Source organism: Miscanthus floridulus, chromosome 7 (genome assembly GCF_019320115.1).
Source record: "Miscanthus floridulus cultivar M001 chromosome 7, ASM1932011v1, whole genome shotgun sequence".
NCBI classification, from domain to species: domain Eukaryota; kingdom Viridiplantae; phylum Streptophyta; class Magnoliopsida; order Poales; family Poaceae; genus Miscanthus; species Miscanthus floridulus.
In genome coordinates, this window is record NC_089586.1 from 121,237,051 (window position 1) to 121,308,798 (window position 71,748).

General features: G+C 47.4%; 2 protein-coding genes across 2 annotated transcripts; both read left to right on the top strand.

Moving 5' to 3' along the window:
* The first annotated feature begins 37,285 nt into the window (after positions 1-37,285).
* On the top strand, positions 37,286-40,485 carry LOC136464522 (uncharacterized). The gene is made up of 3 exons (XM_066463471.1): positions 37,286-37,700; positions 39,769-39,928; positions 40,033-40,485. The coding sequence occupies exons 1-3, from the start codon at positions 37,343-37,345 to the stop codon at positions 40,247-40,249; spliced, it is 735 nt and encodes a 244-aa protein (XP_066319568.1). The 5' UTR covers positions 37,286-37,342; the 3' UTR covers positions 40,250-40,485.
* Positions 40,486-47,677: 7,192 nt separating this feature from the next.
* On the top strand, positions 47,678-48,812 carry LOC136464523 (PLAT domain-containing protein 1-like). Its single transcript, XM_066463472.1, has 2 exons — positions 47,678-47,951; positions 48,059-48,812. Exons 1-2 carry the CDS (start codon positions 47,757-47,759, stop codon positions 48,527-48,529), a joined length of 666 nt encoding a protein of 221 aa, XP_066319569.1. The 5' UTR covers positions 47,678-47,756; the 3' UTR covers positions 48,530-48,812.
* The last annotated feature ends 22,936 nt before the right edge of the window (positions 48,813-71,748 follow it).

Sequence of the window (71,748 nt, forward strand, 5' to 3'; positions counted from 1 at the left end):
CGTGGGTGCAAGAAAACCCAAAAAATTTCGCCGGTATCTAATTTTATCGAATCCCGCGGATAGAATTGAAAGTTTGAAAAATTTCGATGAACGATGAATTTTGGCCGACGAAGAAAACCTAGATACAACTTATCTCTATCTTCTTATTAATTTGATGTCAAGCCAGCAAAAATCCTAGGGAGCTGTCATTTAATGTACTTCCCATTCAGATGAACCTAAGAGCTAAGAGTTTGTTTGTTTCCTTTGCGTCGATTGTTAGCTTCCAGTTATTACTAACAAAACTAATTTCTTTGTTTAGGGCTCATTTGGATGTTGTACTTTTGAAAATTTGTGGTTTCATAAGCCTATGTAAAGCTAAAAAACCCCTACTATTTTGATAATACCATAGTTTTGAAACAAGAAAAAAAAATCTTGTTGCATCCAAACTGAAAGCATCTAGGCCCCTAGTTGGGTTTCGGTGATTAATGATAATACGAGATTACTATGACTAACATGTGTTTTGCAGAGTCAATTTAAGTTAGGTCATGGTAATGGCAATTGATTGGACAATCATGGTTGTCATGCCCCTACGATGGAAATCATTTCGGTTTTCAAAGGATGGACGATAAGGTTAAGGACAGATTACTTCTAAGTGTCGTTTGGTGTTGGAGAGACACTTAAAGTAGTTTAGGACTTTGTTTTTCCTTTGGCCATACTATTAAGGGGGGTATGGACTAGTAGCTTGACCTAGGCGAGTCTAGTGGGTTTGGTGTGGTGCACACTTGTCAAATCTAGCACTAGGTAGCTCAGGAGTAGGCCTAAGATCAATTGAAGCAAACTTCATTCACATATGATTTTGAGTTGAAAGTGAATGGAGGGTCAAATGATTGACCGGACGCTGGTCTGGTTGTGACCGGACGCTGAAGGATGAGTCCGGTCAGTTCATTTGATCAACTAGAGCCGTCTGGTTGTGATCGAACACTGAGTGAAAACTGACCGGACGCTGGGTGCCTGCATTTGGCCAACTCTAGAGAGGTTCCAGAGAGGGAGTTTTCTGATCAAACGCGTCCGGTTAGTGCTGACCGGACGCTGATCAAGATCCCATAACTGACATGATGCTAAACTGCAAAGTGACCGGACTCTGGGTGTCAGCGTCCGATCAACATCAGTAAGGTTCCAGAGAGCATTTTTGCCATGAGGCATGTCGATGGAGTGTCGAAGATGGAGGGCTTGTTGTTGATGGCGATGCTTGCTAGTGCTTTCTTGATAGAATTCTTGCCATCATCACTAGAGTCATCACTATCCAAAGAGCCATCACTATCCCAAGTGACAACATATCCTCCACCCTTCTTATTCTTTTGGAAGGTCATCCTCTTCTCCTTCTTCTCCTTTTCCATCTTGTTCTTCTTGTGCTTCTTCTTTTCATCCTCATCATTGTCACTATTGTAGGGACAATCCACTACAACATGATCGGGGCTCTTCCAATTGTAGCATCTTCTCACATATTCTTTGCTTTTGGTGTGATCTCTTCTCTTTCTTGCATCATACCCCTTCTTCTTCATGAATTTGCCCATCTTGCGCACAAAGAGAGCCATTGCTTCATCATCAATATCACTAAGATCATCATCATCACATGATTCCTTCTTGGACTTGCTCTTGTTCTTGGATGATGAGCTAGCCTTGAATGCTATACTCTTCTTGTCTTCGTCTTCCTTCTTGTCATCTTTATTAACCCCCTCTCTTTCCACACGATATGTCTTTTGTGTCATGACATCACCTAGTACTTGGTTAGGGGTAATCTCTTTTAATCCTCCTCTTATGATAAGCAATCTCAACATCTCAAATCTTAGAGGTAGGCACATCAAGAACCGATGAGAGACATCAACATCCTTGATCTTCTCTCCCAATGCCTTCAAATCATTAACAATCACTTGTAATTGATAGAACATCTCCGGAATGCTCTCATCATCCTTCATCTTGAAGCTTGTCAACTTATCCTTGAGGATGTACAACTTGGCACTCTTCATCGCCGATGTGCCCTCATATGTTTTCTCCAATCTCCTCCACACCTCATTAGCTCTTTCACAATCCTTGATTTGCTCAAACACCTTGGAATCAATGGCATTGTATATGGTATAGAGAGCCATTGTATTGCATTGCTTGTTGGTCTTGTCTTGGTTGGTGGGATTGTCGGGATCAATGATAGCTAGTCATTCTCAGTCACATCCCATACTTGATCATTGATTGAACCAAGATACATCTTTATCTTTCTCTTTCAATAATCATAGCATGTGCCATCAAAGAACGGTGGTTTGCCCCCCACATGGTTGAACACAACTTGAGCCATAATTTGACACCGAGGTTGTTAAGCCTTCAATTAAACAATAAACACGACTCTGATACCACTTGAAAGGTCCTAATATGGTTAGAGGGGGGTGAATAGCCTATTTAAAAATCTACAAACCAACTAGAGCAATTTGATTAGTATGACAAATAGCGAAATGCAAACTTGCTCTAGCTCTACAAGGGTTGCAAGTCACCTATCCAACAATTCTAGTTGCTATGATCACTAGACACACAATTTGCTATGTTACTACTCACTAAGAGCTCTCACACTTGCTACACTAAAGAGCTCCACTAGATGAACTTAAAATAACAAAGCAAGCTCTCAATTCTAATTACACTAAGGAGCTTACTATAACTAGTTTGCAAGAATATAAATGAGTGAGTAGAGTGATTATACCGATGTGTAGAGGAGTGAACCAATCACAAGATGAATACTAAATCAATCATCGGGAGAATACCAAAGGGCAAGAGACAACCAATTTTTCTCCCGAGGTTCACATGCTTGCTGGCACGCTAGTTCCCGTTGTGTCGACCAACACTTGGTGGTTCAGTGGCTAAGAGGTGTTGCATGAACCTCGTCCACACAATTGGACACCACAAGAACCAACCCACAAATGAGGTAACTCAATGACACAAGCAATCCACTAGAGTTACCTTTTGGCGCTCCGTCAGGGAAGGCACAAGACCCCTCACAATCACCACGATTAGAGCCGGAGACAATCACCAACCTTCGCTTGATGATCCTCGCTGCTTCAAGCTGTCTAGGTGGCGACAACCACCATGAGAAACAAGTGAATTCCATAGCAAAATAAGAATATCAAGTGCCTCTAGATGCAATCACTCAAGTAATGCACTTGGATTCTCTCCCAATCTCACAAAGATGATGAATCAATGATGGAGATGAGTGGGAGGGCTTTGGCTAAGCTCACAAAGTTGCTATGTCAATGCAAATGGCCAAGAGGGTGAGCTTGAGCTGGCCATCGGGCTTAAATAGAAGCCCCTCACGAAATAGAGCTGTTGGCTCCTCAGTCCACTAAAAACAGAGCGACCAGACGCACCGGTCAGATCGACTGGACGCTGGACCCCAACGTCCGGTCGCACGATGTGTGCCATGTGGCCCCTGCTTCAAACGTTGATTGCCCAATCTCAATGGTCATTAGTACATTTAAGTTGTGACCGGACGTGCTGCTTGAAAGTGACCGGATGCAGGACCTTAGCGTCTGGTCATTTCCAGTAAGCTTCCATTCATGAAAAATCACGATTGGACACGTCCGGTCATGCCTGACCGGACTCACCCAGCGTTCAGTCACTCGGCGTCTCCTCTGTGTGCTGCCACATTAGTAGGACCGAAGGCACCCCATCAGCGTCCGGTCATTAAGTGACCCAGCATCCGACCGAAGACCGACGCTAGCGTCTTCATGCTTCCACTGACTGGACATGCCAGTCCTACCAAGACCAGCGTCCGGTCACTTACAGTGATCTCTATTTTTTCTATACAGTGCGTCGGTGGCACCATCGGACTGTCCGCACTCTACGGGCGGATACTCCACCGGTGAAATTTCTAACCCTTGCTCAAATGTTCCAACCACCAAGTGTATCACCTTGTGCACATGTGTAAGCATATTTTCACAAATGTTTTCAAGGGTGTTAGCGCTCCACTAGATCCTAAATGCATATGCAATGAGTTAGAGCATCTAGTGGCACTTTGATAACCGTATTTCGATACGAGTTTCACCCCTCTTAATAGTACGGCTATCGATCCTAAATGTGATAACACTCTATAAGTGTCTCGATCACTAAAACAAAATGGCTCCTATCACTTATATATTTGTCTTGAGCCTTTTGTTTTTCTCTTTCTTCTTTTCAGGTCCAAGCATTTGATCATCACCATACCATCACCATCATGTCATGATCTTCATTTGCTTCATCACTTGGAGTAGTGTTACCTATCTCATAATCACTTTGATAAACTAGGTTAGCACTTAGGGTTTCATCAATTCACCAAAACCAAACTAGAGCTTTCAATCTCCCCCTTTTTGATAATTGATGACAACCCTTACACAATGATATGAATTGAAATTTAATTGAATCCATATTACTTGCCCAAGCATATTTACCATGTGTAAAAGAATATGGACAAGTTTCATGAACTCCAAATGGTAGCAATTGCTCCCCCTACATATGTGATAAGAGTTTGGATTGTAGTTTGCACATATGCTTAGATAGGAAATATAGAAGACAATTTCTACCAAATGATGTTAAGGTATAAGAGATGGACCTTTAAAGCGTAATAGCAATCGGAGTGCACCAATATACCATCCTTAGCACCATTAGTAACTAGACATACACAAAAACTAGAATACCCTATGAGATCAACATTACAAGCAAGGGTCTAGTTTCCATAGAATGAACATAAGTCTAATTACTTTAGCCTATGCATGCTAGCATACACCACACGAGCATGGATATTGAAAATTTAGAACTTGTGCCATGCAAGCAAATATATGAAATGCACATTCAAATGCAACATACAAGTTTATGAGCTTGCTCCCCCTACTTGTGTATAATTTTGATTGATCCCTTTACAATGTCATTTCATTTATTTGCTCCTCCTATCTTAGTATCTTTATGAATTTCTCTCCCCCTTTGTCAACAATTAGCACAAAAGGTGAGCTCAAAGGGTTTCATCAATTCACCAAAACCAAACTAGAGTTTTCATGTGGGCGATTCACCATGACAGAGTGTCGAAGAATCACCCCGTAGAGAGCACTTGATCCTTGCATGGATCAAGGGGGAGCTACACCCTTACGCGGGTGCTCCAACAAGGACTATTGGGGAGTGGTGACTCTCCGATACCTCAACAAAACATCACCACATTCATTTCCTTCTTTTTACTTTAAGCATTTACATTTAAGCAATTTATTTCTTGTCTTTACATTCTTAGAATTATCATGCTAGAGTAGGATTGGAACCTAGGGTGCAAAACTTTTGTGCGGTAGAACAATAGAAACACATTCTAGGCACAAGGGGTGAAGTGGGCTAAGTGTAGGATTTAATTATTGCAAAAAATTTAGAATTAGCCCAATTCACCCCCCCCCCTCTTGGGCATCTTGATCCTTTCAATTGATATCAAAGCCTCGTGCTTGCTAAATTAGGCTTAACCGCCTAGAGAAAGATGTCCTACAGGGATGGAACTCCTCTTATCTTTGAGGGAGATAATTTCCTTATTGGAAAATCTGCATGGAGGCTTACTTAGAAGCCTTAGATGTTGGAATACTTAGAGCCGCCTCACAAGGCTTCCCAAAACCTAAGGATCCTGTCAACCTTCAAGGCAATGAAGTAAATTATGAAAAATGTAATGTAAAGGCTAGAAACACCATCTTTAGAGGCATTTGCAAAGATGTTTTAAACCGTGTGCATAACCACAAGGATGCTCATGCACTATGGTCGGACATTTGTGCGCTCCATGAGAGAACAAAGAGTGAGCATGAGAAACACTATTATCTTGTCATGAAAAAACTTAATTCTTTTGAGATGCTTCCTAAAGAAAGTGCTAATGAGATATACTCACGCTTGAATGTTCTTGTAGAGGAAGTCAATGGGCTAGGACTTACACAAATGCAACCCTCTGATATTGTAAGAAAAATCTTGAGTGTCCTCCATTGACAAATATGGGCATATTGTGATCGTGCTTCATCAAGATGGTCTTTCTACCGCTACACCAACTCAAATATTGAGAAAGATCAATGCACATAAGATGTATATGTACATCACACCACAAGATGGCTCTTCTTCCACTAAGAAGAAAGACTTGGCATTCAAGGCTAGCCAAGAGAACAAGGGCAAAGCAAGAGTTGAACATGAGAGCTCAAGTGATGATGAAATTGATGATGCAAGTCTTGCTCTCATGGTGAGAAGAACCACCAAGATGCTTAAGAAGCTCAACAAGAACGGTGTCAAATTTGATAGAAAGAAGAAGAAGTTCTTCACTAGCAATAGAAGGAAGCCAATCTCCGAGATGGATTGCTATAATTGTGGAAAACTTGATCATCTAGCTCATCAATGCCCCAAGCCCAAGAAAGACAAGTACAAGAAGTACAAGGGCAAGAAAGATAACTCAAGTGATGAAGATAATGATGAGAGGAAGAAAAATAAGCCATATAAGAAGAAGGATGGCAAGAAGAAAGATTTCTATAAGAAGAAGAAGAATGGCAAGGTATACATCATTGGTGATTGGCTCACAGATATTGATTCATCAAGTTGCTCATCTGATGATGATAGTGAGAATAAGAAGGTGGCCGCTATTGTGATTGACTCTTCACTATCTTCACCGACACCACCGCCATCATCCTCTACACACCTATGTCTTATGGCCAAGGGTGAACGAAAGGTGAACTATAAGACTGGTGGAAGTCATTGGGTAATTAATAGTGGTTACACTCAACATATGACCGGTAATCCTCGTATGTTCACCTCACTAGATGAAGAAGTAGATGGCCAAGAAAGAATTACATTTGGTGACAACTCAAAGGGCAAAGTTCAAGGATTGGGCAAAGTGTCAATATCAAATGATCATTCAATTTCAATGTGCTATATGTCACATCATTGAGCTTCAACTTGCTATCTATTGGTCAATTGTGTGATCTTGGTTTTTAATGCTTGTTCATCGAGAAGGAAGTGGTTGTATCTAAGGAAGATGATGATCAAGTTATGTTCAAGGGATTTAGATACAACAACCTATATCTAGTGGATTTCACCTCCGAAGATGCTAACTTGAAGACATATCTATTCACCAAAACATCACTTGGGTGGCTATGGCATAGAAGACTTGCTCATGTTGGGATGAGCTCACTCAAGAAGCTTATGAAGAATGAATTGGTGAGAGGGTTAAAGGATGTGAAATTTGAGAAGGACAAGCTTTGTAGTGCATGTCAAGCCAGGCAAGCAAGTTGCAAACACTCATCCTACAAAAGCTTACATGTCAACAATAAGAGTGCTAGAGCTCCTTCACATGGATCTATTTAGACCAACAACCTACAAGAGCATTGGGAGAAAATCTTTATTGTCTTGTGATTGTTGATGACTACTCTAGATATACATGGGTATTCTTCCTTCATGACAAGACCTGAAGTTGCATCATATTTCAAGAAGTTTGCCTAAGAGAGCACAAAATGAGTTTGAAGTGAAGCTCAAGAAGATAAGAAGTGATAATGGAAAAGAGTTTGACAACACAAACATTGAAGCATATTGTGATGAAGTTTGAATCAAGAATGAAGTCTCCGTAGCATACACTCCTCAACAAAATGGTGTAGTATAGAGAAAGAATCAGACACTTATCATACTTGCAAGAACAATGCTTGATGAGTACAACACACCCGAAGCTCTATGGGCGGAAGCTATCAACATCATATATTATGCATCCAACCGCCTATTTCTTCAAAAGTTTCTTGGCAAGACACCTTATGAGTTGCTCAATGAGAAGAAGCCAGATGTCTCATTCTTCTAGATGTTTGGTTGCAAATGCTACATCTACAAGAAGTGGCAACACCTAGGGAAGTTTCAAAGATGTTGTGATATTAGCTTTCTTGTTGGTTACTCATCAAAGTCTAAAGCATATCAAGTATTTAATCATGCCACCGGCTTGGTTGAAGAAACATATGATGTGAAATTTGATGAATCTAATGGCTCTCAAGGAGCATATGAGAATCTTGATGATGTAGGTGATGAACCATTGAGAGAGGCAATGAAGAACATTCGGTTGGAGACATCAAGCCTAAAAATGATGAAGATGATGTACAAGTGATTGATCCACCTTCTTCATCAAATGTGCCATAAGATGGCGATAAAGATTGGAGAGTAGAAAATGAAGATACTTATGTCTCTCATGATCAAATGGTGGCACAAGCTCAAGATGTTGATGCTCCATAACCTCCCCTTTAAATGGTTGATAGAAGAAATTCACCTCTACTACAAGCTCATCCATAAGATCTCATCATAGGGAGTTCTTCAAAGGGTGTAATGACTCGCTCTCAAAAACTTGCTTCATTTATTGAACATCACTCTTTTGTCTCTTGTGTTGAACCTAAGAATGTAGAACAAGCTCTTCAAGATTTTGATTGGATTAATGCCATGCATGAAGAGTTAAACAACTTCACTCGCAATGAAGTTTGAACTCTTGAAGAGCGACCACAAGGTGCAAGAGTCATTGGAACAAAGTGGGTGTTCCAAAACAAGCAAGATGATCAAGGCATTATAGTGAGGAACAAGGCAAGACTAGTTGCAAAGGGGTTCTCTCAAGTTGAAGGGTTAGATTTTAGAGAGACCTTGGAACCGGTTACAAGACTTGAAGCCATCCATATCCTCCTTACATATGCATCGCATCATGAAATAAAATTATATCAAATGGATGTTAAAAGTGCATTTTTAAATGACTTCATAAACGAACTAGTCTGTGTTGATCAACCTCCTGGATTTAAAGATCCTAGTTATCCTAATCATGTTTATAAGTTGTCCAAGGCGCTATATGGGCTTAAGTAAGCCCCAACAGCTTGGTATGAACGCCTTTGGGATTTCCTCATTGAGAAGGGTGTCACCATTGGGAAGGTCGACACCACACTATTTACTAAGAAGCTTGATGGAGAGATCTTCCTTTACCAAGTATATGTTGATGATATCATATTTGGCTCTTTAAATGAAGACTATTGCAAAGAGTTTGGTAAATTGATGTTGAAGTAGTTCAAGATATCAATGATTGGAGAGCTTATATTCTTTCTTGGTTTTCAAGTCAAGCAAATGAGAGAAGGGATTTTCATCTCTCAAAAAAAGTATATCAAGGACCTTCTCAAGAGGTTCAATATGGATGAATGTAAGCCAATCAAGACACCAATGCCATCTAATGGACATCTCGACCTAGATGAAGGAGGTAAAACGGTTGATCATACTCTCTACTGCTCTATGATTGGTAGCTTGTTATATTTGACCGCATCTAGGACCGACATCATGTTTAGTGTGTGTATGTGTGCTAGATTTCAATCTAATCCTAAGAAAGCTTATTTGGTTGCCGTTAAAAGAATCCTTAGGTACCTTAAGCACACACCAAGCATTGGTCTTTGGTATCCCAAAGGAGCGAGATTTCAACTAGTTGGCTATTCCAATTTGGATTATACTGGTTGTAAAATTGATAGAAAGAGCACATCTGGAGGGGGCCATTTGCTTGGTAGATCACTAGTGTCTTAGTCTTCTAAGAAGCAAAATAGTGTGGCTTTGTCCACCGCCGAAGCGGAATACATTGCCATGGGTGCTTGTTGTGCACAAATACTTTACATGAAGCAAATCTTGCTAAACTATGGTGTATATCTAGAAAAGGTACCTCTTTTGTGTGACAATGAGAGCGTGGTAAAGCTTGCTAATAATCCAGTTCAACACTCTCGCACCAAGCACATAGATATCTGCCATCACTTTCTTAGAAATCATGTTGCTAAAAATGATATATCACTAGAAGGTGTAAGGACCAAGGATCAATTGGCGGATATCTTCACTAAACCGCTAGATGAGGTTATATTTTGTTGGTTGAGGAATGAGCTCAATGTGCTTGACTTTAGCAACTTCACTAGAAAATGAGCTTGTGTTGTCCCTTGGATTAGATTGTAACATACAACATATTTAAATTTTTGGGAATACACTTAGGGCTTGTCTAACATGGTTAAGATAACCACCGAAAAGCATGTGAAGAAGCTTAACCTTGGATCAAACTTTATAAGCAACTAGAATTACTTTCAAGTATTGCATTGCATATGCATGTGTGTTGCTTTGTCGTTTCCTTTCGATTACCCTTTTATTGCCTATTTTCATAAAAAGGATTATAGCCTAAGGCAAAATATTTTGAAAATTTTGAAGGTTTGATAGAGGTCACTCACATCAGTCCCAATTGGTGTTTATTTGGGTCTTATTGAAGTTGGGACATGATTGGGAACTAGCAGCGCGAAGGAACATTGAAGAGTCACTGAAAAACGGTGACCGGACGTTGCACCAAACTCTAGATTCTAGCGTCCGATCAGTTCACAGGAGATGAATAGAAGCACACAAGAGTGACTAGACGCTGAAATAGTTCTCAACCAGCATTCGGTGTGAAGGTGTCCCTATGTCTGGTCAATTGAAGGAGACATTGTCAAGACCGACCAGACTCTGGCTGTGTCTGGTAAAGGCTAACCGGACGCGTCCGGTCATGACTTGAGGGGTTTTGGATCTCTCTGTTGTCAACCGGACTCTGGGTGGCAGCGTCCGATCATTGCCACTGTTGCGTCTGGTCAGTAAAAATCAGTTGGATCTATAACTCTATTTCGTTTCCTTTTCTTATCCAACACGGGGGCACCATATAACTCCGTACGTTGCGCCGCTATTTGACCTAATCTCGCAGTCACTAAGCCACCGCACCTACGCCAACTTTGCCTATGCCCTAGCTACGCCTCCACCTCCACGCCCGCTCCACGCTCCCGTGCTCGACGCCCACGACGTCGTGCCTGCGCCGCACTATTCCGCTGCGCCCGCAATGCACCAGCGCCGCCGCCTGCGCCTCCCTTGCCACAACAGCGCACCAGCACCGCCGCCTAAGGCTCCATTACCACGCTTGCATCTCCACATTGTCTCCAGCGCCATCCACTGCCTCGCCATGCCCTAGCCATGCCGATGTCTCGCTCCTACCCTATCCACCATCGACTGCGCCACCGCTTCTTCTTGGCCACCGTACTTCACGTCGGAACCCTAACCCTAGATGTCCAATTGCCAATTTCGGTGGTGCCCAGTGGTTTGTTCCTCTGCTGATTGGTCGTCGGTTCATCGGTTCATCAGGTAGCAAGCCATCGCCTCTAATTTTGTATCTACTACTTGCTTCTTAGGGTTTCACGTCTCTAGATGTATATTATGATTATTTATATATCATATCTACTCCATCGTGTAGTGAATTGGTGTTCTTGATGTTGTTTTGGCAGTGGTCAGTTAACTCGGGTCCAAGCCCACAAGTAGGGATCGAGGCCAAGCCTCGCAAGTGTCAATTGATAGTTGGTTCTTGTCAGTGGTAGTAATTCTTTATAGCTCCAGCAATGGCATGTGTAAAGAATGCCAGAGGTGGTCTAGGTGATGAGGATATGAGGCCTTCGCCTCGCCTGACTGCTCAAGAAAAGGGGAAGGCAAAAAAGACCACAACAAAGAAACATAAGCTTGTTGATGTGGAGGCTGAGAGAGTAGCAGCAGTGGTAGCCACCGCTGAGCGGGCAGAGAGAGGTGGAGCTAAGAGTGGTGTCCGTATTACCGATCAGCTATCACCAGCTTAGAGGGCCGCCATCGAGAGGGTTGAGAGTCTTCATGGTAGTCCAGCAAGGACTATCATGCTTAGAGGACGACGTGTCGCTTTAGAGGAGAGTCAACCTCAGGGAGACTATTGAGCAGCCAACATAGCCAGCAGAGCCGTCAGAGGATACTCAGTAGGCAAAGTAGACTAAGGAGATAGAGCAGGCAGCACAGCCATAACTTTGACGCTCTGGTCGTACACGTACTCAGGTGTCACCGAGGCCTAAGACATAGAGGAGGGGCTCTCGTCCACCTCCCAGACCATAGGGTCCTCCTCCGGTGACTCACCTTGACTTGAGGGCAACCGCAGCCAAGTAGGTGCAGTAGCTCCATTTCGTGTAGTTTGAGGACAGGTTTCCATCGAGGCGAGATGAGCATGCTTCAGAGCACTTCTATACAGTATTGTGGGAGGATTTCTACAATACTTATCTAAACATTGGAGTTGCTTTTAGATCTTAGAGAGTTTGCTCCATAGAGTCACTTGTTGCAGTAAGAGGCGAGCAGATTCACCCTCACCTCTCATATCTGCTAGGGTTGATAGACCTTCTTGGACGGATTGGCCACTATGTTCCATCATGGGTCCATGAGTTCTACTCTTCACTTTGGATTGACTCGAGGCATAGATTCTTACACTTTGCATTCATAGGCTGTGATTATAGGCTATAGAGCTCGAGGGTCAGAGAGATACTCAGGATTCTAGAGTCACCCATTCACCATCACGAGGTTTGCTATGGTCAGACAGAGCCTCCCAGACGCCCTCACGGCGGTCTTGTGCCTCCTACAGACCTTGTCAGACCATGCTTCACAGAGCCATTTGGAGAGGGGTCGAGCAAGACACCACGAGACCTTACTCCTACAGCTCAGCTTCTTAATGCTATTATGAGGAGGACTTTCCTCCTGAGGATGGGTTACCACGAGGGTTTGACTCGCATTCAGTTATGGTTAGTGAACTCTCTGATGCAACAGTCCGTATTTAACATTTGGGATGCCATACTTTCAGAGATGGAGGACACACTTGTAGAGGGTTTTAGAGGTCATTGTTAGTTGCCTTATGCTCACTGAATTACTTTCTTGATTCGCAAGGTAGTAACACAGAAATCTCCTGAGACGATGGCAGAGTATATAGGTGCTACTATAGAGTTCCTTCCATATAACATGACTCAGATGCTCCACCATAGTAGTGTGAGGACACCTCGCTAGCCAAGCCATCGCCTAGAGGTCCCAGAGATAGCAACCCAGCAGGATAAGATCATCAGGGGCATTGCAGCGATAGAGGAGGAGTAGCTTGATGCTCAGCAGGAGGGTGTGGTCGAGAGCGACCCTAGTGATAGCTCTGATGATGACTATCAGCCTATTCCTCAGATGCCTCCTCGACCATACGACAGAGAGGCCAATGGCTCCAGCACCGCTCCATAGCCATCGTAGACACATCCAGCTCTTCTAATAATACTTGAGCAGATGAGGCAGGACCAGGCATGCTAGGCATAGGAGACAACAGCTGCACTTGCACAGGTTCAGCCTCGATAGGATGAGTTCTAGAGGCAGCAGCAGGCCATGCAGCAACAGCAGCTCATGATCCAGCAGTAGTTACTTGGGTTCATGCAGCACATTTTCTCTACTATCAAGGCCGCTCCTCCATAGACTACACCTCAGATAGGCTAGCCTGCCACCACTTTAGTGACTCCAACTGTACAACCCAGTGGGCTTTAGAGTCTGGGATAGCTAGCTACCCAGTTTGCTTCACCTATAGAGAAGATGTCCCAGTGGTTTGCTTCGCTAGTGATAGCCTAGGGTCCTCACTTCACTCCTATTGTTACGGGCTTCACTCCGCCTTAGAGCTCTTCAGTGCTAGTGGCTGACACCCCAGTATCCAGGAGTCTCGGTGTGACTTTCAGTGAGCTTACAGGGCAGCCTACATCGCCAGAGTTGTGAGTCCCTGTACCTACCATAGTTGCTCCAGTTACTGGGACTACTGAGATGCTCATGTCATCTGCTGCATCATCAGAGCAACCTCCTACAGTGATACTTCTAGAGTCACAGGCCACGCTAGTTCCTAAGTAGACCCAGACAACTTCACCTTTACTTCTAGCTACAGAGGATTAGACTACTCAGAGCTCAGGGTCAGAGGATGATGCTTCATAGTTCCAGATTTCTCACCGCACCTCAGAGCCCAACTTGTCTGCTCCTGCCCCACCGTCCGACCCTTAGGTTTTGGTGCTTGATGCTAAAAGGGGAGAGGGATGGAGTATGTTAGATCTAGGGGGAACGTTACATCTAGGGGGAGCATATAATTTATTTCTTTTGGCTCTTTATGTGTGATATATTATGCATTCACGTTTACTTTCATGCATTGAACTATATACGTGTGATTGTGATACTTATGTGATGTGTGTGCTCTCTACTTTGATTTATATATATTGTCATGATACTTCATTATGCTCATTTGTTTTGCTTCCACGTTTTAACTTCGATTCAAATGAGCTTTACTTCTTGTACTCTTGCTTAATTCATATCTATTGAGTACACCATGTTGGCTTGGGTCAAATAAGCATGTCTAACTCCTTTGCTCTTATTGTCAAAAGCTTATATGAACCAAGCATGTTGAAAACCTCATCTCTTTTACATACTCGAGCTTGTATTGTCATCAATCACCAAAAAGGGGGGATTGAAAGCATCTAGGCTCCTAGTTGGGTTTCGGTGATTAATGACAATACGAGATTACTATGACTAACGTGTGTTTTGTAGAGGTAATTTAAGTTAGGTCATGGTAATGGCAATTGATTGGGCAATCATGGTTGTCATGCTCCTACGATGAAAATCATTTCGGTTTTCAAAGGATGGACGACAAGGTTAAGGACAGACTAGTTCTAAGTGTCGTTTGGTGTTGGAGAGACACTTAGAATAGTTTAGGACTTTGTTTTTCCTTTGGCCTTACTATTAAGGGGGGTATAGACTAGTAGCTTGACCTAGGCGAGTCTAATGGGTTAGGTGTGGTGCACACTTATCAAATCTAGCACTAGGTAGCTCAGGAGTAGCCCTAAGATCAATTGGAGCAAACTTCATTCACATATGATTTCAAGTTAAAAGTGAATGGAGGGTTAAATGACTGACCGAATGCTGGTCTGGTTATGACCGGACACTGAAGGGTGAGTTCGGTCAGTTCATTTGATCAACTGGAGCCGTCTAGTTACGATCGGACGTTGGGTGTCCGCGTTTGGTCAACTCCAGAGAGGTTCCAGAGAGGGAGTTTCCTGATCGGACGCTAGTCAGGATCCCGTAACTGACATGACGCTGAACTGCGAAGTGATCGGACTCTGGGTGCCAGCGTCTGGTCAATATCAGTAAAAGTTCCAGAGAGTGTTTTTCATGATCGGACGTAGGTCAAAGTCCGGTCAGAACTTAATGGCTCTTTCTGGCACAATGGCGGGGATAACTGATCGGAGCATCCGGTCACCCTGATCGGAATGTTCGGTCATCCCGTAGAGTGATGACTCGGCCTCCAAACGTTATGTTTTAAACGAGGGGGTATAAATACTTACTCCACTCGTCCAAGGAAGACCTCTTGCCCATTTATTCAGCTGAGAAACACCTTTGAGAGTGCTAAGGAGAGCAAGAGCCTAGTGAAGTTATTGAGATTTGAGAATCCAAGATTAAGACCTTATTAGTGCAAGGAGAGTAGCAAGTGTGCATCCATCCTTCTCATTAGGCTTGTTGTGGTCAAGTAAGAGTTTGTGCTTGTTACTCTTAGTGATCGCCATCACCTAGACGGTTTGGTGGTGATTGAGAGTTTGGTGATCATCTGGCGGAGCTTGTGAATGACCCAACTCAAGTTGTGAACGGTTGTGGGCGATTTACCGCGATGGAGTGTCGAAGAATCAACCCATAGAGAGCACTTGATCCTTACGTGGATCAACGGAGAGCTACACCCTTGCGTGGGTGCTCCAACGAGGACTAGTGGGGAGTGGCAACTCTTCAATACCTCGGCAAAATACCGTCGCGTTTCTTTCCTTCTCTTTACTTTAAGCATTTATATTTGAGCAATTCATTTCTTGTCTTTACGTTCTTAGAATTGTCATGCTAGAGTAGGATTGGAACCTATGGTGCAAAACTTTTGTGCGGTGGAACAATAGAAATACATTCTAGGCACTAGAGGTGAAGTGGGCTAAGTGTAGGATTTAATTATTACAAAGAATTTAGAATTAGCCTAATTCACCCTGTCTTGGATATCTTGATCCTTTCACAGACAACTAGCAGCTTTGGAGAACCAAAGTATATTAAAATCAAAACCATAGTATTTATCGAATACTTCAAATTGCATGCTTTACTGTTTTCCACTTAATTTATACTCCGTGTGATCATATAATATGCGTCATTTAGTTGGAGACTCGAGCGGTATTGCCATTGGGCATTGGCTCATTGCTAATGCATGCACTCTGTGTAGTCAGTTTTGTGTTGAGTGCCGTGTAGACGACGTAGCCATCACGCTTACAAATGCATTATATTCAGGCCGAAGAGCACGAACAATAATCCACAAAATTTCTCTCGGCAATTTGGTATTCAGAAATTGTGGCCATCTACGTGACGACAGACACACAGACAGAGCAATTAGATCAGCACAGGAATCTCTATCTCAATTGCAACAAACATAGCAGACAAAAAAAGTCCAATCAAAGTAGCTGCAAACAAGATTACTGCAAGCTAATAATTCGAGGACGACAGCGAAATAACTCGCTAGGTCAACTGTTTGAATCCTATGACTTGTTTTTAAGAGATTAGTTAAGATCTGATTGGCACTGGCAACCTGCAGCTAATTGCTTGCTCCAACTAAAAGCATTTTTGATTACTCAATCGATTAACCAAACAATAACGATCCATCCATCGATCCATGGATCGGTGCGGTCACTTTCCTAGTGGTTAAACCATCACGATTGCGATCGCACTTTCAGACTGACGGTTGTTGCATCCTCACCAGTTCATATTCCGACTCCATTTATAGCTAGGGGCCGGTCTTTATATTATCATCCACGAGAGTGACAGCACATGAGAAAAATGCAGCATAAGATGCCCCACTACTTGTATACTCCACGCATTCAGCTCATGGACTGAAAATTCGCAGACAATTCGGAGGCAAAGACAGGTGCCTGACAAGGATGCCACTAAAGAATAAGATCCCGGTGAGCAATGAGATCGCCGGAGCATCGAGGTGCTGACTGTGCTCGACATCAACCCTTGTCCTCCTCGGCGCCGATCGAGCTAGCGCACTCGCGCCTGGCGGGGTCAACTGCTGTCCTGACCTGGCGCCGCCTAGGAAATATCTACAGAAATACCCAATCATCATAGGTGACCGGTCGTCGTTGGAGCTCGATCGCTATGTGATTGGGAACTGTATGTATGGAAAATGTGGGGAATTTTTAGTTACTGGATTCTGCTGCTAACCAGTCATGATTGACTTACTGATGAAGCGTGTCAGGCTGGCAAGGAAGATCAGGCACATGGAAAATGACGCACGTGTGAGTGTGAGCTACCCACCAGACCTAAGAACGTGGTCGGTCGTTTGGAAATGCATTTGTTTTTGCTTCTCTGGTTGGACTTGGAAGCATCTCTTTGAGGATTTTCTTTCCTTTAAGCTAGATAGTTTTTGAGATCTTCTTTATTTAGGTGTAGTTGCTTTAGCCGCAAGTCGTTTGATTCAATTGGTTTTAGACAAAGGAAATATAACCATGTGTTTGGTCACGAGGACTAGGTGGGATGGTCCCGGGATCAACTATGTTTGGTTCAGAGGCGAAGTGGAGCCGGGACGTCCTCCACGCGAATATTCGCGTGAGATGCGGGGCGACCCCGTCCCCCAAAATTTCACGGACAGGGTCTGTCCCAGGGGGGACGAGCGAGCGACGGAGGTGCCGAATGCGGACGAGGTCGCGGAGAGGAGCCGCACCGGATGCGGAGAAGAGGAGAGAGAGGAGCCATGCGCTCGAGCGATTCCTGTACCGGTCCCGGCGAGCTTCGCCTGCGGCCTTGCCGCGCACTGCCGTGCCCGGCCCCGGCGAGCTCCAGTAGAGGAGGCACGGGCGGAGTAGTGCCGGGGCACTGGGCGGAGGAGGTGCGGGCCAGAGGAGACGCGGAGTGGAGGGCAGAGGAGGCGCGGGGTCGAGGGCTGCGGAGGAGGCGCGGCAAGGTCGCCGACGGAGGGCGAGCTCTGGGGGCCGGCTCTGCCGTCGCCGCGTGAGCTCCAACCCCACCGGCGGAGGAGGCTCGGGCCTCGGGGCGCCGCGTGGAGTAAGCCCGGGGCAGCGCACGTCCGAGCTCTGGCGGAGGAGGCGCGGGGGCTGCCCTGCTGCAAGTCACCGGAAGGGATAAGGAGAGAAAAAAAGAAAAAGAAAAAAACTGATAAATAGGGTCCATCTGTCATTCACTTATCCCACTTTTAATGTCTCCAAACCGAACAGAAAACGGGTTGGTCCCATCTCTACTCAACCAAATAGAAAATAGAATCATCCCGTCCCACAAATCAGAGACATGACCATCCCACCCCACCTTGACTCTTAACCAAACGCTACCTAAGGCAACTTGCCGGTTATATTTTGCAGGAGTAACTCATGAAAGTTGTTCACACTTTGTGTGTGTTTGTACTTTCTAATGGTGAGTCCGCATCCATACCCTTTTCTTTCGAAAAATGTCGATTCTATATCCATGATACTTGAACAATCGTCGTAGTTTGATCTTTCTCTTTGAACTCTAAACCACATATCTTACCTCCTAAACTCTCAAAACCGTTCAAATTACCTTCTTGTCCTACTTTGAAGCGATTTTGAAGGTGGATTTGTCCTTTAAGTTAAAAATCAGTAAATGTTTGCTCATGTTTTAGACCACTGAAAACGTCTCTGATTTTTTTGAAGTACTTTTTTCTAGATATAGATTTTTTTTTTGGAAATTTTAAAATTATAGACATTTCTATGGTTTAAAAACCTTATCAAATATTTACCCAACTTCAGGACCACTCTAAACTAGGAGATGATTTGAAAGATTTGAAGAGTTTAAGGTATAAGATGTCTGCTTTTTTTTGAAACTATAAGATGTCTGGTTTTAAAAGTAAAAAGAAAAATAAGACACGGTGATACTAGTAGGGAGGTAAAAGAATAGACTTTTTCTTTTCTTTTTGAAGTTTGAGCATACTGGGTGTTTTGCAATAGTAAGCCCACTAGAAAAAATGGAGCGGCGTTGCCACGCCAGCCGATGTTGCCATGTTGGGTTTGTGGAAGCTGAGTAGAGCACTGAGATGTTTACCTTGATATAAATCTCTGCAAATCCTCAAAAAAATCATGGCAAATCTCTTGCTGTTCTTTTTGTTAAAAGAAAGAAAGGTAGCAAGTCATTTGAGTAGTCAAGTATAAACAATTACTAGATCTTGAGACGCTATGGCGGTAGCCGAACTCTAAAATTCAGCAAATTATCTGAGTAGGCAGTGCGTATTCTAAAAATAGGTGAAAATATGTATAAATGCAGTATAGTGGAATGTATTAAGAGTGATGCAGTGTAGCACACCAAAATTTTGGGAAGTATATTGATTGACCCAACATACAAGTTCTCAAATTTAAGAAAACAATACCATTACATAGATTTCTTGATCTGCCAAAGGTGTTCATAATCTAAGAGGATTAAATAACTAAAAGAACTTTACATGGCAAGAGTGCTCCACGCATCAAAAGTTTCAGTAACCAACATTTCACTAACAGTCCAAGAACTTGACACTTCATGAGACCCAAGCTGGAAGGATCGCAATGAGCCAATGCCATTGGGATTCCATATCTTGATGTTGGTTCCTTTGAGAACGTTGAAAGCAATGGTAGTAACCGGTGTGTAACGATGGAGTGTCCCTTAGATCTTAATTGTTACCTGCACGGACATAATTGATTTGCAAGAGTCTAAAGTTAGTTCCAATAGTAGTTTTCTTAATTTTACTCAGAAAATTGCATCTCTTCTCTCAGTTTGCTCTTTGTTGGTAGATAACTGAATGAAGTACAAACATCTTATTCAGATCACGGGAAAAACAACATTGTCCACGAAGAGTAAATTCAAAAGGTAAAACATGGTTTTACACTGATAATGTCAAGTACAGAAATGAAGATTAAATCTAATGTGAATAGTTGGGAAAGTTTGATAAATATGATTGGCATTTCTCTACGTCTGAATTATTAGTAACACTTAGAAATTTTCCTACTAAAATTTAAAGCAAATGCAGGTACAGGAAAAATAAAATTACTGAATAGTTGGGAGGAGATTTCACAAGGCTGAGGACAAATCCTACCAATGGGATAGGGATTAGGAATAATAGCTCACGTACGGAGTATCTCATATATCTGATTGATGGATATAGGAAATTGAAATGTTGGATTCTAATCAAGTCGCTCACGTCAGATTGATCCAGAGGGACTATCAGAAGCACTAAATGGATGTCTATACGCGGGAAAAAAATTTGAGAAAAAGAAACGGCATTTAGGGCTTGTTTGGTTCGCCTAGCAGCTACTAAATTTAGTAGTTTTTAGTCACTTTAGTAACTTTTCAACCAAACATTATGACTAAAAGCTGCTGAAAAGAACTTTAGTCATCTCTAGTAACTTTGGAGTTACTAAAAGTGACTAAACCGTTTAGTAGCTCGAAACAAACACCCTCTTTGTCGGTGCTTCGGAACCAGGGGTCCCTCAACCAACGAGTGAATTTGTGCTGCGTGCTCCTAATCCCGGATGGTGATGCAAAGAGACACAAGGTTTATACTGGTTCAGGCAATCGAGGCCCTACGTCCAGTCCGAGAGATCGATCTTGTATTCCTTGCACCGGAGTGCTCGTAGTAGGGGGTTACAAGCTAGGTGAGAGAGGGGGCTAGCCCCAGGTCTCGGCGAGGGTGGAGCGGGCTGCTGGAGGCGTTGTTCTCCACCAGCGTAGCGGAATTGTCTAGTTCTATCGGTCTGTTCGTCCTCCTCCTTCCTCCCCTAGAAATGGCCCCGGTCCTTCCCTTTTATACTCCAAGGGAGAACCAGGAACCTACATATGTTGCTACATAGCGTTCTAAAAACGGGGGTGGCGTGTCCGAGCCCTGTAGCCGGCCACTGTTGTGGCGTGGTCGACGGAGTGGCCCCGTCCTTGTCGTGCAGAAGTGACGCGCCGGTCATACTCGATCTTGTGCGTCGTGGGACTCCAGTACAGCTTGATGCAGGACATGGCGGGCGACGTGCTGGTCACCGTGTAATGACGTCGTAGTGGGCTGCGGCTCTGCAGATGCCGAGGCCGAGCCATTGTGGGGGGCTCGGCGGTCATGGACCCTCAGGCTGCCGAGCCCCTGAAGCAAACCGCCGAGGCCCCGGAGGGAATTATTGGTCCTGGGTACTGATTCCGAGGCCACAGTAGCCCAGACGTGGCTTCCCACGCCGCGTTGTCCTCGGAGCAGGAGTTGGCAGCTCAGTGAGGCATGGGTGTCAACCATGTGCATGGTGGTTAGCACAGTGACGGGTAACCCCTGCCCAGTCCGAGGGACGTGCAGGTCATCGCGTGATGACGTCGTAGGGGGCCGTGGTTCTGTAGGTGCCGAGGCCAAGCCATCGCGGGGGGCGTTGGCGGACATGGGTCCCCAGGCTGTCGAGCCCCTGAAGCAAACCGCCGAGGCCCTAGAGAGAATTATTGGTCCTGGGTACTGATTCCGAGGCCACAGTAGCCCAGACGTGGCTTCCCACGCCGCGTTGTCCTCGGAGCAGGAGTTGGCAGCACAGTGAGGCATGGGCGTCAACCATGTGCATGGTGGTTAGCACAGTGGCGGGTAACCCCTGCCCAGTCCTGCCTCCTGTCCCATCGGCCATTCTGCTGTACTGTGCCGAGCATGCCGTTGTCGTCAGGAGCAGCAGTTGGCTGAGTTGATGCGACACGACGTTTTGTCAGAGGGACGGGAGGAGGAAGAGGCAGCGGAGTGCTGCCGAGCCTGCCTTGCGCGAGACGGAGGGTCGGTGGCCCGGCCGAGGCCTTTGGCGGGGAATCGCTCGGGGTCGGTAGTGAGGGGGCCTCGGGCGAATCGGAGAATCGGCCGAGGCCCGTGGCGATGGGCCTCGGGCGGGTCGGAGAATCGGCCGAGGCCCTCGGAGCCTCGGGCGAGTCGGAGAATCGGCCGAGGCCGGCAGCGTTTAGCTGGTTTCGATCTTTACGAAGCCTAAGCAGTTGTTTTTTGGGTCTTGCTTAGGGTACCCCTTCTCGCGGTACCCGACAGTAGCCCCCGAGCCTTGGGGGGAGTGGAGGTACTCCCCCTGAGGTTCCGACGAGAATTGGCTCTTGGTAGTTCCTATCGGGATGGTGTTTTGTATTCGAGGTTTCGGTGGGTGCGCGCGAGCGCACCCGCCGGGTGTAGCCCCCGAGGCCCTGGAGGAGTGATTTCACTTCTTCAGGGGCTTTTTTCTCTTTCGAGTGAGGTGTTTTCGTCGTGTTTGTCGGGCCCGTGGGCGCGGGTTCGGATCGCGGGGCCTCGATGATGTCGCGGAAAGAGCCCCTTAGCCTCCGCCTGGAGCGAGAGGGCCGTCAGGGGTTCTCCCGACTTTCTGTACGACCCTCGTGCTTCCTTTTCGCTCGGAAGGAGGGGTGGAAGATGCCATGCTACCCTCGGTGGGTGCGAGCGATGGCATTTCCGGTGAGCTGTTATCGGGTAGGTCCGAGTGGAGGCCCGTACCCCGTTCGCTGGGGGTCGGCTAGCGGTCCGGAGACACGCTCCAAGGATACCGGCGGGCTTCTCTAGTGGGTGCCGAGGCCGTTCGCTGGGCCTCGGTGGCTCGGTGCCTCCCTACGGTGGGATCCCATTCAGAGACCTCCCTGCCGGTCTTGGACACGACCCGGGGCGCGCCTGTACAGGCTCGCCCGAGGTCGTCCCTGACTCCTTTATATTGGGGCGGCTGTCGAAACCCCTGGGGGCCCAGCCTTCGAACCCCTGGACCGTAACGGGCTTGGGTCGCTTTGTCTTTATCTTGGGTGCAGGAAGAGCCCTCGAGCCTCTGCACGGAGCGAGTTTTTTGCTCGTCCCCCGCACGTCCTTTTCGTTCGGACGGGGGGGCTGTTTGCCGAGCCCACTCGTGTGCGAGCTTGAGCCGCTGGGTCTCGGCAAAGTTGCAGGAGGAACCCCCGAGTCTCTCGCACGGAGCGAGAGAGCGGTCAGAGGTCCCCCTGGCTTTTGGTTTGCCCCTCGCGCGTGAGGGTTTGTCTGCCGAGCCCCCCTCGGGTGTGAGGCTAGGTCGCGGGGTCTCGGCGTCTTTTGCAGAAGGAGCTCCCTAGCCTCTGCACAGGGCGAGAGGACCGTCAGGAGTTCTTCTAGCTTTTTGAACGACCCTCGCGCTTCCTTTTCGCTCGGAAGGAGGGTTTGTTTTGCCGAGCCCCCTCGTGTGCGAGTCTAAGCCGCTAGGCCTCGGCAATGTTTTGCAGGAAGGGTCCCCTAGCCTCTGCGCGGGGCAAGAGGGCCGTCAGGGATTCTCCTGACTTTTCATTCGACCCTCGCGCTTCCTTTTCGCTCGGAAGGAGGGGTGGAGGATGCCGTGCTACCCTCGGTGGGCGCGAGCGACGACATTTCCGGTGAGCTGTTATCGGGTAAGTCCGAGTGGAGGCCCGTACCCCGTTCGCTGCGGGTCGGCTAGCGGTCCGGAGACGCGCTCCAAGAGTACCGGAGGGTTTCTCTAGTGGGTGCCGAGGCCGTTCGCTGGGCCTCGGTGGCTCGGTGCCTCCCTACGGTGGGATCCCATTCGGAGACCTCCCTACTGGTCTCGGACACGACACAGGGCGTCCCAAGCGTTTCGCTTGCTTGGGCCTCGGCCTCGCATAGGCTCGCCCGTAGTCGCCCCTGACTCTGTTGCCCTGGGGCGGCTGTTGAAACCCCTAAGGGCCCAGCCTTCGAACCCCTGGACCGTAGCGGGCTCGGCGCCCAGTTCCTTTGCCTGAAAGGAATCGGGGGGGTATTTCTCTCCCTACGGATAACAACGGCAGGCGCGTCTTTTGAGGCGACTTTTTTGGGGAGGCGGAACGGCGCCTGCTGCTGCTGCGGTTGGACGCGACGTGGGGTCAGCCGACGGGACATGTCCGCACGCACGATTTAATGAGGAGGGAGTGGGCGCGTGGGCGGTGAAACCGGATCTGGATAACCGCGCCGGATCTTCTGGGGGAAACTTCCCCGATTTCGTCGCCCGGCGGTTTCGTCTTGTCCCTGCATAAATACGCAAAGAACCTCGCCCTTCCCCTTCTTACCTCTTTCGCATTCGCTTTTGCTGCCTTCGTGCCGCTGCTGAGAGCATAGAGCGCCGGGGAGGAGAAGGGCGAGGGCGAGAGACTGAAAGAGAGAGGGAGAGAGAGATAACCGTCGTAGCAGCGTCCTTCGCCGTGCAAATGGCTGGTGGTCCCGTCCTCCTTACGGCGGATCCCTGGGAGCGGTCTGACGTCACCGAGGAGAAGCTGCAGTCACTCGTGGAGGCCGGTCTTCTTCGCCCAATCACCGACCCCGATGAACCGGAGTGGATTGCTCCGGGGGACGAGTCGGAGCCGAGGCCGCGCGACGGCTACGTGGTGAGCTTCGTGGTCTTCCACGAGCGAGGCTTCGGGTCGCCGGCGGATAACTTTATGCGGGCGCTCCCGCACTATTATGGCGTGGAGCTGCACAATTTCAGCCCCAACTCCATCGCGCAGGCGGTCATCTTCGTTGCCGTCTGTGAGGGGTACTTGGGGATCGCTCCCCACTGGGAGTTGTGGCTCCACCTGTTCCGAGCGACGTTCACCACCAAGCCGGGGGGAACGAGGGGGGCTCGGAAGGTGCAGAGGGCCGGTGGCTGCACCCTTCACGTGCAGCAAGACCGGCAGTCCCTCTACATCCCGGCCCAGCTGTCATCGTCCAACCGTCGCTGGTATGACGGCTGGTTCTACCTCCGTAACGACGGCGGAGGACTTCCCCCTTATACCGGGCGGGTCGTGGAGAGTCAACCGGAGAAGTGGGGGTACGGCGTCATCCAGGCCGATCAGCCCAGGCTGGAACCGCTTTTGAGGGCCTTGCGGAAGCTGCGTGACCATGGCCTTTCGGCGGCTGTGGTCGTGGCGGCTTTTCATCGCCGGAGGGTGTTGCCGCTGATGGCCCGGCGGCGGCGGCTATTCGAGATGACCCCGGGCGATTCGATCGTCGGTGTCAAGATGTCCGCCTTCGCCCTTTCCGACGACGAGACCCTGCGTCGGGTGAGAGAGGCGGTGGACGGGAAGCCGAAGATCGACGATTTGATGCCGTTCCCGATGCGCCCGTCGCGGGGGTATGTTTCGCTGGTAACTTGGATGTTGTCGAGGCTTTCGCGACCTTCTTGTTTTTCGCCTTTTTTGTCTGTTGTCTTACTTCGTCGTTCTCACAGGGGATAAGAGACGTGCGAGGCTCCCCGCCGCCCGTTCCTGAGGACGCCCGGCGGTGATCCGTGAACAGGGCGCGTGCCGAGGAGGAGAAGAAGAAAAAAGATGCCAAGGAGGCGAAACGTACGAAGAAGATCCTCGCGCGCGAAAAGCTGGACGCCCGTCGCCGGTGTCAGAGGCTCGACGGTCTCCCGTTGGAACCGTCTCCCTCGTCGTCGGTGTCGGATTCTTCGAGTGACGGCGGCGGGCGCGAGGTGGGGACGGCCTGCCTGGAACACCTCCCCGACATCAGGGAGATGGTTCCCGGGGCGCCGGCAAGGAGCCTGACGCCCCTAGGAGGAGGAGGAGGTGCCCCGGGGCCAGTGGCGGCCCGTCCCGGGGCCGAGGCCGACACACCCGAGGCGCGGGTGTCGGAAGAGCGTGCCGTCAGCCCGATGGGTTCGACGGTGGAGGTGGAGCGGGTGACGGTGGGGGCGACCCCATCGTCTCCGCGAAGGGTCGAGGAGGTGCCGGGGTCCGACGGAGGCCGGCTGGCACTGGTGGACACCAAGGCCGCGCTGCTGCCACCACCGCCACCGTTGCAGAGGAGGCAGGCGGTGTCGAAGCGGCTGCATCCCCGTTCGCGGTAAGCGTCTTCTCTGGTGGAGTCCGTAGTACTTCTTGTTTGCCCCTTGATCGCATGCTGACCTCGGGAGTGTCTTTGCTTCCAGCCAGACGCATCTGGTGGAAGATCCTCCTTTGGCGCCCCGTAAGGCGCTCAAGGTGAACGTTAGCTCCTCCGCCCATCAGGCAGCGGAGGCGCAGGCTGGCGTGCAGCGTGGCGCGGTGTCGGGCGAGGCGCAGGCCGTTTCGGAGGAGGCGGCTGCCCAGGAAAAGGGTGCCGAGGCGGCCGCGGAGCGGGTCGAAGAGGAGGAGCCCGCGCCTCGCGATGCTGTGGGCCTTGGGGCAAAGGAGACTGGGGCGTCTGGCACTGCCGAGGCCATTGAGGGTGAGGCCGGAGCCCCCAAGACCTCCGAAGTCAGGGCGGTGGACGCCGGGGCCATCGAGGTAGAGATGGCGGAGGCCAGAGCCCCCGGGTCCGTCGAGACCGGGGCGATGGAGGCGGAGACGGAGCAAATTTTGGCGCCGCCCCTGGTTCAGACAATCTCGTCTGATGATTCTTCCCGAGGGAAGGAGGCGGCGGACATCGGGGCGGCCAGTACCGCAGAGCAGCCAGTCCCAGATCCCACCGAGGGGAGTTCGGCCCTTGCCCCGCTACGGCCCGAGCCCCGTGGGTGGAACTTCCCGCGTGTTTTCTGGCGGGACCAGGCTGATCCCGAGGGGGAGCCTGTGTTCGCCCTTGAAGATATCGCGGAGGGGGGGCGTTGGGATACCCTCGAGGAGTACCGCCAACTGGCAGTGCGGTCGCTGCAGACGGCGATGACTGTTATGGAAAGGGACTTGCCTGGTGTCACTCAGGTAAGTATTTTCGTGTCTCGTGCCAAGTTGTCCTCGTAGTGTCTGACGTGCGTTTTTTACCTCTTTTAGGAGCTCGAGACCCGGTCCCTTGGGAAATCGGTGTTCCTACGAAGGGAGAGGGATATCTAGGACCAGCTCCGGCGGCAGAGGGGCCTGCTTGCCGATGCTTAGGGGCTTTTGTCGGCGTGGAGTGCGGAAGTGGAGGACCTCCGCCTTCGTTGTGCTGACCTTCAGGCCGAGCTGGTCACAGCTAAGGGGCAGGCTGCCCCTTTGGTGGCGAAGATCAAGGAACTGGAGGAGGAGCGAGACTCCTTTAGGTCTCGGGCCCAAGAAGCAACGGCCTCTGCGAAGGCCACAGCCGGGCAGCTGGGTGCGGAGCAGAGCGAGCATCAGGCGACAAAAGTCGCCCTGGCAGAGGCTACCAAGGCAGCCGAGGCCTCTCGGGTCGAGGTCTTAGCCTGGAAGAACAAGGCCGAGGGTAAGTTCCGCTGAACCGTGTTCCTTGTCCATTTGTTCTGGTTCGCGCTTGACTCCTGACCCCTCGTTGCGACGTAGATCTGGGGAAAGAGGCTTCCCAGGTGGCTGAAGCTTCCGTCGCAGCGCAAGCGGCGCTGGATGTTGAGGTCCGGGAGCACGAGGCGCTGTGCAGCGCTGCCCGTACCGCCTGCGAGGCCTTGGACGTCGAGGAGGTCCAATCAGCCAGCTCCCTTGGGAGCCGTCTGATTGCGTTGAGCGGCCGCGTCCATGAGAGGCTCCGGGGGGCGTTGCACACGGGTGTCAAGCGCGCCCTGGCCGTCGTCTCCTCGCACTACGCCATCAACCTCGAGGCCGTCAGCGACGGCTACGTGTTGCCAGAAGATGACGAGGAGGCGGATGCGGAGGTCGTGAAGCTGTTGGAGGCGGCCGAGGCACCTGGCACAGCGCTGGCCCATCTATTTGAAGAAGAGGTGGTCCCTCCCGCGCCGGCCGTCGGTCCTTGAGCTTTGATCTGGGCCAAAAGGGGTCATGTAACCGGATTGCGTTAGTTGTCATACCGTGACGTCTTTGTGGCCGTCGAGGCCTGTAAAGTACTTGCGTACGTGCGTCTTTTAATCATTTTCTGTTCTATTTCCGAGCCCGTGCCCTCCGTCTCGATCTTGTGAACCCGCAAAGAAAACCCTCGGGACCTAAGCCGTCCTTCGGCGGAGGGTGGTGAGGGAGCTGCCGTAGCCCAGAGGCGTAGGCCGTTCTCACGTCTCGACCGGCCCTTTGGCCTCCAAACAAACTTTTGGTCCTTGGGTTTCTTGTGAGGGTCCCGTCGGAGCGCGAGAGAGTTTGGCGCAGAAAATTTTTTAAAGACCGTTAACAACGGTGTTCGAGACTTAGGTGGTTCCCCCTTTCTAGCCCCCGAGGGAGGCCCGGCTTTGCCGAGGCAGAGCCGAGTCTCCCTTATAGCGCTATCGTGACGTTGAGCCCCTGATAATAGACAGGCTCTCTGCATAGAACTTCCTCGGAGCCTACGCTGTCCTTTGGGTGAAGAGGTGGTGAGGGAGCTGCCGTAGCCCGGAGGCGTGGGTCGTTCTCACGGCTCGGCCGGCCTTTTCACCTTTGGGACGATCGTACGGTCCTTGGGTTTTATACAATCGGCTTGTCTATAAGGGGGTTTCTCGAAAAATTATAACAACTAAGAACGCTTCTTTATTGCATTTCGAGGAACAATGTAAACAACGTTTGGAATTTTAAGGGTAGAAACGACGTAGCTGTTCTATGTTCCAAGCGTTGGTGAAGACTTCGCCCTTCTCGTTGGCTAACTTGTAGGTCCCGGGCTTCAGCACTTGAGCGACGATGTACGGCCCTTCCCAGGGTGGGGTCAGCTTGTGGCGGCCCTTGTTGCTCTGCCTCAGTCTCAGCACCAGGTCGCCCACCTTCAGGTCTCGGCTTCGGACGCGCCGGGCTTGGTAGCGTCGTAGGGCTTGCTGGTACCTGGCTGAGTGTAGTAGCGCGACGTCTCGGGCTTCCTCTAGTTGATCGAGGGCGTCTTCGCAGGCAGTGTGGTTGCTTTGCTCGTTGTATGCCTGTAGTCTCGGGGAACCGTATTCCAAGTCAGTGGGGAGGATGGCCTCGGCTCCGTAGACCAGGAAGAACGGTGTGAATCCCGTGGCTCGGCTCGGGGTATTCCTTAGGCTCCAGATGACTGACGGGAGTTCGGCAAGCCATTTCTTGCCAAACTTCTGCAACCGATTGAATATTCTTGGCTTAAGGCCTTGTAGGATCATGCCGTTGGCACGCTCTACTTGGCCATTCGTCCTTGGGTGCCCTACGGCCGACCAAGCCACCCGGATGTGGTGGTCGTCGCAGAAAGTTAGGAATTTGCGACTGGTGAATTGTGTCCCATTGTCAGTGATGATGGTGTTAGGAACCCCGAACCTGTGGATGATATCCGTAAAGAACAGCACCGCTTGCTCGGATTTGATCTGAGCGATCGGACGAGCCTCGACCCATTTGGAGAATTTGTCGATAGCTACCAGCAGATGGGTATAGCCCCCGGGTGCCTTCTGCAGAGGCCCAACCATGTCCAGCCCCCATACGGCGAATGGCCATGTGATGGGGATGGTTTGGAGGGCTTGGGCCAGGAGGTGCGTCTGTCGAGCGTAGTACTGGCATCCCTCGCAGGAGCGTACTAGCCTCGTGGCGTCTGCCACCGCCGTCGGCCAATAGAAACCTTGGCGGAAGGCGTTACCCACGAGCGCGCGAGGCGCCACGTGGTGCCCGCAGACTCCCGCATGCAAGTCGCAAAGCAAGGATTGGCCAGCCTCGGTGGTGATGCATCGTTGGAGAATACCAGATGGGCTACGCCTATACAACTCGCCGTCGCAGAGGACGTAAGTCTTGGCGCGTCGCGCAAGCCGCCGGGCTTCGGCTCTGTCAGCAGGAAGCTCTCCTCGAACGAGGCGATCGAGGAAAGGGACTCGCCAGTCCGTCCCTTGGTCGGCCTCGGGAGGCTCTGCGTCAATCGCCATGGCCTCGGGCCCGGCGGGCGAGGGTCTCGGTGGTAGAGGGGGCCTCGGGCCCTGTGGTGGGCTCGGCTGACGGGCCCTCTTCCGTCGCCGGGGTGTAGTCGACGGATGGTTTGTGGAGGTCTCTGGCGAAGACGTTCGGGGGAACCGGGGTCCGTGCCGACGCCATCTTTGCTAGTTCGTCCGCGGCCTCGTTGAACTTTCGTGCAACGTGGTTGAGCTCGAGACCGTCGAACTTGCTCTCCAGGCGTCGTACTATCGCGCAGTACGCCTTCATTTTGGGGTCATGGCAGCTCGACTCTTTCATCACCTGATCGACGACGAGCTGCGAATCACCCCGTACGTCGAGGCGTCGCACTCCAAGTTCGATGGCGATTTGCAGGCCGTTGACGAGGGCCTCGTATTCAGCGACATTGTTGGAGGCGGCGAAGTGAAGACGGATCATGTAGCGCATGTGTACTCCGAGGGGCGAGACCAGGAGCAGGCCCACGCCAGCCCCAGTTTTCATCAGAGACCCGTCGAAGTACATGGTCCAGCATTCTGATCGGATCTGAACGGGTGGCAGCTATGTGTCGGTCCATTCGGCTACAAAGTCGGACAGGACTTGTGATTTGATCGCTTTCCGAGGCGCGAAAGACAAGGTTTCCCCCATGAGTTCGACAGCCCACTTGGCTATTCTACCCGAGGCCTCCCGGTTTTGGATTATCTCTCCCAGAGGAAAAGACGACACCACAGTCACCGGGTGGGACTCGAAGTAGTGACGTAGCTTGCGTCGAGCCAAGACTACGGCGTAAACCAGCTTCTGGATGTGGGGGTAACGCGTCTTAGTCTCGAAGAGCACTTCGCTGATGAAGTAAACAGGTCGTTGGACGGGTAGAGCGTGTCCCTTCTCCTGCCTCTCGACTACTACGGCTGCGCTGACCACTTGGGTCGTCGCGGTGACGTAGAGAAAGAGGCGCTCGCCCTCGGTGGGTGGAACTAGGACGGGGGGGGGGGGGGTGGTGAGCAGTGCTTTGAGCCTGGCGAGGGCTTCCTCGGCCTCGGTGGTCCAAGAAAAGCGCTCGGACTTTCTCAAGAGGCGGTACAGGGGCAGGCCTTTTTCGCCGAGGCGCGAGATGAAGCGGCTTAGGGCCGCGAGGCATCCCATGACCCTCTGCACCCCTTTGAGGTCCCGGATTGGGCCCATGTTGGTCACGGCCGAGACCTTCTCCGGGTTGGCCTCGATCCCACGCTCCGAGACTATGAATCCCAAGAGCATGCCTCGGGGAACCCCGAAGACACACTTCTCGGGTTGAGCTTGATGCCCTTTTCTCTGAGACATGCGAAGGCAACCTTCAAGTCGCCGACGAGATCACCGGCCTTCCTGGACTTAACTACGATGTCATCCACGTAGGCCTCAATGGTTCGTCCGATGTGTTCGCCAAAGACTTGGATCATGCACCGTTGGTAAGTAGCCCCTGCGTTTCTGAGGCCAAACGGCATGGTTATGTAGCAGTACATGCCGAATGGAGTGATGAAAGAAGTCGCGAGCTGGTCGGACTCTTTCATCTTGATTTGGTGGTAACCGGAATACGCATCGAGGAAGGAGAGGGTTTCGCATCCTGCAGTGGAGTCGACGATTTGGTCAATTCGTGGTAGTGGGAATGGGACTTTCGGGCACGCTTTATTTAGACCAGTGTAGTCCACGCACATCCTCCATTTGCCACTTTTCTTTCTGACTAATACAGGGTTAGCCAACCACTCTGGATGGAATACCTCCTTGATGAACCCGGCTGCCATGAGCTTCTGCACTTCTTCGCCGATGGCCCTACGCTTCTCCTCGTCAAATCGGCGCAGGCGCTGCTTTGCCGGCCTGGAGCCCGCCCGGATATCTAAGGCGTGCTCGGCGACCTCCCTTGGTATGCCTGGCATATCCGAGGGACTCCATGCGAACATATCGACGTTTGCACGGAGAAAGCCAACGAGCACGGCCTCCTATTTGCTGTCGAGGGTGGCGCCGATCTTCAGTCCTCGGCCGTCGGGGACGGTGGGGTCGACGGGGACGAGCTTGGTGGCCTCCGCGGGCTCGAAGGTCCCGGCGCGCCGCTTGGCGTCGGGAACCTCGCTACCAAGCTGGTCGAGATCGGCGATGAGGGTCTCGGCCTCCACGATGGCCTCGGCGTACTCGATGCACTCGACGTCGCAGTCGTATGCATGTTCGTACGTGGACTCGACGGTGATGACGCCGTTGGGGCCTGGCATCTTGAGCTTGAGGTAGGTGTAGTTGGGGATCGCCATGAACTTGGCGTAGCACGGGCGCCCCAAGATGGCGTGGTAGGCCCCCTTGAATTCCACCACCTCGAAGGTGAGGATCTCCTTGCAGTAGTTGGAGGGAGTGCCGAAACAGACGGGTAAGTCGATGCGCCCGAGGGGTCGCGTGCGCTTTCCTGGCACGACGCCGTGGAAGGGCGCAGAACCGCCTCAGAGCAGTGATCGGTCGAGCTCCAGGAGCTCCAGAGTGTTGACGTAGAGGATGTTGAGGCCGCTGCCTCCGTCCATGAGCACTTTGGTAAGTCGGGTGTTGCCGACGATCGGGTCGACGACAAGCGGGTACTGTCCGGGGTTTGGAATATAATCGGGGTGGTCATGCCGATCAAAGGTGATTGCCTCCCGAGACCAGTCGAGGTACCGGGGGGTGGCCACCTTGACCGAGAAAACCTCCCGGCGTTCCCTCTTTCGCTGGCGCGCCGTGAGGCATGCCGAGGGTCCGCCAAAGATCATGAAAGCGTTGCGTACCTCGGGGAACCCGTCGTCCTTGTCCTCGTTCCGACCGCCGGGGCCCTTCTGCTTGGCGTCGTCGTCGGGGAGCCCGAGCCTGGCGTAGTAGCGCCGGAGCATGGTGCACTCCTCGAGGGCATGCTTCACCGGACCTTGATGGTAAGGGCAGGGCTTCTTCAGCATGTCGTCAAATAGCCCGGGGCCACGGGGGCCGCGGGAATTCCTGCGATCCGTCGTGGTGACATGGACGGCCTCGAGGACTTCCTGCTTCCCTGGGCGACCCTTCTTCTTTTTCTTAGGGAGGTGGGGGGCTGAGGCCTCGGGGGCCTCTTCCCTCCGCTTCCCTTTGGGATCGTCGTCGGGGAAGATGGCTCCGACAGCCTCTTCCCCTGAGGCGAAGCTGGTGGCGATGTCGAGGAGCGCGGCGGCAGAGCGTGGGACGTTGCGTCCTAACTCTCGGACCAAGTCCCGACAAGTGGTGCCGGAGAGGAAAGCCTGGACGATCTCTGAGTCGCCGACGCTGGGTAGCTCGGTGCACTGCTTGGAGAAGCGCCGGATGAAATCTCGGAGAGACTCATCTGGCTTCTGGCGGCAGCTTTTAAGATCCCAGGAATTCCTAGGGCGCACGTATGTGCCCTGGAAGTTCCCGACGAAGATCCTAACCAAGTCGCGCCAGTCGTGGATTTGCGAGGGAGGGAGATGCTCGAGCCAGGCTCGTGCCGAGTCCGACAACAGCAGAGGGAGATTGCGGATGATGAGCAGGTCATCGTCCACGCCACCAAGCTGGCAGGCCAGGCGGTAATCGGTGAGCCAGAGTTCCAGGTTGGTCTCGCCGCTGTATTTTGCGAGGTTGGCCGGCTGTCGGAACCGGGCGGGGAAGGGAGCAACACGGATGGCCCTGCTGAAGACCCGAGGTCCCGGCGGCTCAGGGGAAGGACTGCGGTCCTCACCACTGTCGTAGCGACCGCCTCGGTGTGGGTGGTAGCCCCGTGCTGCTCTGTCGTCGTGGCGCCGTCGCCTGCCAACTACTTCGTGGTCGCCCTGTGCCTCGCGTCGGTCCCTAAGTCGGTCGCGCACCGAGGGGGCCCTGTTGACCGTCGGCGCGCGAGCGTCCTCGGGACGGACTGAGGCATCCTGGCCCCGGCGAGGTTGCGCTGTGGGTTGCTCTGAGGTGCCTCCGCGCCGACGGGAGGCGGAACTTTCGGCCTGCTGCACCGCTGCGGTCTCAAGGAGATCGCGGAGTTCCCCACGGACCCGTCGCCCCTCGGTGGTGGAGGGCTCGGGCATCGATCGGACCAGCATCGCAGCGGCTGCGACATTCTGGCTGGCGCGATTAAAGATTGGGGGTGGCGCTCCCTCCTCGTCGTTGTTGATGCGGTGATGGACGTCGCGGGCCCTCCCTCGGGCTCCTCCGCCCTCACCGCGCCCCTGCTGTTCCTGCTCGAGAGTGTTCCGAAGCTGTTGCAGAAGGAGCCGGTCTTGTTCGACCTTGTCTCGAAGCTCGCGGAGCTGCTCCAGATCTGGGCGTCGATGCCCCCCGCGAACGGGATTCTCGTCCCATGCTGCCGGGGCCTCGAGACGCGGAGGTGTGGCGTCGCCCGCCCCTGCCCGGGGCGGGGAATGGTTGCCTGTCCTTTCGTCCTCTTCACCCGCCCTTGGCATCCCGAGCCCGACGTGGAAGCACTCACGAGATGGATCGTAAGTCCCCTCGTCGTCAGAGTCAGAGTAGCCGAGGTAGTAGTCGCTTGCGGCCAAGAATTGGCGCAAAGCCCCAGGGTTGTGGAGTTCGGAGAAATCCACCCTGGGCCATGCCTCGTCCTCGTCCGAGGGGTCGGAGCGGGTGCTCAGGTCGAGAGCGAAGCGCTGGCGGCGTTCCGTAGGGTGCTCGTGGGTGGCAGCGTATGCGTAGGCGTAAGAGGCGGCGGCATCTCTCAACCCAAAGGGGTATGGGGACGGTGCCGTCTCCATATTTTGCCCCGCCGGGGTCGGCTCTTGAGGGAGTGGAAGAGCGGAGCCAGACGACTGGGCGTCGCCGCGAGCCACCGGCGATTTTCCTTCGTCCATGCTCAGGCCAGACAGGTCCCCAGCCAGGGACCCCGTACCCACAGCTGGTCGTAGGGCATCGGCGAGGAGGGGCGTGATGCCCTGGGCTCGCGTGACGTCGGGGTGGCCTCGCTCGCGTCGCGCCTGGCGAGCGTGGCGAGAACGGCCGCCCGGGCGCCGCCTGCGCCTGGGCTGCCGGGGCGCGACCTCATCGTCGGACGGTGGGGCTCGAGGAGTGAGGAGCACCATGTCGTACTCATGCCCTAGAGACATGAACTCTAGGCTCCCGAACCAAACCACGGTGCCGAGACGCAATGGTCGTACGGGGTCTGCCATCCGGAACTTGCTAGGATGACGAAGCTGACACGCAGCGCCCCCTACCTGGCGCGCCAACTGTCGGTGCTTCGGAACCAGGGGTCCCTCAACCAACGAGTGAATTTGTGCTGCGTGCTCCTAATCCCGGATGGTGATGCAAAGAGACACAAGGTTTATACTGGTTCAGGCAATCGAGGCCCTACGTCCAGTCCGAGAGATCGATCTTGTATTCCTTGCACCGGAGTGCTCGTAGTAGGGGGTTACAAGCTAGGTGAGAGAGGGGGCTAGCCCCAGGTCTCGGCGAGGGTGGAGCGGGCTGCTGGAGGCGTTGTTCTCCACCAGCGTAGCGGAAGTGTCTAGTTCTATCGGTCTGTTCGTCCTCCTCCTTCCTCCCCTAGAAATGGCCCCGGTCCTTCCCTTTTATACTCCAAGGGAGAACCAGGAACCTACATATGTTGCTACATAGCGTTCTAAAAACGGGGGTGGCGTGTCCGAGCCCTGTAGCCGGCCACTGTTGTGGCGTGGTCGACGGAGTGGCCCCGTCCTTGTCGTGCAGAAGTGACGCGCCGGTCATACTCGATCTTGTGCGTCGTGGGACTCCAGTACAGCTTGATGCAGGACATGGCGGGCGACGTGCTGGTCACCGTGTAATGACGTCGTAGTGGGCTGCGGCTCTGCAGATGCCGAGGCCGAGCCATCGTGGGGGGCTCGGCGGTCATGGACCCTCAGGCTGCCGAGCCCCTGAAGCAAACCGCCGAGGCCCCGGAGGGAATTATTGGTCCTGGGTACTGATTCCGAGGCCACAGTAGCCCAGACGTGGCTTCCCACGCCGCGTTGTCCTCGGAGCAGGAGTTGGCAGCTCAGTGAGGCATGGGTGTCAACCATGTGCATGGTGGTTAGCACAGTGACGGGTAACCCCTGCCCAGTCCGAGGGACGTGCAGGTCATCGCGTGATGACGTCGTAGGGGGCCGTGGTTCTGTAGGTGCCGAGGCCAAGCCATCGCGGGGGGCGTTGGCGGACATGGGTCCCCAGGCTGTCGAGCCCCTGAAGCAAACCGCCGAGGCCCTGGAGAGAATTATTGGTCCTGGGTACTGATTCCGAGGCCACAGTAGCCCAGACGTGGCTTCCCACGCCGCGTTGTCCTCAGAGCAGGAGTTGGCAGCACAGTGAGGCATGGGCGTCAACCATGTGCATGGTGGTTAGCACAGTGGCGGGTAACCCCTGCCCAGTCCTGCCTCCTGTCCCATCGGCCATTCTGCTGTACTGTGCCGAGCATGCCGTTGTCGTCAGGAGCAGCAGTTGGCTGAGTTGATGCGACACGACGTTTTGTCAGAGGGACGGGAGGAGGAAGAGGCAGCGGAGTGCTGCCGAGCCTGCCTTGCGCGAGACGGAGGGTCGGTGGCCCGGCCGAGGCCTTTGGCGGGGAATCGCTCGGGGTCGGTAGTGAGGGGGCCTCGGGCGAATCGGAGAATCGGCCGAGGCCCGTGGCGATGGGCCTCGGGCGGGTCGGAGAATTGGCCGAGGCCCTCGGAGCCTCGGGCGAGTCGGAGAATCGGCCGAGGCCGGCAGCGTTTAGCTGGTTTCGATCTTTACGAAGCCTAAGCAGTTGTTTTTTGGGTCTTGCTTAGGGTACCCCTTCTCGCGGTACCCGACACTCTTACTTAAGTCGTTGCAGTTGGATGAGTTGAAGTCGTCCCCAGTCACACTTCCTTCCACCGGCTGGATACGTAACCAAAGCCGGCGTCGCTGAAGCTGGGTTAGTCGGGGCAGATGCCGGAGTCGAGCAGGCCGATGATGGCGTCCGCCGCAGGAGACGATGCTGGAACGTCGGTGGGTGCCGCGTTGCTGACGCGCGGGGGCCCGGCGGCGACTGGGGACGCGAAGCAGGGACGGAGGCAGCCCCGAGCAGTGCCAATGCGGTATCGGCGGTGCACGGCGGAGGGTCAGCAGAGGTGGAACAGAAGGGGAGCAGCGTGGCCAGGGGCGGATCCAGCGGTGGGCGCGGGGGGGCTCAAGCCCCCCCTACCCAAACCGAATCAGTGCAAATTACTGTAGAGCCCCTATGAATTTTTAGGCAAAGTTCTATAGTATAGGGGGGCTGAGACTTAAGATCGAGCAGCAGTGTTGTTCAGTCCCCCCTAAAATATTTCCTGGATCCACCGCTGAGCGTGGCTATGGATTGCAAGGAGCGGCAAAGCTCGTGGTGGTTGCAAAATTAGTGACTGTGTTAGGGAATCTGCAAGGTGGTAGAGGATTGGGAAGATCGGAAGAGACGTTCAGGAAGAAATAAGCCTGAACGAGGATGGTAGCCTGTTCAGGAAGCTCGTGGACATACCTAGCCGCCCAAGCTGTTGTACGGCGTCCGATCTATATCCAATGGCCAGGAAATTTTCGTTGACGTGGCCCAATAGATGGCCTGAGCTTGGCCCTGCTTTCGTCTTGTGGAGAAATATATTTCCACCCATCCGAATAGTAAGCCCATACAGCTTAAGAAAGAATAGTAAGCCCATACAGCCCACGTATGTGCTTGCTATTCGTTTGAGAGAGGTCTGGTGGTACACAATTCAGTCCACTTAAGGTCCGATAATGCTCAAAAGAAAAAATTAAGCCCGTAAAACACATCTGTATTATACGCCATGAAATTTGCTATACTAGACTTGCAGCCAGTCGACACGACGGAAACAACCTAAAAAAAAAAAATAGCCGGACAATGAGCTTGTCGCTTCTCCAGGGCTACTCCTCCGCTGAGGAGGACGACGACCCCGCCGCCGGCACCGAGCTGAGCGAGTCCGGTGATTCGTCAGCCGAGGAATCCGGATCGGAGGGAGACGAGGGGTCCGCTCCTCCAAAGCCGGCCCTCAAGCCCCGCCGCCGACCAAACCCTAAGGTGGGAGATGCCAGCGGCGGCGACGGGGACTCCTCGCTGCCCTCCGCGCTGGAGGCCTTCGCCGATGTCTCGGGACCACCGGAGTTTCTGAGGCACAGGGTTGCCGAGCCAGAGGAAGGGACGGAGGCCCTCGGTGTACTCGATCGCCGTGGGAAAGAGGGGAGCAAGCACCCGCCTCCAGGTAAAAGTAGATTTAAGGACTCAATTGAAGTGTAAACTGGAGACTAATGTTTTTTGGTCGTCGGGTTAGTAACGGTGTATGTTTATCAGACTTGCATCGACTAAATTCCATGATACGCTCTCACTGTTCCACTGTTGATTTTGGTAAAGGTAGAGTCGTAGAGGTCGATTAGATTGCTATCAATGTAGTTGCAGATCTTGCATTGTTAGAGAAATGAACGTAGTTATTTTACAGCAGTAACTTTAATGTAATTAGACTACATTTTACAGACTCCGGATGCAATTTCAGTTCTCCCAAGGTATTTGACCGTGGAACTTGAACAAGAATTAGGAAGAGGCAAATTCGATGTACTGTGTATTATTCCTTTGCACATACTGTAGAGTGATAGAGCCGCTCTTTTAGCTAGTATCTATGAGCTGAAATGTCAATGCATCACTGGTTTTCAAGTTGGAAGGAAAGGCAAGGATCTACCTCGGCCACCATGAAGCTCCACTATTGGAGATCTTTGATCATAGAATTGCATTGCTAATTTGCTATAGCATCAGTTTTGTGTTCATCTGTTTTCCATTGCTTGGCATAAATCTTTGTACAATCAGGTGGTACACTTCTAGAGTTGGCTTTAGATTGAAAAGAAAATTGTGTAGTCTATACTCTATACTTGTGTTGGCGGTGTCTTTGGAGCTAAAGTAGTTTTAGGTTCTGTTTGTTTTGCTCTTAGAGAAAGGAAGACCCTGCTTATAAGAAACCATATACAGTTTTACAAAGCACCGTACTCGACTCTTCTGGGTACACCAGCTCTCATGCAAATACCAGAAGCCACTACTGCTAGACATGAACTCCTCAGAGGAGAACCAACCAAACTACTAAAACACTAAGAAAAAGCGTCCACAACAAACAACCCTCCAGGAAACAGAACATAACAAAAAAAGGGCGTACCCAGTGCAGAGAGCTCCCGCTCTGTGTGGGGTCTGGGGAAAGGGCGTTAGTGGCAAGCCTTACCCTCGCCTGTGCAATGCGAGGAGACCGCGATTCGAACCCGGGACCTTCCGGTCACAGGCGGTAAGACTCTACCGCTTGCACTAGGCCCGCCCTTCAGAACATAACAAAAAGATGCAATAATTATTGGTTCTGTTTGTTTGTGTCACCGTTGTGGTGGTTCGTTGATTCACAACTCCATTTGGCCAAGTAAACATGGTTGTTCTGGGAAAAAATATAGAAGGCATCATGCAGTTGAATGATGAGAAACACTGCATATCAATTCGATTCGTTCTTCAGCATGATATCTCCTACTGACTGTGCATGCTATTGTTTGATGATTGTTCTTAGGCTATTGTTACAAGTGGTACTTATTTGTGCACTGTAATTAATGGGGCTACTATTAACTTATCAAGCAAAACCACGAAATAACATTTCAGGATGATGCAATAATGACACATATACGGTCTTTATGTTGTGACTTGTATAGAAATACTTAGTTGGCCTCACCAAGCTGAGTAAATAGGATGTTACTTTTGGTGTCTAGTTTTACGGTTTTGCCTCTACTTTGAAACTTGGCGATTGGAAACATTTGTGAAAGCTGGTTTTCTCAAAACGCAACACACCAGAACGTAAATCCATCATCCCATGTGCCTGTTAACTGTTCTGTTATGGGTTACCACCTCAATATTTCTGAGCTTGGCGCTCAGATGATAGTAATGCAGGTTTCTTTTCTCAAAACACAATACACCACAACATTCATACATCATCCCATGTGACTGTTAACTGTTCTGTTATGGATTACCACCTCAATATTTCTGAGCTTGGCACTGAGATGATAGTAAAGTAGGTTTGTTTTCTCAAAACGCAATACACCAGAACATACATACATCATGCCATATTCCCATGTGCCTGTTAACTGTTCTATTATGGAGGACCACCTTGATATTTCTGAGCTTGGTGCTGAGATGGTAGTAGAGCAGGTTTCATCTTAAGTGCTTGCATACGATGATATTCCGAGTATGTGCTCATGCCAGTGCAATTTCAGATATATGCTACATCCCTTATGATATAACTAGAAAATAATCTTCAGGTGCTGTTGTGGTGGCGAAACCGCAGTTAGTTGCCATCCGCGAGCGAGTTACCACAACGGGAGCCAACCCTCCAGGTTCAGTGACATCTGGTTCTGTTGATGGAAAAAGAATAATAGGTGCTGCAAATCCTGGGCCAGAAGATGCAGCTGATCTTCTGAGGTATGGTCATTTTTTTTATCAATGTCACAATGAAACAAGTAATACCGAAATAGCTTGTGTACATGTATTAGTGGTCTTAACTGTGACTTTGCCTCATTGTTTAGGATGTGTCTCCAATGTGGTGTACCAAAGACCTATTCACATGGTAAGGGTATGGTTTGCCCTCAGTGTGGTGATAGACCGGTGCAGACAAAAGGGCCCGAAAAGATGAAGGGTTCCACTGTCAAAGACAAGGAGAAGATCAAGAGGATGAGGGGGCAATCGTCGCATGCATCCTGGAAGAGTGAAACCGAGATGGCTCTTCGGCAACAATTCGACTGATAACTAGTTAGCGTGGCCAATATTTAGACTGAGTAAACTGTACGCTGGGTCCGGGTAAACTGTACTCTGGGGAAACCGTTTTAGCCCTGTGTAGTGTGCCATATGATGCCCCTTGTGCCTCACGTTATGTTTCTTCGAGAGAGCAAGAGCCATTGTTGTGTTTGTTGTATGTGCTGCATTTTTCTGCCAGGAACGGTTTTGTTTGCTAAGCTGTCAAAATTGAATCTTAGGTGTCAGATTACGAGTTACAGTTTTGTTTGCTAAGCTAGAGCCCTGCGGCAAGAGCCACTCAGGCACTGTGAAGTGTGAAGCTGGTTGCTGCAGTTTGTGGAAGGCAACTGGTCACTGGTTACTGCGTCCTTCGTCAGACTTGCTGGCGACGGCTCGCCCTGTCGGTCGTTTAGTGGTTGGTTTGGCTGCTCTGGTTGCCAGGTAATTATGAAATCGATAATGCTTGGGCACCCGCGTCCGTCCCGTCCTGACGAGGCTCATCCGCTCTCTCTCTCTCTCAAGAAAAAATCCCCACTCTGTTTATCATCGTCTCAGGCGTGGATGCGTGGCTGCTCGTCCGCCTGCCGCACCCTGGCCCGCTGTCTGCCCATCCCGGCGCACGTTGTGCCCCCCCCCCTCCCCCCCACCCTCCTGCCTCACCGTGCCACCATTCCACGCCTCGCCCCTATCCACCGGCGCGACCCCATCCACCTTGCCCGTCGCAGCCATGGCGGGCACCACGCCGCCACCACCCCGGCGCAACCAGGAGGAAGTCGCTGCCGGTCCTGACTTTGTCTCCCGTGGCCGGCCAAAGACACCGCGACGAGATGGGAAGACCTATGCACGCTGGGCCGTTTGCTCTCGACGTTCCTCCTGGATCCGAGCTTGCTGGCTACCGCAGTCCTCTACCAGGTAGGCCATGGCCGCCGGCGACGCCATGCTTCAAGTATTTCAGGCATTTTAGGCTTATGTTTTAAGTATTTCATCTGAATGTTGCAAAAGTTGATCTGAGATGTCGTATATGTTGCAAAAGCCTACTCCCTTCGGACAGTTTTCTTAGGCGAGAGTGCGTGACTGGATACACTTAATTTTATACATGCTTGCATGCAGCATTAAACTGGCCGGACTCGATTTCATGCATGCATGTAGTATTTAAGCTGGCTCATGCATTGTGGCCCGTGAAGGACGGGTTTATGTAAGCGGTAGAGTCTTACCGCCTGTGATAGTAAGGTCCTGGATTTGAGTCGTGGTCTCCTCGCATTGTATAGACGAGTATAAAGTGTCACTGACACTCTTCTCTAGATCATGCATAGAGCGAAAGCTCTCTACACTAGGTACGCCCTTATACATGGTGGCCCGTGGGCATTGGCTGGTTGCCGTGTTTTCCTACAATCCTACCGCATGCATGAACACAGGGTCCATCGTTTACTGTGACTGCATGCAAAACGCCTTCAAAAATGTGCCTGTATTTACTGCCGCTGAAATTCGAAGCGATGATACACCTAGGAATAACTGCCATGCCTTATATACTTGCCGAAATGAAAAACGTGAGAACGCCTAACAAAGTTGCCTAAGAGAGTATGTTTTAAGCATTTTAGATGTTTGTTGTAAATGGCTATATATCCGTGTTTTAAACACATATTTCAAGTGTTTTAGACGTTTGTTGCAAATGGCTATATATGCGTGTTTCAAACACATGTTTCAAGTGTTTCACCTATCTTCGTATGTATGTTGCATATGTGTTCATCTGGATGTTTTAAAAGTAGATCGGGTGTTGCACATGTTACAACAGCGCCAGTGGCTGGCGGAGAGCGGCCTGCTGCAGGGCTTTGGCTTCTACCTCGCACCTCTCTCGCGCGATGCACCTCGCCCTCTCCTCTCTCTCCATCCCCTCTCTTCCCTTCCCTTCACTCCATCTCGCCATGGCCGAGCCCGACCTGAGCGGGATGTGTGTGGGCAAGGGAGCTGTGGGCGTCGAGCGCAGACGTGGGAGTTCCGTTCGGACGGACGCCGCCTCCGGAGCGGGATGGGCGTGAGGTGAAGGGAGCTACGTTGCGCTAGGGAACAGAGTGCAGGCGCGGGCGTCCGAACACGGGTCGAACGCTAGCACTACCGATATGAAATTGCGTTTGCCCATTGTAATTATGTCTGTGAATGTTTGATCTATTTTTGGCAATCAATATTTTGGTTAAGGTCAAGACAAGTTGATATGGCTTACCACGCTTGCCGCGATGTTAAGGACAGGCAGGTTGGTCTTGAGCGCTCGCAGGAGAGCAACCGAGGAGACAAACGCATCGTTAATATGCTGGTCGATCATGATTGCACTTGTAATACTCCTTTGTCCTAGAATATAAGAATAAAAATATAAATATAAATCAAATTATATAGTATTTTAGGTAAATTAACCCTTGCATACTCATTTATTAACATCCTATGCTGCGTTGGCACGTGTATCTGTCATTAATGTATATTGTTAATCCAACCATGAGATAAAAAATGTGGTAGACCTAGCTGTTCGGCTGGTAGTTTCTGCGAGTGATAAGCTGGCTAAAGCTAATTTGTTGAGAGAGAAAAACATTGTTCCATGGCTGATAAGCCATGCTGATTAATTGGTGTTAAACAGAAGTTATTTGCTTTAAAGGAGAGTTACATATTGATGAGGACATGACACACATGCAAATGATCATGTTTGGCACATGGTATGGAGGGGTAGGAGGCTAGCAAGGGTGAGAAGGAGGTCCGAGGCTAATTCGGCTCGAGTCCCCGAGGTGGAGGCCCAAAGCAACTCAAGTTCGAGTCTGTCTCGGCCTCCAGGACCAGTCTGCCTTAAACTGGTCACCCAGAACGTGTCCGGACTCCGTTTTTGACGATCCACATATGATTGGAAAGCTAATTTGATAAGAAAGCCAATTCAAGTGGTTTCACGTCAAAAGACCTTCGGAATCAACAGAAATCGTCGAAACAAGTTAGCGTCCAAAATCTGACAGGGTGCTGCGACACCGTCTTTTGGTCCGTTGGACCGTGTATTATTTTTGGGCCCATTAAGGGGCGCGTCCAGGAGGGTGACGCCCAAGACTCTATAAATAGTAGCCGTCACTCTCCTTAGGGTTTGTGTTTTGTTTAGTTCTTGATTTTCTCGTGAAACAGACATCGTTTTGCTGCAACTGTTGCCGCCAAGGCCGCTTGCTGTGAACCAGGGCCCCAGTTCTTGATCTTGTTCGCCTATGACGATTAGTCCTTTCGAATAAAGACTTGAACTCATTCTTATTTTCATAAGCCTCATATTTATTTGCAATTTCAGATTACGTTCATCCCGTTCTTGCTTGTGTTCTCGATTCGCTTGCAGGAAAGCCTTCTTGACGAGGTCAATCGCGTTTGCGTGGTTGATAACCAACGGAGCAGTGGTGTAACGGTTGCGGAGGTCTGAATCAGTCTTGGTTCGAAGCCTAGATCGTGAACGTCGAGTCTCCACCAATCGACGCTATCATACCTTTTGAAAGATCGAGCCTAGTCTACATCAAGTGGTATCAGAGACCTTGTTGTCTGTTAGGTATAACTTTGTTTCCCCTTTAGATTGTTACTGTTTTTGCATCCAAAAAAGCAAAAAAAAAATACACTGCCACATATTTCCTGTCCTATAGCCTCATTGTGCCGTGCAATTTTGTCTCTGTTTCGCGTTGTTGAGTTTGTGCCCTAGGTCAAGTTCTGGTTGCTGGTTTTAGATCGTTTTTAGTCCAGTTTGTGTTTTTTCCTTTGTTTTTCATCATAATCCGTGAACATCTCCAAGTATTGTTGAGTTTCCTTTGTATCCATCAAACCCTAGTCCACGTCATCTAATTTCCTACACTTGTCTTCACTGTTTCCATCAAATCATTGCTGTCGTGATCAATTTTGCGCGCATTGTTCCCGTTTTGTCCTCTAATTCGGAGTGCGTTCGTAAAACAGGTCTAGTTTTCGCATACGAACTCGGATTTCGACGTTCCATATATCAAAATCGATCAGAATTTTTTTTGGATCCGTCCATCCCCGCCTTGTCAGGGTCGAAGATTTTTATTTTGGTCAAAAAGTGGTCACAAAATTCTCTTTTCGTGGTTATAAGGTTTTTGTTGATTTCGAGCACGTCTTCTTAAAATTCCACATGCCACGTCTTTCACTTGTTTAAGCTTATATTTTCTGTGGTTACTTCTTTTGTGCTCCTAAGTGAAGAAAAAATATCAAAAATAAAAAGAAAAAGTCAAAATTTCTCAAAAAACAACGACAACCCAAAAAAAAGAGGAGCAAAAGAGGAACAATATCTAGAGGAGCACATAGAGAGCGTCATTTGAGCTATGTTTGCGTGTGCTGATTTCTCCCTTATTTCTAATCATATTCTTGCTGTTCACATTACTTGATACATCTGGTACTTATAACGTGTATAGGCCAGCAACTAAGATAAGTACTTGGAATACTTATTCAGCTTTGCTATTTAGTTGCAAATTTTGTTATTCCTTGCTACTATATTATGCCTGTCCAAGCTCTACTTTCTTCTAACCAAGTATAGGTTCGTCTTATAACTGTTACACTCAAGCTACAACGGTATCACAGTCACCGACCGATTACACTGCCTGTTGCTTTGGTAAGAACACTTGTAAGACCATGGTAAGACGCTTGAGAGTTGAGTGCCTTGATTTTTTCTTATCCACAACCTAAGTAGTTGATAGGGATAATACTTTTGTGTTGTCTTTTGCTGTCTTCTAACAATGACAGATGTTCGTATCCACCGACTTATAATGGTATAGGTGCTGATGAGTACATAAAGTGGGAAATTACCATAGATAATATATTTGCTACTCGCTTTATGTGTCCAAGGAGAAAGGTAACAAATACAGCTAGTGTTTTACGATATTCTGCTTTATCTTGGTGGGAGTCTTTAGATCTTTCTGATAAACTTCAAACTTGAAATGATATGAAACTTCTTATGCGAGAAACCTTTGTTAATCCACCTTATGTTTTGACTTCATATGCTGAGGTGCACCATTTAGAGGATGAGTTTGTTGTTATTCCTCTTGCTATGACTAACCTTCTGCAGGATAATGTACATAAGCGAGAGAATGACATGGAAGAAAATGAGGAACTCACAACCTCATATGCAAATTCAGAACCATCACTTCACAATGCACCTATTAGTCTATTACTCCTACTGAGAACACATGTAATGCCCATGGTGCTACACTCACGGAAGGTGAGAATAATTTTAATGTACTAAATTCTTCCACAAACCATGCTATCATAGAGCAATTGTTAGTGGAACCCTCTCTTGATTTATCTCCGTTCTATGATAATTTGTTTAAAGTTCCTTATGATAAAGATGAATTGGTTGATGATGCCTCAGTTTTACATGTTTTGGAACCAGTCACTTGTGCTGAAAATAAACATGTTATTCATATTGCTACTAAAACTGATGAGTTCAAACTGTTGTCTTCTTTACATACTTTGGGTTACATTGAATTTGATGTTTTGTGTAACCTAGATTGTTTGGAGGAGAGCCTATTTAAATATGTTGATTTGCCTTGGTTTTCTAAACATACATATCATGTTATTGACAAATATAACAACAAGGGATGATATATGATACATCGAGTATATATTCATAGTAATATGAATTCTCCTTTTGTTGTACAAGATTATGATCGTTTAGAGGGCAGCCATAATAATACAAACATTTTCTCATGTTCCTCAAAGAAACAAGTTCACTTTCAAGAAGGGGAGCATTGTTGGTTTATACCTATGTCTGCTAGACCATCTATTCCTGCATTGTCTTTGGTTAGTTCTAATCTTTTGCAGGATAGTATTGATATACATCATGTGCATTCGGATCTGGAGTCTACATGCTTGCTAAAATTTTTATGCGAGATGACATGCTACAAACTTGGAAATATGGTCACGTTCTTTCTCACAATTATTTCAATTCCCTTTGTTTTCGTAACCCCGTTCTTCTTTATGTTGTGCAGGATCAGTTTCAAGAACAATCGACATCGAGGACGGCTTTTCGTCAAGAAGGAGATGATGATGAGGACATGACACCCATGCAAATGACCATGTTTGGCACATGGTATGGAGGGGTAGGAGGCCAGCAAAGGTGTCCAAGTCAAGAAGAAGGTCCGAGGCTAATTCGGTTCGAGTCCTCGAGGTGGAGGCCCAAAGCAACTCAAGTTCGAGTCTGTCTCGGCCTTCAGGACCAGTCTGCCTTAAACTGGTCGCTCAGGACGCATCCGGACTACGTTTTCGATGATCCACATATGGTTGGAAAGCTAATTTGATAAGGAAGCCAATCCAAATGGTTTCACGTCAAAAGACCTTCGGAATCAACAGGAATCGTCGAAACAATTCAGCGTCTAGAATTTGCCAGGGTGCTGCGACACCGTCTTTTGATCCGTTGGACCGTGTATTTTGTTTGGGCCCATTAAGGGGCGCGTCCAGGGGGTGACGCCCAAGACTCTATAAATAGTAGCCGTCGCTCTCTTTAGGGTTTGAGTTTTGTTTAGTTCTTGATTTCCTCGTGAAACAGACATCGTTTTGCTACAATTGTCGCCGCCAAGGCCGCTTGCTGTAAACCAGGGCCCCAGTTCTTGATCTTGTTCGTCTGTGACGATTAGTCCTTTTGAATAAAGACTTGAACTCCTTCTTATTTTCATAAGCCTCATATTTATTTGCAATTTCAGATTGCGTTCATCCCGTTCTTGCTTGTGTTCTCGATTCGCTTGCAGAAAAGCCTTCTCGGCCTAGTCAATCGCGTTTGCGTGGTTGATAACCAACGGAGCAGTGGTGTAACGGTTGTGGGGGTCCAAATCAGTCTTGGTTCGAAGCCTAGATCGTGAACATCGAGTCTCCACCAATCGACACTATCATACCTTTCAGAAGATCGGGCCTAGTCTACACCACATATGTTATTTGCTTTATCTTATAATCTTTCTTATAAATTTCTAAATTGCCTTGTATTAGTTGGTGTCAGACAGAGCTAGTGAACCATTTTGTAAAAAATGATTTCTCTCCTGTCTGCAATTTCTTTTGCTGAGCTATTTTATTAGTTGGTGTCAGACAGAAGTCAAAACTGAAAGCCCTTTTGAAGTCTCCTGCTAAAGAGGATTTTATTCTTCTACAATGCACGTAAGTCTAAGGTTGAATTTTAGAAAATATTTGCTTGAAGTGCATTGTCAAGATAGTTATGGTCAAATTCTGTAGCCGAATTCTATTGCTTATGCTCCTTTTTCTATCACATTGTGGGTACGCCGCGGTTAAGAGGTTTGTTACCGCTATAATTCGTACAGGACGGTGAAGGGTGGCCCTGGCATTATCGAACGCCCGTTCTACTTGTACCACGCTGTAGGTAGAGCAGGTGAGATGGCCCCATGTGCCACGAATTTCTCCTTTTGAATAATCGTCACCTCGTCGGATCGCTCGATCGATCCGTGCCAAATGGGCGGACGAAATTGCGATCGGATCGGACCAGCGCCACAGTGACAAGTTGTCCCCACAAATGCATAAACTTCCGTCCTATATGATCCGCACCGCATCCGCTCCTGCATTCTCCGAAGCTCACACTCATCCAGTCGCCCCACACGCCGATTGGATTCGGATCTCAATGGCCGAGCTCGCCGTCCTCCTCCTCCTCGCCGTGGCGGCGTCCGCCACCGTGCCGGCGCACGCCCGCGATCCCCCGACTCAGATCAAGGTATCTGCCCGTCCTTTCATGGGTCTCTTGACACATTCATCGATCACCTGTCGGGTCAGTCAGTAGTGGATCCGTGTGATTCCATCTCTGTCCCCCTGTCGTCGCAGCTCATCCGAGGCGCGGACGCCGGCGGCGTGGTCGGCGACAGCATGGAGTGCGTGTACACGGTGTTCATCCGGACGGGGTCGATCTGGAAGGCCGGGACGGACGCGAACATCACGCTGCAGCTGGCCGCCGCGGACGGCAACGGCGTGGGGATCTCGGACCTGCCCTCCTGGGGCGGGCTCATGGGGCAGGGCCACGCCTACTTCGAGCGCGGCAACCTGGACATCTTCAGCGGCCGCGGGCCCTGCATGGCGAAGCCGCCGTGCTGGATGCGGCTGGCCTCCGACGGCACCGGCGCGCACCACGGCTGGTACTGCAACTACGTCGAGGTCACCGTCACGGGCCCGCACAAGGGGTGCGAGCAGCAGCTCTTCACCGTTGAGCAGTGGCTCGCCACCGACGCCGCGCCCTACCAGCTCGAGGCCGTCCGCGACCTCTGCAGCGGCGGCGGCGAGGGCGTCGCGGCGGCGTGACGTGGCCGGCGACCAGCAAAGGAGAGTGTGCACGCGCCTGGACGGACCTGGGTGTGGCTTGGGTTGGTTGGTGATGAGTCGTAATAATAAGTTGTGGGCCGTGACGCGCTCGTGATTTGCGTGCGCCACGATGAATGAATGTTTGATGAACTGAACTGGAGTCGTGCGCGGCGAGTCGAATAATCGGGAGCCACCTCGCGTGATGTGTAGCGGGTAGGTTTGGTTGTTTTGTAGATGGACGTGTTGCATCTTGATCCATGTTTTGGGAAATGCTAATCCGCGTTATCATGCGTGTTTCTTGCAGCTGCCAACGCTTGGATTTGATAGCAATTGAAGTTTCTCCAAGATCCCTGTCTTTATCATGGGTAGTGTTAGCGTCCAGACATATGGATGAACACTCGGGCTTGCACTTCGTTTTCCTCACGCTATGCCCGTGCTCACGCCAGCGTTTCACGCGCACACGCAGGGCCCGCGTCGCCAGACCACGCGCATGGACCGCTCACGACTACTCCGCTTTCTCACGTACATTGTAACACGTACAACACCCTGATCTATTTTTGCAACATACAGATAAAACACTTTCAACATACATCTGAAATACGTGTAAAACACCTGAAAAATACTTAAAAGCCATTACAAGCATATGTAACATCCTGTTGAAACAATTGCAACATATGTGTGAAATATATGCAACGTCCAGATAAACACACTTGCAACTTACGTCTGAAAAAACAGATGAAACATTTAGAACAGACGTTTGCAACATACATATATAGTCATTGCAACATATGCAATATTTCGATCTACTTTTGCTGCATCCATATGAAACACTTACAACATACATCTAAAACACTTAAAGCATACTCTTGCAACATGTCAGGAGCGATATTCTACTAGGAGGTGACCACCATGTCAGACGCGCTAAGTAACTCGATAACCGCCTCGATGGGCAGATCAGGGCTGGGAGGCGGCAGAGTGAAGAGCACCTCAGACTTGGCCATCGCGAGCTTCTTCCGCTAGGGGCACCGGGCCAGGGCGTGTGGAGCCTCGAGGCGGGCGTGAAGTACGGCGCGGCTTCGACACCCTTGTCATTTCTACCCGTAGGAGGATGTGATGAGGAGGACACCGATGCCGACGTCGGCGATGAGGCAGGGGTGGGTGGGAGGTGTGGCAGAACCGTCCAAAATAACACGCTTTCGGAGGCGCTCGTCTTCCACTAGACACTAAGCACCTCAAAAGTGAGCTATATCAGACAGTTCCGTCGAGCACACCCCCAAGGGAGAACTTGAAACAATCCACGTTTTACATCCAGAATCCAATAATGAGTACGAGCTTACAATAGTTAGTCCATTTCATACAACCAGAATTCTTAGAAAATCATTTATTAAAATACCAGAGTTCAGAGTGCGATAATTAAACAGCGGAATGAAAATAAACATTTAGCAGAAACGATATAAGGATCCGTCTGTACGCACCAGAAGAATCCTCCGAACAAGAGCTACTCCTCAAGCTGCAGCTACAACAGGGGTAAAATAAACCCTGAGTACACAATGTACTTGCAAGACCTACCCATCTAGTGGGAATAGTTTCCCGACTCCAAGGAGTATGATAGGTAATATGGGTTTGCTATTTTCTTTTTGTTTGCGAAAAGTATTACCAGAAGTGCGTCCTTAAGATCAAGTTTAATTAGCAGTCATGATTACTTCATTAGCTAACCATTCTCGGTAAGCACCTGTTCTACTTTCAAGTAAGAGTTGAGCAATCAGAACCATTTTACCATCTTTCATCTTCTAGTTCTTACTACGGTGCTAAACCATAGCCAAGTCGTACCGTCTCATAGAAATATCGATTCATGAACCAATGTATCACAGCTGGGTACCCCAAAACATATGCCCCGTTTGTACCTCAGGCACAAATAAGACCAACCCATTCCACTCCTATCACGGGGTCCAGGTCCCTGCCCAAACTTGGACTCCAAGCCCCCACACTTGAGACCTAGTCTCAGTATAATGCTTAGACCTCCACCTTTCTCCACCTCTAATCAGTCAGTCTAGAAAGAGCTGAACCCCACAATAAGAGTGTAACAAGTCTTCCCGCTCCCATAAGTAAGTATGTGCTCAGGATAATAAGTCTATGACCTGACTACGATCCACAGCATCGGACGATCCTTAATAGACACGAACAGGGAAAACAGTGTAACCAAGCTAAGCCTCGTTGGCTGCGGGGCACAACCTGTTGCCTTGGGTGCCGAATTGAGATATGCCTTCAAACTTCTACCTTTCAAGTGTTAACCGCTACTCTGTATTTTCCTTTTTTTCTAAATTCATCCCGACTGGTTTCTAGGAAATGAAGAATGAAATTCTGATTCCATCAGCTGTTGTTCCTAATGCCTATTACCTTGGATCCATGGGTGACCCTGATCCATCTGATTTCATCAATCAAGAAACCAACTAAATCCCCTTCAAACAATCTATAGTAGATTTGTCTTCTTAGAACACCAAAACTCCTTTTAGAAACTGGTCCAAAATGCTAAAGGGATGGAGGGATTGGTTCCGTAGGGTATCAGAGAAAAAGGCTGAAGATTGAGAAATTTATGGCTTGAATCAATGTCTGACACTCTCACTATCTAGAATGGAGAGGAATGACACACTTCTGATTTTTGCATCTTACTTTTGGTCCAACACTTTGAATGCTTTTATTTTTTGTCATGGCTCAATGACCATCACTTTGGCCGATATTTATATATTGACCGACCTTAGAATAACAGGATCAATGCAACCCTATGATTTCCTAAGTGTTGGGTCTAAGAAATTAGTCAAAATATCATACTACACAGGATGTGCAAGCTATATTCTGAACCATATTGGGGATGGATTGACTGTTGATGAAAGAGAGCATGTAGCTTTTCTAAACACATGGCTAGAAAAATTCATCTTTTGTGGGTTATCTTGCGGGTCAACTTATAATCATAAATACATGGTAGAACATCTAGCAGCCAACAATGAAATCTGTCTAAGAAAATATCTGCTGGGGTCTGCTTATCACCTGATGCACCAAGTATCTGTTCAATTACTGAAAAATGAACCAGTGCATAGCATCAATGGCCCTTAGTGGTTAATACAATTGTGGCTGAATATGTACATGCATAAGATTATAAGACCCAATCTGAAGAATCTGATCTTCCCTTCTTCCAACTTTGCTGAAGATTATAAAGGAAAATAAGGAAGAACTCGACAGTGTATGAATTATGGTGAAGCTGCATCAGCCATAACAATTGCTGTTGATATAGGCCACCTTTTCAAAAAAAAATTCAGAGGGTTTGATGCAAACATCTTGACTTGGCGGCCTTATGATGAGGATGAAGACAATGAACTAGTTCTGCTAGTCAAATTTTGGTTTGAATCAGGTTGCTTTCAGTATTAACGAAGCAATGCTTCCCCTTCCGTCAATTGGGGTTGCTTTCACATGTCCTAAGATATCTACTGTCTCGCCTTCATGGCTATAAATACCAGCCAAGGGCTTCGGCCTCGAACACATCTACATTTGCAACTATTCTCATTCTCCTGCGTCCTTCTACCTTCATAGACCCTGTAATAGTTTCTTCTTCTCCTCCCCTCAAGATCTAAACCAGCACCCATGGCCGACGAAGATAACCTGGCAAGCGTGCAATAGAAGATCTCCCAAAGGAGGAGATGCCGGTGAGCCAACGACTCCGCCACATAAGGTAGAACCAAATGACTCCTGCTCCTGTCAATAGATCACCTTCTAACATGTCTATAGATTTGTCTTGAACAACAGGCTTCCTCCTCCTCCTCCTCCTAGGACCGGCGAGGGCTCCAATGCTGAGTCTGTTGCCGCCCCTACGCTAGATTCATCATCGGACTCCTCTGACTCCTACACCAACGATGACACATGGCACTTCCTCTAAGAATGGAGGACGGCCAAGGACTATTACTCCAAAGCAACTCGAGAGAATGGTTAGCTTGAGATCTGCCTCGAGGCCTCTCAAGCTGCCCTCCTCGCCACCGAGGAAGAAACCAACACCGCCCGAGCGCGGTTGGCTGAGTCCGACGCCATGGTGGCGGGTAAGATGGATTCAAAGAAAACCTTTGTTCTTATTTTCTCTACCTTTGTCTTAACAATTTCTTTGTTCCTATGATTGCTAGCCCTGACGGTGCAGTTGGAGAACTTCCAACTGGCAGCGAACGTGGCTACGGTGGTGGTCAACGTCCGTGGCCCCTTACTCATCAACCGCCTGCATGATGTCCCAGCGCGCGCCTAGGAAATCACCCTCCACTATGTCCACCATGGCGCAACAGTGGCCCTGGCCATGGTGCAGGTCCATACCGGGCACAAGCTCCACACCATGGAGCTGGGCTTCCCGATGGCTGATGACCCTGACATGCACGAGGAGTTGATCGAGGACTTCGACGATGTGGCTACGGCCATTGTGGACATCACATCCACCTAGGATGTGATTAATAGAGTTTTTTTATTAGTTTGTACCAGGAACAAACTATTAATGAATAAAATTTCAGCTTCTCTTTATGAATGTGTTTTTGAATCTGCTGAAATATAAATTTGATTGTCTTCTACTTGAAGGTGGAAAAATCTTGCCAATCAAATCAATTCCCCAGCCTCAGAATGGCCATGGCTTAATTATTGGGTTCATAGCTAATGTAGACGATTTTTGAACATTACCAAAACGCTGACAATCTTAACACCTCTTGTAATATTCAAAATAATCTTCTAATATTGTTGGCCAGAAATATCCAGACCTGCAAATAACCCATTTCATTTTATAAGACGATTGATGAGCTCCACATATTTCTTCATGCACTTCTCCCATCAATATTCTTTCTTCTTCTTGACTTTGACATTTAAGCAAAACTCCATCAACTGTTTTATAATACAACTGATCATCCAACATACTTAGTCAATTTATATGTCAATTTTTTAGTAACCTTCTATGATGGATTCCTGAGGTAATTGGCTATCTCAACTCTCCAATCATTAGCCAAAGTTTCACTACTTAAGATTTCTTGGAACACTTGATAACCTGACGCATTCTGAGCTAATCGATTAGCCTCTTGATTCTGTACTCTTGGAATATGCTAAAGGAAAGTAAGAGGAAACCCCTCAAGTAACTTTCAACATTCATCATGGTACCCCTTCAGAATATTATCTTTACTTTCATAGAGGCCGATCAACTGATTAATAACCAGTTGTGAATCTCCAAATATTTCAATTGACTCAGCCTTTACTTCCTGAAGAAGTTGAAGTCCCTTAAGAATAGCTTGATACTCTGCTTGATTGTTGGTGGTCATTGGTTTGGTTTGAAAGGCAAACTCAAAACTTGCCCCCCAAGGCAAAATAATAACAATACCAATGCCACCCCTTGCTTACACGATGATCCATCAAAGAATAATGTCCAAGGCATAAGTTCAACATAGCCGATGCTTGGTTTATGATGTTGAGTAATAAAATTGGTCATCACTTGCCCTTTGACTGCTTTAGCCGATTCATACCTCAAATCAAATTCTAATAATGCAAGAATTCACTTTCCCATTCTCCCATTTAATATCGGTATTGACAACATGTGTTTAATCACATCAGCTTTAGACACAACTGTACACTCAACCTATAATAACTAATATCATAATTTAGTGTATGAGAAATACAAGCATAAGCATAACTTTTCAATAGGGAAATATCGTGTTTCTAGATTCAAAAGTCTTCTACTTAAATAGAAAACAACACGTTCCTTTCTTTCAAACTCATGCATCAAGCCCGATCCAATCGTTTGGCTATCGGCCGACACGTACAACTTAAAAGGCTTATCTTGCTGAGGAGAATCCAGCATAGGTGGAGATTTCATATACTCTTTTATCTCTTCAAACATTTTTTGTTGTACGTCACCCCATTTAAATTCTTGATCATTTTTCAACTTCAACAAAGAAGAAAAGGGCAGAATCCTTTCTAATATATTTGAAATAAACCTTCTGATGAAATTAATCTTACCAAGCAGAGATTGTAATTCTATTTTATTAGTTGGAGGTACTGCCTCATCAATTGTTTTCATACTTTTCTGACCAATCTCAATTCCTCTCTCGTGGACCATAAAACCCAAAAATTGACCAGCTAACACTCCAAAGGCACATTTAGTAGGATTCATCTTTAAATCATGTTTTCTTATGCATTCCAAAGTCTCCTGTAGATCAGCCATATCTTCTTTGTACCCTTTGAATTTCACCACCACATCATCAATATAGATTTCAACAATCTTATCGATCAACTTATAGAAAATATAATTTATTGCCCTCTGATAAGTTGTACCAGCATTCTTCAACCCAAAAGTCATCACAACCCATTCAAATAAGCCGATTACGTCAGGGCACCTAAAGGTTATTTTTGCTATGTCTTCTCCAGCCATAAAATTTGATTATAACCTACATTACCATCCATAAAACTAATTATATTGTGCTCAGCCGCTGCATCTACCAACATATCGGTGTAGCCTTATTCAAATCTCTAAAATCAATACAGACTCTCGACTTCCTATTTTTCTTATACACAGGAACTACACTCAATATCCACTCTGCATATCGGCAAGGTCAAATAAAATTTTCTTTTATTAGTCTCTCAGTCTCCTTGATGTCATCAAGAAAATTTGGATTAAATCTCCTTGGAGCTTGCTTAAATAGCCGATATCCAGGTTTGATTGACAACCGATGTTCAATAATTGATCGATCTAATCTAGGCATTTCATAATATTCCCAGGCAAAATAATCTTTAAATTCCTTTAATAAATCTATCAATTCTTATTTATACTCAGGATCCAATTTAGCACTTACATACGTCAGCCTAGGCCTATCTCTAGGACCAATATCTATTTCTTCTAACTCATCAGCCGACGTAAAGCCATGACCTAGTTTACCATATATACCATCTATTGGATTATCCATTAAAACAAACTTTCAGAGCCGACTGCTCGGATCGGCTGTTGGCCTTCATCATTGATCCTATTGAAGCCTCCTTTCCATTGCTTGTTAGAAAAACACTTAAAATCTTCTAGTTCCCAATACATTGGATCAGCTGTTGCTATACTCATAGAATCATCAGCAAGAACTAGCTCAACATTATCTCCATGCCACTGAATCAATCATTGATGCATAGTCGATGGTACACAATAATTGGCATGAATCCAATCATGACCAAAGAGTAAAATGTATGAACCCTTTTCATCAATGACAAAGAATATAGTGAGCAAAGTCTTGCTTCCAATTGTCAATTCAACATTTATTGCCCCCTGGTCTTGGATGCATTACCCCAAAAATCCTTAAGCATCATGTTAGTCTCAATCACATCCTCTGGTCCTTTGCCAAGCTTGCAAAAAGTAGTATAAGACATCAGATTAACAGAAGCACCTCTATCAATCAACATTTTACTCATCGGCTTCCCATCGATAAAACCTTTCACATATAAAGCCTTCAAATGCTGATGTTTAATTGGTTTATCAAATATAGCTTGATGTATCAATGTCAACTGGGCTGCCACCTCTTCATACTTTGATTCATCAAAATCTAAATAAATTTCTTGATCTGTTGTAGCTTTAAATTCAGACGTTAAAAGAAAGGCCATTTGAATACCAGCCATGCTTGCGGTTTACTAGATTTCTGAGCCAGTTCCAATTCTCTGCTCCTTAGGCATTGTACTCTTCTCTTCTGACTTCTTGTTAAATCTTCTAGACACCACTGTCCTTCCTACCAAACATTCTCTTCATCATCTTCTTCAAAATTAGCCCAGTTCTGATCAACAACTCGCTTTGTAAGCCGATCATGAATGCTTCTATTTTTTAAAGCGCTAATCCACATCATTATATTGATATTCAATTCGATCATGGATAGACCGATGGTTGACTTGAGATTGCTTAAACTCCTAATATTGTTCGTTACATTTTTGGCAATTATTCCTAGTGGGCAATCTCAAACCTTCGTTCCAATAATGTCTGAAGAAACAACAATTCCAATGTGACTCAGCTTGTTCTCTTTCATATATCTCTTCTTCTTGTTGATGTTGATATTCCTTCTCTTCTAACCAGCATTGATAATCTTTCTCCTTCTACCGTTGCCACTTATTCAATAGAATTCGAGATGTAACACATGGTCTCATCGCACCATCTCTCTATGTTTCTCCCTACTCATATTGGCTCTTTTGTTGGTCACGACGCCTTTTAATTTCTCTATATTCATCAGCCGATATTTGCGTCTCCAGATCAACTGTTCTAGTTTCTCTTGCTCTAGTTGATGTTAAAACTTTAGCTTTCCCTTTGAACAACTTAGCATCAACCATATTCTTATCTTTTGGGAAAGGATTATCATCAACTTTCATTTTTCGAGTTGTATCAAATTTAAGCTTCCCTTGTTGAATAACCCTCTGAATATGTTGCTGAAGATTCCTAGAATCATTAGTAGTACGAGAAGTAGTGTTATGGTACTTGTAGAACTTATTCTTTAACTGATTGAGAGGTAATATAACATGATTGGCAGGCAGTTTAATTTGTCCCTTCTCGAGCAAGAAATCAAAAAGTTAGTCTGCTTTTGTAACATCAAAATCATAACTTTCTTCAACTTTTTTTCGCCAAAGATTTGGAACCATTACTATCTTTTTACCCCAATTCCATTTAGTTGCAGCAATTTCCTCTTCTTCTTCATCATCATCGACTAAATATGGATTATAAGCTTCAGTGATTGTCGCATTCTTCTGGAATCGGGTATCTCTACGCATATTCTGGAATTAGCTATTAAGTGCTGCCGCTCGTTGAGCCAATTGACCTAAATTGTCAAATTCTTGCTCAAGCAACTTTTCTCTCCATGTTGGCAACATTCTTTGAACGGCCAATGCAGCTAGCTGATCATCAATCAAATTCAACGAAAAGCATAAGTTTCTTATTTTTTGGAACCTCTGAAGGAACTCAACACCTAATTCATTAGCCCTTTGCTTTATAGTTATCAAATCTATGATCTTTCTTTCTCCTATCCCAGTGTAGAAATATGTATGAATTTTTTTTCAAAATCATGCCAATTGGCAATAGAATTAACCGCTAGTGATGAAAACCAAGTGAAAACTAGTCCTAACAGGGACAAAGAAAAGAAACGAACTCGATGCGCTTCCTTAATAGAGGCTTCACTCAACTGAGTAAGATATCGACTGACATATTCTATTGTACTTGTGCTATCTTGACCAGTGGACTTAGCAAATTCTAAAAACCTGTAATTTATAGGAAGGGCCACTAAATTATACCACTCTGGATATGGACGTTTGTACAAAAAGGTCTGTTCTCTTGGTTTTAAACTAAACTGATTTTTCATCATTTCGGTTACTCTAAGCGACAATTCATCAGCATTTGAGTTTGAATTTCTTGGCAATTGCTGACCCATTTGTGGATTGAAATTTTAAGTGCCTTGATATTCTAGATTTGGAAATATATTGAGGGCATTATAAACTAAACCATAATGATATCCTTGGGGAATATCTATCTGTTGAGCCCCTTGCTGATTTACTATTTGAAATCTCTAATTGAAAATATTAGGATCTATATCTCTATGAATCTTTTGAATCGATGGTGCTATTTTTTGAGCCAACGGTGGTATTTGGCCTGATGTACTAAAATTAACCATCTAATTCTGAACTTGCCCTATCAACTGTTGCATACCCTGCACTGATGATCCAGGATTATATTGCATTTGATTAGTAGTAGCACCTAGAATTTGCTCAGATGAGTTCTGAATTGCCTGGGTGTCATCACTCTTAGCTAGTGCTATTTCTTGATGGCTAGTACTAGCTTGATTAGTCCCCTAAGTCGATGGATATAAAATATTGTAATAAGTCGGTCCAACCTGATCAAGTGGAAATCTATGAAACACCACCTTTATGGTATTGTGGAATGTATTCAAGAAAATTGTATTATGATTCAGCATTGCATTATGAACAGATTTGTTGACAGCTTCTACAAAAAAATGCCTATCATCAGCTTTGTCTATATCTAACTGTCCATGCATCAAAACTCTTGATAGTGGAGATTTCTGAATAACTTTATTATCATGTGTTTTGGTGTATGACATCAAACACTTGTTCTGAAACTCCTCTATATCTTTACCAATGACATCTTTATCCTTAGTAGGCAAGTCTTCATAAGGCACCATAAGAATGTCCTTGTTGTTGTGAACCACCATGATGATTGTGGTCCAACCGGGCGTGCCAAAAAGTGTGTTGACACAAAAATGTGGCGATGTGATCAACACACAACAAGCCAAAAGATCTGAGTGGAACGAGACCAGAGATCTGCTTGGTTTCAACATAGAACCAATTGATTCTAAAAATCCAACGACGTGCCAGTCAATTTGACCTGCAATTGACAAGGAGAGAAAATCTTATCAGTAATTTAAGGTGGAACATGTCGGTGTTGCACCAAATAGTTCCAAATATGTGGCTAGATAGCCGATTCAATGAGGCTATCGACTAAATAGTCGATATCCGACGTATCCATAAGAAGCGATATAAGAAAGCATCGTTGACTAAATGAAACATGATCGGTATAAAGCGTCGAGCCGATAAGTTTGATGGAAAGAGTATAACATGCGAACAAATCAACTGTCTAATATAAATGAATCAATAAATAGTTTGAGTCTAATCTATTATCATCAACAATGATGTTCAATCAGATCGATGCAGCTATGGTAATAATGATAAACTAAAGCCAAAGATTCTATAGAACCATCTATATGTTGATAGATTCATGAAAACATGCTATATGTGTGGGAGTATTGGCAAATCGGCTAAAATAGCTGATGCGGTCATAGCAAATAAATAGAGTACATATCTTGATCATGAACAAGACCACTAATCGATGACTTGCAATCTAAAGTCATATCAGTGAGGTTCGACTGGATCGATGCAGCTATGGTAGTGTCATTAGATTAGATCTCATTAACTAGTGAGCTTATTGAAGATTGAAATGTGTCTTTGAATGCATACTATGTTTGACTGGAATAGAGATAAAATAGTCGATCTAGCGGAATTAAGCCATTGATTATAAGATTTGAAGCGTGACCAAATCAAAGAATGACCAATTAAGATGATATGATTTCAATTTGTAATTTCTAGGCTAGTAGAAATATTAGCTGGTAATATCATTTTTTGACAGCAAGTATTTCACTGTCATCTATAAAGTTTTACTTTAAACTTTATTTAAGTATCACACACATGTTCTATAGTATTTTTGCTTAATAAAAATTGGCTTTCAACCCTACTTGATATACATGAGCTAATGAATCAACATTCATTTAGCATTTTTATTGATCATTTTAAGTTATAAGAATTTATCTACACATTCTATCATATGCATTAACACATAAACATGATGCTTATGACATGTTTTAGTAATGATTTAGGGTGTAACACCGAGGGTGTTACAACTCTCCCCCCTTAAACAAAATCTCGTCCTGAGATTTCATTTGAGTGCCTAGTGAAGGAAAAGGGTAAGAGTAAGCTTTTAACATAAACTATTACACCAGCACACCAGGGAGAAGATGGGGATAATGCTCTAGAATATAACTCTCATGTTCCCAAGCTGCTTCGTCCACCGAATGAATTTGCCACTAGACTTTATAAAATTTCACCACTTTGTTTCTAGTAACTCTCTTTTTTCATCTAAGATTTTGATAGGATGCTCAATATAAGAAAGATCAGGTTGGAGAGGGAGTCCTTCAATTTCCACCACTTCCTCAGGAACTCATAAACACTTCTTTAATTGGGAAACATGAAAGACATTATGTATTGCTGACAAAATATCCAGAAGTTGGAGACGATAAGCAACCGCACCACATCACTCCAAAATCTTATAAGGTCCAACATAACGAGGAGCTAACTTTTCATGGACTCTGAACCGATGCACACCTCTCATCGGGGATACCTTTAGGTACACATGGTCACAACTTCAAACTGTAAGGGTCTTCTTTGCATGTTCGCATAAGTTTTCTTACTATTCTGAGTTGTCTTCAAATGACTCTGAATAACACTGACCTGTTCTCTTGCTTCTTTGATAAAATTAGGTCCAAAGTACCCACGATCACCCACTTCAACCAAGTTAAGAGGTGTTCTACATTTCTTGCCATATAGGGCCTCAAAAGGTGCCATACGAATGCTTTCTTGATAGCTATTATTATAAGAAAACTCAGCTAGAGTCAAGCATTCATCCCACATTTCTAGAAAGGAGATGACACAAGCCCTCAACATATCCTCAAGTACCTAATTGACTCTTTCTGTCTGACCGTCAGTTTGCGGATGATAAGCTAAACTTCTGAGGAGATGAGTATCAAGACATTTTTGGAGTTACTCCTAGAAACAAGAGACAAAAACTGATCCTCTATCTGAAACAATGGTAAGAGAAACCCCATGCAAGGTTACAATCCGATGAAAATATAGCTTAGCATACTTCTTGGCTAAATACCTTGTATCCACCAGGAGGAAATGAGCGGACTTGGTAAGGCGATCCACAATGACCCAAATAGAGTCATACCCCTTTGTTGTGTGGGGCAAACCCACAACAAAGTCCATAGAAATATCCTCCTATTTCCAAATAGAGATAGGCAAGGGTTGTAGAAATCCAGGCGTACACATATGGTCCTCCTTAACCCTTCCACAAATGTCACATTCTGAGATGTATTTGGTAATATCTTGTTTCATATTTGGCCACCAATACAAGTGACGCAAATCATGATACATCTTGTTACTTCCTGGATGAATGGATAATTTAGAGTTGTGCGCTTCATCCAAAAATTTTCTCCTAAGCTCATCACTTGAGGGAACCACCAATCAGTTCTTGAACTTCACCACACCTCGATCATTAGTACTGAAATGAGGACCACATCCTTCGGCAACTAACTTCTTGATATGTGGAATTTCTGAAACATCTTACCTTTACTCTATAATAATTTGCTCAAGTAAACCTAAGACTAGAGCAATATGGGCTAACACCTCAGAATGGTTGAGAGACAAAGATTCTTCTTTAACTTGATGCGACTTCCGACTTAAGGCATCAGCCACCACATTAGCTTTTTTAGGGTGATAATGAACTTCTAAGTTATAATCTTTGATTAACTCAAGCCACATCCATTGCCTCATATTCAACTCGGATTGATTGAAAATATATTTGAGGCTCTTGTGATCCATAAAAATGTGTACTTTATTTCTCAACAGGTAATGTCTCCAAATTTTTAGAGCGTGCACAACTGCGGCCAGCTCTAAATCATGGGTGGGATAATTCAACTCATGCTTTTTCAGCTGACGTGAAGCATAAGCGATCACACGTCCACCTTGCATAAGCACACATCCCACTCCCATCCTAGAGGCATCATAATACACATCAAACGTCCTATCAATATCTGGTTGGCCAAGAACAGGAGCAGAGGTAAGAAACTTCTTCAGGGCTTGGAAATCTTCTGCACAAACCGGACTTCATACAAACTTGACATCCTTCTAGAGCAACTTGGTCATCCATTGAGCTGCCCTATCCTGAGCGGCTCACGAGCACCTTCTTCCTGATGATAGTCCTCTTGACTAGATGAGACTTGGCTGAAGGCGGAGAAGACTAAGTAAGCTAGTTCTAGGGGCACTCACGAGCATAGTGGCCTTCCTTTCCACACTTGAAACAAGCACCCGCCTTATTCCCCTATCCCTGATAGGGTGGAACCTACTATCCCTAAGCCTACTATACCTGCCGAGTAGGTGCATGCTACTAAGTGGGAGGTGCCTGGTGAGTCTGTTGAGTCTAGCGAGGCGACTGTCCACCCGGAGAGTGATAGGACACCCTCCTCATAACCAATACCTTCTACAACTATGGGTGACTAGAAGACCCAGTGATCACCCTCTTGGGCTTCCACTCAGCCTGAGTGTCACACTAAAGTCCCTCCATAGCAATGGCAGCATTCATCAAAGTACCAAAGGTCTAATAGCCCATGTATACAGCTTCTCTTGCAAGATGAAAGAGAGACCATGATTGAAATGGTCCATCTTCTTCTCATCAATATCCACATGAGTCCCAGCATACTATGCAAGATGGTTGAACTTGTTCACATACTCCATCACAGTCATGCTTCCTTGCTTTAGCTACAAAAACTCGGACAACTTCCTGTTCAGCAAACCAGCAGGAATATAGTACTGACAAAAAGCAGTGGTAAACTCCCACCAAGTCACATGGTGGTCCATAGGCTGCATGGCATTGAAAGTATCCTACCAAGCACTAGCATATCCTAGAAGCTACTGTGTGGTAAAGCACGCCTTCTGCTCATCAGCCATATTGAGCAGCTAAAACTTTTACTCTAGAATATGAAGCCAATGCTCTATGTCCAGAGGCTCAGTCGTCGGTGTGAACAAGGGTGGGTGTGTCCCCAAAATGTCCTAATAGGAACAGAGCCTCTCGAGATGTTGGTACCACCCCTATTCCAGCCATTACCACCAGGGCCTCCATGGGCAAAGCCACCAATAGTCTATGCCAGCATCTCTAAGGCATGGGTCGACTCACGATGAGCAGCCAACATCTCAGCCATCATCTCGGCATGGGTCATCAGAGGCGGTGGTGGTGGTGGAGGAGGAGGACCAAGGAATGGGGCCTCGTGGCTCTCCCCATTGGCATTACCATGATCATCACGACGACCATTTTTGCCCTAGTCTTCACCAAGACCATGGCCTGTCCTAGCACTGGTGCTCCTATGACCAGACCTTAGGTCCATCTATAAATAGATAGAAACCTACCATTAGGGACAAGGCCTCCCTATTTAGAAACAAAAGGCTAAAAAGATGATAAGGCCCAATAAATTGTTACTGGTGAGACTTTTCCTTAAGAGTTAAAGCATTTCTCTTTATTTATTATCCTATCAATTTACTATCCAAAAATTATACATGTGGGGGAGTTTAATTTAAGCAAGCTTCTCTTTTCATGATGCATGGATCGACCTATTCATTCGCTCAAGCCAGAATATAGTGGCGTTCGTATATAATTTTTGGCACAGCACACACTCACTTCCCGTACGCTAAACGATTCTTACGTAGCGTAAGTTAGTGTACCTGCAGAAGATTGATTAGATAAAACTAGTGCCACTATCCTAGATAGACCATATTACTAGGGCTTATACTTATTTACGTAATTTATCGCATCCTACTTTTCGCAAAGCCTTTGTTGGTCAAATTTTAGGTTTTGAAAATAGTTTTTTTTAACTTGTAGACTCGTTATTGTCTTTGATACCACCTGTGGCAGAACTACCCAAAATAACACACTTTCGGAGGTGCTCGTCTTTCACTAGAAACTAAGCACCTCAAAAGTGAGCTACATCGGATAGTTTTGTCGAGCGCACCCCAAGGGAGAACTTGAAATAATCCATGTTTTACATCTAGAATCCAATAATGAGTATGAGCTTACAATACTTAGTCCATTTCATACAACCAGAGTTCTTGGAAATCATTTATTACAATACCAGAATTCAAAGTCCAATAATTAAACAGCGGAATGAAAATAAACATATAGTAGAAACATATATAAGGATCCGTATGTGCCCACTAGAAGAATCCTTCACACAAGAGCTACTCCTCAAGCTGCACCTACAATAGGGGTAAAATAAACCCTGAGTACACAATCTACTCGTATGACTTACCCAACTAGTGGGAATAACTTCCCAACTCCAAGGAGTATGATAGGCAATATGGGTTTGCTGTTTTCTTTTTGTTTATGAAAAGCATTACTAGAAGTGCCTCCTTATTATCAAGTTTAATTAGTAGTCAGGATTACTTCATTAGCTAACCATTCTAGGTAAGCACCTGTTCTACTTTCAAGCAAGAGTTGAGCAATCAGAACCATTTCACCATCTTTCATCTTCTAGTTCTTACTATGGTGCTAGACCATAGCCAAGTCATACCGTCTCATGAAAACGAGGATTCATGAACCAATGTATCCTAGCTAGGTACCCCAAAACACATACTCCATTTGTACCCCAAGCACAAACAAGACCAACCCATTTCACTCCTATCACGGGGTCCAGGTCTCCATTCAAACTTGGACTCTAAGCCCCCACACTTGAGACCCGGTCTCACTATGGTGCTTAGATCTCCACCTTTCCCCGCCTCCAATCAATTGGTCCGGAAAGAGCCAGAACCTATGACAAGAGCGTAATGAGCCTTCCCGCTCCCATAAGCAAGTATGTGCTTAGGATAATAAGTTTGTGATCTGACTACCATCCACAGCAACGGACGGTCCTTAATCAACACGAATAGGGAAAATAGTGTAACCAAGCTAAGCCCCGTTGGCCGCAAGGAATAACCTATTACACCCACCAATATCCATACCATATCCCTATTTGGTCTCCATTTTCCTTTCATTATTTTATTATGAGAGTATTAATAATCACCTATTATGAGTAATGGCAGGTTACTCACACTACCGAAAACCTAAGCATAGTAGCTACTCAAACCTGCACTAGTAAGACTCTTAGGACAAGTATATCTATGCATGTAGTTTCCATAAAATTCCTATAACATAAATGCACATAACATATATAAACAGTGTTTATCCAAAAATAAGGAGTTATGCACCGGGGCTTGCCTTGGTCAGGTGCGGTGTTAGCTAAGTCGGTCAGTGGTGGCTCTAGGACCCCCCTGCCCAAGAATCTCCTCCTCATACTCCTCGATGATCTCCTCAAACTCATGATCACCAGTGGTCACAATCTCCACCAACTCATTCTCTACATGCATGCGATGATGATGCAACACTTAACATTTAGGCAACAACAACTTCTAAACTAAGAACACGCATACTAAGCTACTAAGCTAGCTCTAATGACTAAGGTACTAAGCTAACTATCATCTTTACCAAGCAAAGTGTTGGGTTCCACTAACAAACACCTACCTTTACAAATGAAGGATATATTTTTATTTCTACTAATGATTTAATGTATATTTGAAACAAAGAGCTATCGATGTTTGACCACCGATAGCCTGCCACAGGGGTACCCGGGGCAGTATGTTTGGGCTTCAGCATATGCAGAACTCGATGGTTAATGCAAGAGATAGTCGATTTATCCTGGTTTGGGCCCTCGATCGTAGATCGAGTAATAGCCTTACGTCCAGTCGACGTTAGCCTTTTGCGTTGAATTATTTGTCAAGTGTTGTGTTGTACAATTGTTCTCTTGAACTCCCCACTCCAAGGAGCCCTACCCTCCTTTATATAGTTAGGAGGCCAGAGTTCTAGTTGGTTTACAATGAGAGTTTCTAGTAGGACTACAGAGTAATACTGCTACTAAGATTATAGGAGAAGAATCCTAATTAGACTATGTCTTCTCCCTTCCTTGCGGGGTATCCCATGGGTCCTGCACCGACAAGCCCCCGAGCACTTTATGGTTGAGTTCTAGAAGCCTCGTCTTGTTCCTTCAAGTCTCATCAAGCAGGAACAAGCGTCGTTCAAGTGCTTTCTTGAGCGAAACCGTGTAGCGCTTCGTGAGATCTTTGCGTGGTGTGTACTTTTTTGAAAGAAAAAAGTACTCCCATTTGGATGTAGCCCTCGAGCCTCTTGCTGTTTGGCACAAGGAGCTTTGAGGGTCTTTTCTTGAAATCCCCCTGACTCTTCGTCAAAGGTTTTTGAGTATATACCCGTCTTTTTTGTTGAAAAGAGCTCGGATTTAGCTATGTCCGGGTTTCTTTTTGTTGAAAAGAGCTCGGATATAGCTATGTCTGGGTTCTTTTTATCTTGTGGCCTTAAAGTCGTCTGTCTTGAAGAAGTCTTCTGAGTGACGTGCACTTTTTTGAAAAAAGTGCACTCACTGAGTGTAGCCCCCGAGCCTCTTGCTATTTGGGACAAAAAGTTGAAGGGTCTTGAATCTGAGTTGTTCGAAAGAACTATATATCTTTCCTTTTGCAGCCCCCGAGCGTATATCCGGGTTGTTTTATTTAGGAAGAACTCGGATGCGAGGTCTTGGCGTATTCTTTGATAGTCTACTGTTGTCAGATGTAGTTGTATGGTGGTGGTTGAGTTTGAATGCCTTTTGTTCATGGGTTGTACTGTGTTGGTATATTCTTCCGAATATGCTTGTCTTCAAGTACTGTTCCCTCTCGCCTGAGTCTTCTATTATTGAGTCCTGTCTTTTCACTATGTCCTTTACTAGGCTTATTTCGTTGGTACTTCTAGTGCATGTGCACCGCTCCTTTGATCTATAAATACCCTCCTGGAGTGCTTGTTTTCATCCATTGAACATTCTTTTGAAACCTTTGTGGTCATAAACATGGTAGTTTGTGAAGTAGAGTAGCCCTCGGGCGTGTTTTGTAGTTCCTGTGTGTCTTGTCATAGCTAGAGGAAGTCTTGTGATAGGAATTAGAGGTAGGCTAATCTTGCAGCAGCATTGTATCAGGATGTACGTGGCAGTAGTTGGAGGAAGTCTTGTGATGTGGGCTTTGTTCCTTCATCTGGCAGTTCTGGGTTGATCCTCATCGCCTGTCTTGAGACTGTCTGATGTAGATCAACACCATATCTAGCATCACATCAGTCTTGGGTAGACAGATGTCTACCGGCCTTCTCTGCTCCATGTTGTTCTACCGTGCTACTGATTTCCGCCTTGGATGCACTGTGTCCGTCCTTTGAAGAAAACAATGTAGCTGATGGTGGTTTGTCCTTCCGAGTAGCAATTTGGGACATGTAGTCATTCCAAAGCCTAGCCGTGTCCGTGTTCCTCTTTGCTACTTTGCTTTTCATGGTACCAAGTTCGTTGGGTCTTGTAAGATTTGTAATCTTCTATTTTTGAAGTCGCTTGTAATGGAATGATTCTTGTCTTCTGAGTTGTCCTTTATTTTTCTGCTATAATCCCTGTCGTTCATGAGATTACAGTGTTCTTTCCGTAATAACCGAGTTCTTATGTCCCTTGTGAGGTAGCCCTTCTTTTCTTCATGGTTGACGGGTTGTTTTTTGCAGTAATCTGATAACTTTGCCGTGGTACTGGATGGATAAGTCTAAAATCTACCCATTGAATTGTATCATTGTGTGGATTTGTGTCCTCCGTTATTTTAGCTGTGTTAGTAAATGGACCATTGCGTTCTCACACGGTGCTTTAACAGGCCTGGTGGGCCATTTTTATCGCTGTAAAATCTATTTAAAGACCCTTCATCTTCTTTCTTTTTACTGCTCTTCTCTTGCCTTGAAACCCTAGCTTTTAGAAATCCACCGTCGCCATTGTTGCCACCATCTTAGCGCCGCCGTCCAAGCTTTCTCTTCCCCTAGTTGCTTTTTGCCTCTGTTAGTACATGGGTAAGAAGAAAACCACGAACAAGTCCCAGGGAGCCTTCATGGATGAGGAGTCATCCCTTTCTTTGATCGAGAACTAAGAGTTTGTGGCCATGAGGGCTGCCTAGAAGGTTTGGCCAGCTCCGACAACAACCGAAGAGTAGCTTCACGAGCTTGTCAGCGATGGCTTGATCTAGAGCAAGGACTTTGCTGAATGGAGAGCTCCAGGCAAGCATCGGGTCCCTGCTCCTGGTCCTAGTGAGATCGTCCTCTTTGTCTCCTTTGTCCATGCTGGACTCTGCCTTCCCGCTTCTGCCTTCCTCCATTGATTCCTTAATTATTTTGGGGTTACTTGGAACCATCTTACCCCCAATGCTGTCCTCCATCTTTCTGTCTTTGTTCATCTTTGCGAAACCTTTCTTGGAATTCCTCCTTCTCTTTCCCTCTTCTGTTTCTTCTTTCGTCTGAAACCACAACCCCGCCGTGATGACACTTCTGTTCTTGGTGGGTGTAGGATTCAGTTTCGTCAGGGTCATAAAATTAAATTCTTTGATTATGACTTAGTTGACTCTATGAAGGATTGGCGTTACGAGTGGTTTTATTCCGCCAACATGATTCCTCCCCTTTTTGTTCATTCTTCTTCTGGTCCCACGGTTAACGATCGATGGGAAAAGAAACTCTTGATGGATTATGAGAACCAGGCGATCAAGCTGCTTGTTGAGAGGATAAGTACTCTAAAACAGCAAGGTTTGACCGGCCTTGGTATTATTTCTAGTTTTCTTCGTCGTCGAGTCTAACCTCTTAAGGAGTGAGAAAACTTTGGTTTTGAGTACTCTAGGGCAAAGGATCCTTCTCGTATGGTCCCTGCCCTTGGGTTGACCGATGAGGAGGTGCTCGAGCATCTTCGGAAGATGCTGAAAGGGGTGAACGTCGTTCCTTATGCTGTTGTTGAGTATTGCGCTAAGAACCCTCCTCCTGCTATGAGTTGTTTTTCTTTATTCGAGTACTTTTTGAATTTCCTTTGTGGTCTCCCCCTTTGTTTAATCTTTCTCATCTGGTTGTTTTACTCTTCTTTGTAGGAATTGGGGCGCAACTTTGTTGACCCAATCCCCCTTGATGTCCTCCCTGCCGTGGTGAATACTGGGGAGGATCTTGCTGGGGCTTCTGTAATTAGTAAGTTCCAAATCACCACATCGTTTCCTAGAGTTTCTTCCAGAGTTGTTGATGTATATGAAGAATATGTTCCTCGTCTAGTCCCCCGAGGTCCTCGTAGCGTCTCAAAGAGGGGGCGAACGGATGGTTCTTCATCTGGTCTGCCTACTTCCAAGAAGTCTCACAAGTAAAGTACTCATCCAGGTACTCTAGTTGTAGCTAGCATGCTCTTAGGTGAGCATATTAATACTCTCTATCCCTTTATTTTCTTGTTTTTATCTTGAACCGAGTGCTTTTGTTCTTTTTTCAGTGGGTGCCCTGGTGGCCTTGGTCAAGACCGAGGAGGAAGAGGATGATGATGTACCCCTTATCATGCGGTGGTGAGTTATTTTCATATTTTCCTGCCGTTGAATTCCTCCTTTTTGTTTTGACTTTAGTCTTGATCTTTTTGTAGTAATCGGACGTCGGGTATGGGTTCTTCTGAGGCTCCTGCGCCGGTTTCCTCTGTAGCTCTGGTGTTGAGTTCTTCGGTAGCTCTGGTACCGAGTTCTTCCGGGGCTTCGGTACCGGCTATACCGCTGTTGCCACCAAGTGGCGGGGACGTTTTTGCCGCTGTGGTTCCCCCTGCAAGGTCTTCTTTTTGTTTTGCGAAGAAGAAGATAGCTGGGTGAGTGGATTCTGGTTTTGTCTCTTTGCTTCTGTTTTCCTTTTCTCTTGTTCTCATTGGCGAGTTCTTTTATCAACTTTTAGGCCTTCATCTTCTCTCGTCCCCTGTCGACTTCTTCTCAGCCCTCTGTTGTGCCACTAAGTGCTGAGCCTCAGGACTCGCAGCACACTATTAGTGAAGTGGTTGTGGGGGTGACAAGGCTTTTTGGTGATGATGCCGCTGCTGACTTGGTTGCCCTGGAGGTGACTGTGGCCATTGCGGCGGGTCCTTCTGAGGGATTGGCCTTGGCTTCCTAAGAGATTGCTCTGGTCGTGCCTTCTTTGCCTCGGCCGGCTTCTCCTTCTCCTTCTCTTGCCTCTAGTGGTCCGCCTTTTGCTGATGATGTGGTGCAGCAGTTTGATGCCACTCATCGGCTATCGGAGTTAACTGCTGCTTGGGGAAGCTTATCGTCCCTTGCGACTTCTTTTGGAGAAAAGCTCCAGGTAAGTTTTTTCACCATTCCTTCTATGGATGTTTGCTTTTATTCTGTCCTCATTCCTTGTTTTTCTTTGTCTCTTCTTGCTCAGTCCTTTTCTCATGATCATACCGGCTTCTTTTTCTTATCTAAAAACGAGAAAAAGTTGTCTTCCGAAGTGAGCGCCCTGAAAGCTGATCTTGACCTCCTCCGGGCTGAGATGGAGGCTGAACATCAAACACATCAGGAGGAGGAAAAATCTCTTCGTGCCCAGGTTGTTGAGACCGAGAAGTAGAGGGATGCTGCTTTCCAGGAGGCTCAAAAGAATTCAGATGTCGTGAAGAACTTGGAGGCCATGAAGAAAGAGTGCAACGGTATTGTGGGTTCTTTTTGTCTCCTTCTGCATTCAAACTCTCCTTTCTGCTGACTTGTTGTTTGTTGCCTTGTCTAGCTCTTTGGGTTGAAAAGCAGAAACTCTCGGAGGGCGTTGATGAAATGAAGACTCTTGTTCGTACGAGTCACAACATGGCTGAGGAGGTAATTACTCATGATGAGGAGGAACTTGCGCTTGCTAAGTTGATTAGGCGTGGAGCTGATAGAGATCTTGTGCAGGCCCAAAAAACTATTGAAGACTTGTTTGGCAAGTTGGCGACGGCTACTGAAAACTGGAAAGCTTTGTGGAAATCCTTTCGTTCAGTAGCCAACGTTCTCCGAACTCCAGCGGATGATGGGCAATCTTGGGCTCAGTTGATTCCTTGAATTCTGACTCGTTTCCAAGAGTTCATGAAGAGGTGTGCCCAACTATGTACCAAGAATATCCTGGCATAGGTCCGAGTTCTTGCTCCAGCGGCTCCTTTGTCCAAGATAGCAGAGGAGGCTGATAGTCAAGAGTACATTGATGCCATTGAGAGGATGGAGCCTGAGGTTGAAGACTTAGCTAGTAGAATTGTAGATAATCATAATATTGTTATCTCTCCTCCTGATGATGAGGCTTGATGTATTTGACCTTTATGCCCGTGCCTTGTAATATGACATTATGCTTCTTTTGAATGAAGATTTTTTATTGATGTCTTCTTTGCCTGGATGCCTTGTTTATTCCTTGGATGATTTGTCCAATTGGTCAGAGTTACTTGACTTGCTGAGTACTTTGTCTTGCCTTTGTCTTTGCCTTGTAAACAATTCTATGCGCTATCTTTGACATACTTTCTTGATTTGTTGAGTACTTTTCTGCCCCATGTGAACAACTCGTTTTATATTGTGTTGATAACCTTTCTTGATCTGTCGAGTGCTCTTCTGTCCCATGTGAACAACTCATTTTATATTGTTTTGACAACCTTTCTTGATCTATCAAGTTCTTGTCTGGCCTTCTTCTATGCCATGTAAACAACTTGTTATATCTAGGTCTTTTTGTTCTTGGGTATCTCCAGTGTAGGCCCCGAGCCTCTTGCTATTTGGAACAAGTAGTTGGAGGGTCTTGTCTTGAAATTGCTCTGGTCTATGCCCAGGCTTAGTTTCAGTCATTTTGCTTTTTGTTTTCGGGTGTTAGCTCATTAGCTATCCTCGTCGGCGAGCTCAAGCGTTTTTCAGCTATTTTGCTCTCGACCGAGATGCTCAGGCGTATTTTTAGT

Coding starts and splice junctions, on each gene's coding strand:
- LOC136464523 (XM_066463472.1), top strand. CDS start 47,757: ATGCATAAACTTCCGTCCTATATGATCCGCACCGCATCCGCTCCTGCA. Junction 47,952..48,058: donor ATCCCCCGACTCAGATCAAG/GTATCTGCCCGT, acceptor CTGTCGTCGCAG/CTCATCCGAGGCGCGGACGC.
- LOC136464522 (XM_066463471.1), top strand. CDS start 37,343: ATGAGCTTGTCGCTTCTCCAGGGCTACTCCTCCGCTGAGGAGGACGAC. Junction 37,701..39,768: donor GAGCAAGCACCCGCCTCCAG/GTAAAAGTAGAT, acceptor AATAATCTTCAG/GTGCTGTTGTGGTGGCGAAA. Junction 39,929..40,032: donor GATGCAGCTGATCTTCTGAG/GTATGGTCATTT, acceptor CTCATTGTTTAG/GATGTGTCTCCAATGTGGTG.